Source organism: Hypanus sabinus, unplaced genomic scaffold (assembly GCF_030144855.1).
Source record: "Hypanus sabinus isolate sHypSab1 unplaced genomic scaffold, sHypSab1.hap1 scaffold_1967, whole genome shotgun sequence".
Taxonomy (NCBI): domain Eukaryota; kingdom Metazoa; phylum Chordata; class Chondrichthyes; order Myliobatiformes; family Dasyatidae; genus Hypanus; species Hypanus sabinus.
In genome coordinates this window covers 1-56,368 of record NW_026780065.1, presented here as the reverse complement: position 1 = coordinate 56,368, position 56,368 = coordinate 1, and the positions used below count along the sequence as shown (strand labels likewise).

The 56,368-nt window shown below is 52.3% G+C and overlaps 2 protein-coding genes across 2 annotated transcripts; both read right to left on the bottom strand.

Annotated features, from left to right (window-relative positions):
* Positions 1–8,336: 8,336 nt before the first annotated feature.
* Positions 8,337–11,890, bottom strand: dctpp1 (dCTP pyrophosphatase 1). Its single transcript, XM_059959925.1, has 3 exons — positions 10,408–11,890; positions 10,092–10,202; positions 8,337–9,248 (listed from the first exon to the last, which is right to left on the bottom strand). The coding sequence occupies exons 1-3, from the start codon at positions 10,515–10,517 to the stop codon at positions 9,020–9,022; spliced, it is 450 nt and encodes a 149-aa protein (XP_059815908.1). The 5' UTR covers positions 10,518–11,890; the 3' UTR covers positions 8,337–9,019.
* Positions 11,891–12,911: 1,021 nt separating this feature from the next.
* On the bottom strand, positions 12,912–52,068 carry LOC132387546 (TBC1 domain family member 10A-like). The gene is made up of 9 exons (XM_059959924.1): positions 51,080–52,068; positions 27,766–27,865; positions 26,969–27,076; positions 26,549–26,655; positions 21,574–21,688; positions 16,398–16,463; positions 15,780–15,969; positions 15,454–15,608; positions 12,912–14,495 (listed from the first exon to the last, which is right to left on the bottom strand). Exons 1-9 carry the CDS (start codon positions 51,892–51,894, stop codon positions 13,866–13,868), a joined length of 2,286 nt encoding a protein of 761 aa, XP_059815907.1. The 5' UTR covers positions 51,895–52,068; the 3' UTR covers positions 12,912–13,865.
* Between the last annotated feature and the right edge of the window lie 4,300 nt (positions 52,069–56,368).

Here is a 56,368-nt window from a genome sequence, read left to right as displayed (position 1 = left end):
CCAGCCCCCCCCCTCTCTCTGTACTCACCAGCCCCCCCCCTCTCTGTACTCACCAGCCCCCTCTCTCTCTGTACTCACCAGCCCCCCCTCTCTCTGTACTCACCAGCCCCCCTCTCTCTGTACTCACCAGCCCCCCCTCTCTCTCTGTACTCACCAGCCCCCCCTCTCTCTCTCTGTACTCACCAGCCCCCCCCCTCTCTGTACTCACCAGCCCCCCCTCTCTCTGTACTCACCAGCCCCCCCTCTCTCTCTCTGTACTCACCAGCCCCCCCCTCTCTCTGTACTCACCAGCCCCCCTCTCTCTCTGTACTCACCAGCCCCCCCTCTCTCTCTGTACTCACCAGCCCCCCCTCTCTCTCTCTGTACTCACCAGCCCCCCCTCTCTCTGTACTCACCAGCCCCCCCCTCTCTCTGTACTCACCAGCCCCCCCTCTCTCTGTACTCACCAGCCCCCCTCTCTCTGTACTCACCAGCCCCCCTCTCTCTGTACTCACCAGCCCCCCCTCTCTCTGTACTCACCAGCCCCCCCCTCTCTCTGTACTCACCAGCCCCCCCTCTCTCTCTCTGTACTCACCAGCCCCCCCCGCTCTCTCTGTACTCACCAGCCCCCTCTCTCTCTGTACTCACCAACCCCCCCCTCTCTCTCTGTACTCACCAGCCCCCTCTCTCTCTGTACTCACCAGCCCCCCCTCTCTCTCTCTGTACTCACCAGCCCCCCCGCTCTCTCTGTACTCACCAGCCCCCCCTCTCTCTGTACTCACCAGCCCCCTCTCTCTCTGTACTCACCAGCCCCCCCTCTCTCTGTACTCACCAGCCCCCCTCTCTCTCTGTACTCACCAGCCCCCCTCTCTCTCTCTGTACTCACCAGCCCCCCTCTCTCTCTGTACTCACCAGCCCCCTCTCTCTCTGTACTCACCAGCCCCCCCTCTCTCTCTCTGTACTCACCAGCCCCCCCTCTCTCTGTACTCACCAGCCCCCTCTCTCTCTGTACTCACCAGCCCTCTCTCTCTCTGTACTCACCAGCCCCCCTCTCTCTCTGTACTCACCAGCCCCCCCTCTCTCTCTCTGTACTCACCAGCCCCCCCCTCTCTCTGTACTCACCAGTCCCCCCTCTCTCTCTGTACTCACCAGCCCCCCCTCTCTCTCTCTGTACTCACCAGCCCCCCCTCTCTCTGTACTCACCAGCCCCCCCTCTCTCTGTACTCACCAGCCCCCCCTCTCTCTGTACTCACCAGCCCCCTCTCTCTCTGTACTCACCAGCCCCCCCTCTCTCTGTCTGTACTCACCAGCCCCCTCTCTCTCTGTACTCACCAGCCCCCTCTCTCTCTGTACTCACCAGCCCCCTCTCTCTCTGTACTCACCAGCCCCCCTCTCTCTCTGTACTCACCAGCCCCCCCTCTCTCTGTACTCACCAGCCCCCCCCCCTCTCTCTGTACTCACCAGCCCCCCCTCTCTCTCTCTGTACTCACCAGCCCCCCCTCTCTCTCTGTACTCACCAGCCCCCCCCTCTCTCTCTCTGTATTCACCAGCCCCCCTCTCTCTCTGTACTCACCAGCCCCCTCTCTCTCTGTACTCACCAGCCCCCCCTCTCTCTGTACTCACCAGCCCCCCCTCTCTCTCTCTGTACTCACCAGCCCCCCCTCTCTCTCTCTGTACTCAACAGCCCCCCCCTCTCTCTCTCTGTATTCACCAGCCCCCCCTCTGTACTCACCAGCCCCCCCCTCTCTCTCTGTACTCACCAGCCCCCCCCTCTCTCTCTGTACTCACCAGCCCCCCCCTGTCTCTCTGTACTCACCAGCCCCCCCTCTCTCTCTCTGTACTCACCAGCCCCCCCTCTCTCTCTCTGTACTCACCAGCCCCCCCCCTCTCTCTGTACTCACCAGCCCCCCCTCTCTCTGTACTCACCAGCCCCCTCTCTCTCTGTACTCACCAGCCCCCCTCTCCCTCTGTACTCACCAGCCCCCCCTCTCTCTGTACTCACCAGCCCCCCTCTCTCTGTACTCACCAGCCCCCCCCTCTCTCTGTACTCACCAGCCCCCCCCTCTCTCTGTACTCACCAGCCCCCCCCTCTCTCTGTACTCACCAGCCCCCTCTCCCTCTGTACTCACCAGCCCCCCCTCTCTCTCTGTACTCACCAGCCCCTCTCTCTCTCTGTACTCACCAGCCCCCCCGCTCTCTCTCTGTACTCACCAGCCCCCCCGCTCTCTCTCTGTACTCACCAGCCCCCCCTCTCTCTCTGTACTCACCAGCCCCCCCTCTCTCTGTACTCACCAGCCCCCCTCTCTCTCTCTGTACTCACCAGCCCCCCCCTCTCTCTCTGTACTCACCAGCCCCCCTCTCTCTCTCTGTACTCACCAGCCCCCCTCTCTCTCTCTGTACTCACCAGCCCCCCCGCTCTCTCTCTGTACTCACCAGCCCCCCCCTCTCTCTGTACTCACCAGCCCCCCCTCTCTCTCTGTACTCACCAGCCCCCCCCGCTCTCTCTCTGTACTCACCAGCCCCCCCTCTCTCTCTGTACTCACCAGCCCCCCCTCTCTCTCTGTACTCACCAGCCCCCCCGCTCTCTCTCTGTACTCACCAGCCCCCCCGCTCTCTCTCTGTACTCACCAGCCCCCCCTCTCTCTCTGTACTCACCAGCCCCCCCGCTCTCTCTCTGTACTCACCAGCCCCCCCTCTCTCTCTGTACTCACCAGCCCCCCCCTCTCTCTGTACTCACCAGCCCCCCCCTCTCTCTGTACTCACCAGCCCCCCTCTCTCTGTACTCACCAGCCCCCCCTCTCTCTCTCTGTACTCACCAGCCCCCCCTCTCTCTCTCTGTACTCACCAGCCCCCTCTCTCTCTCTCTGTACTCACCAGCCCCTCTCTCTCTGTACTCACCAGCCCCCCCTCTCTCTGTACTCACCAGCCCCCCCTCTCTCTGTACTCACCAGCCCCCCCTCTCTCTGTACTCACCAGCCCCCCCTCTCTCTGTACTCACCAGCCCCCCCTCTCTCTGTACTCACCAGCCCCCCCTCTCTCTCTCTGTACTCACCAGCCCCCCCCTCTCTCTGTACTCACCAGCCCCCTCTCTCTCTCTCTCTGTACTCACCAGCCCCCCTCTCTCTGTACTCACCAGCCCCCCCTCTCTCTGTCTGTACTCACCAGCCCCCCCTCTCTCTCTCTGTACTCACCAGCCCCTCTCTCTCTCTGTACTCACCAGCCCCCCCTCTCTCTGTACTCACCAGCCCCCCCCTCTCTCTCTGTACTCACCAGCCCCCCCTGTCTCTCTGTACTCACCAGCCCCCCCTCTCTCTCTCTGTACTCACCAGCCCCCCCTCTCTCTCTCTGTACTCACCAGCCCCCTCTCTCTCTGTACTCACCAGCCCCCCCTCTCTCTCTCTGTACTCACCAGCCCCCTCTCTCTCTCTCTGTACTCACCAGCTCCCCCCCCTCTCTCTGTACTCACCAGCCCCCTCTCTCTCTGTACTCACCAGCCCCCCCTCTCTCTCTCTGTACTCACCAGCCCCCTCTCTCTCTGTACTCACCAGCCCCCCCTCTCTCTCTCTGTACTCACCAGCTCCCCCCCTCTCTCTGTACTCACCAGCCCCCTCTCTCTCTGTACTCACCAGCCCCTCTCTCTCTGTACTCACCAGCCCCTCTCTCTCTGTACTCACCAGCCCCCCCTCTGTACTCACCAGCCCCTCTCTCTCTCTGTACTCACCAGCCCCCCCCGCTCTCTCTCTGTACTCACCAGCCCCCCCTCTCTGTACTCACCAGCCCCCCCTCTGTACTCACCAGCCCCTCTCTCTCTCTGTACTCACCAGCCCCCCCTCTCTGTACTCACCAGCCCCCCCTCTCTCTGTACTCACCGGCCCCCCCTCTCTCTCTCTGTACTCACCAGCCCCCCCTCTCTGTACTCACCAGCCCCCCCTCTCTGTACTCACCAGCCCCCCCCCTCTCTGTACTCACCAGCCCTCTCTCTCTGTACTCACCAGCCCCCCCTCTCTGTACTCACCAGCCCCCCCTCTCTCTCTCTGTACTCACCAGCCCCCCCTCTGTACTCACCAGCCCCTCTCTCTGTACTCACCAGCCCCCCCTCTCTGTACTCACCAGCCCCCCCTCTCTGTACTCACCAGCCCCCCCTCTCTCTGTACTCACCAGCCCCCCCTCTCTCTCTCTGTACTCACCAGCCCCCCCTCTCTGTACTCACCAGCCCCCCCTCTCTGTACTCACCAGCCCCCCCACTCTCTGTACTCACCAGCCCTCTCTCTCTGTACTCACCAGCCCCCCCCTCTCTGTACTCACCAGCCCCCCCTCTCTCTCTCTGTACTCACCAGCCCCCCCTCTGTACTCACCAGCCCCTCTCTCTCTCTGTACTCACCAGCCCCCCCGCTCTCTCTCTGTACTCACCAGCCCCCCGTCTCTCTCTGTACTCACCAGCCCCCCCTCTCTCTCTCTGTACTCACCAGCCCCCCCTCTCTCTCTCTGTACTCACCAGCCCCCCCTCTCTCTCTCTCTGTATTCACCAGCCCCCCCTCTGTACTCACCAGCCCTCTCTCTCTCTGTACTCACCAGCCCCCCCTCTCTGTACTCACCAGCCCCTCTCTCTCTCTGTACTCACCAGCCCCTCTCTCTCTCTGTACTCACCAGCCCCCCGTCTCTCTCTGTACTCACCAGCCCCCCCTCTCTGTACTCACCAGCCCCCCCTCTCTCTCTCTGTACTCACCAGCCCCCCCCTCTCTGTACTCACCAGCCCCCCCTCTCTCTCTCTGTACTCACCAGCCCCCCCTCTCTCTCTCTGTACTCACCAGCCCCCCCTCTCTCTCTCTGTACTCACCAGCCCCCCCTCTCTCTCTCTGTACTCACCAGCCCCCCCTCTCTGTACTCACCAGCCCCCCCTCTCTGTACTCACCAGCCCCCCCTCTCTGTACTCACCAGCCCCCCCTCTCTCTCTCTGTACTCACCAGCCCCTCTCTCTCTCTGTACTCACCAGCCCCCCCGTCTCTCTCTGTACTCACCAGCCCCCCCTCTCTGTACTCACCAGCCCCCCCTCTCTCTCTCTGTACTCACCAGCCCCCCCTCTCTCTCTCTGTACTCACCAGCCCCTCTCTCTCTCTGTACTCACCAGCCCCCCCTCTCTCTGTACTCACCAGCCCCCCCGCTCTCTCTGTACTCACCAGCCCCCCCCTCTCTCTCTCTGTACTCACCAGCCCCCCCCTCTCTCTCTCTGTACTCACCAGCCCCTCTCTCTCTGTACTCACCAGCCCCCCTCTCTCTGTACTCACCAGCCCCCCTCTCTCTGTACTCACCAGCCCCTCTCTCTCTCTGTACTCACCAGCCCCCCCTCTCTCTCTCTGTACTCACCAGCCCCCCCCTCTCTCTCTGTACTCACCAGCCCCCCCTCTCTCTCTGTACTCACCAGCCCCCCCTCTCTCTGTCTGTACTCACCAGCCCCCTCTCTCTCTGTACTCACCAGCCCCCCCTCTCTCTGTCTGTACTCACCAGCCCCCTCTCTCTCTGTACTCACCAGCCCCCTCTCTCTCTGTACTCACCAGCCCCCTCTCTCTCTGTACTCACCAGCCCCCCCTCTCTCTCTCTGTACTCACCAGCCCCCCCCTCTCTCTGTTCTCACCAGCCCCCTCTCTCTCTGTACTCACCAGCCCCCCCTCTCTCTGTCTGTACTCACCAGCCCCCTCTCTCTCTGTACTCACCAGCCCCTCTCTCTCTCTGTACTCACCAGCCCCCCCTCTCTCTGTTCTCACCAGCCCCCTCTCTCTCTGTACTCACCAGCCCCCCCTCTCTCTCTCTGTATTCACCAGCCCCCCCTCTGTACTCACCAGCCCCCCCTCTCTCTCTGTACTCACCAGCCCCCCCTCTCTCTCTGTACTCACCAGCCCCCCCTCTCTCTCTCTGTACTCACCAGCCCCCCCTCTCTCTGTACTCACCAGCCCCCCCTCTCTCTCTCTGTACTCACCAGCCCCCCTCTCTCTGTACTCACCAGCCCCCCCCTCTCTCTCTCTGTAATCACCAGCCCCCCCTCTCTCTGTACTCACCAGCCCCCACCCTCTCTCTGTACTCACCAGCCCTCTCTCTCTCTGTACTCACCAGCCCCCCCTCTCTCTCTGTACTCACCAGCCCCCCCTCTCTCTCTCTGTACTCACCAGCCCCTCTCTCTCTGTACTCACCAGCCCCCCGCTCTCTCTATGTATTCACCAGCCCCCCCTCTCTCTCTCTGTATTCACCAGCCCCCCCTCTCTCTCTGTACTCACCAGCCCCCTCTCTCTCTGTACTCACCAGCCCCCCCTCTCTCTCTGTACTCACCAGCCCCCTCTCTCTATGTACTCACCAGCCCCCCCTCTCTCTCTCTGTACTCACCAGCCCCCCGTCTCTCTCTGTACTCACCAGCCCCCCCCCTCTCTCTGTTCTCACCAGCCCCCCCTCTCTCTCTGTACTCACCAGCCCCCCCTCTCTCTCTCTGTACTCACCAGCCCCCCCTCTCTCTCTCTGTACTCACCAGCCTCCCCGCTCTCTCTCTCTCTGTATTCACCAGCCCCCCCTCTGTACTCACCAGCCCTCTCTCTCTCTGTACTCACCAGCCCCCCCTCTCTGTACTCACCAGCCCCTCTCTCTCTCTGTACTCACCAGCCCCCTCTCTCTGTACTCACCAGCCCCTCTCTCTCTCTGTACTCACCAGCCCTCTCTCTCTCTGTACTCACCAGCCCCCCCCTCTCTCTGTACTCACCAGCCCCCTCTCTCTCTGTACTCACCAGCCCCTCTCTCTCTGTACTCACCAGCCCTCTCTCTCTCTGTACTCACCAGCCCCTCTCTCTCTCTGTACTCACCAGCCCCCTCTCTCTCTGTACTCACCAGCCCCTCTCTCTCTCTGTACTCACCAGCCCCCCCCCTCTCTCTCTGTACTCACCAGCCCCCCCTCTCTCTGTACTCACCAGCCCCCCTCTCTCTCTGTACTCACCAGCCCCCCCTCTCTCTCTCTGTACTCATCAGCCCCCCCTCTCTCTCTCTGTACTCACCAGCCCCCCCTCTCTCTCTGTACTCACCAGCCCCCCCTCTCTCTCTCTGTACTCACCAGCCCCCCCTCTCTCTCTGTACTCACCAGCCCCCCCTCTCTCTGTACTCACCAGCCCCCCACTCTCTCTCTCTGTATTCACCAGCCCCCCCTCTCTCTGTACTCACCAGCCCCCCCCTCTCTCTGTACTCACCAGCCCCCCCCCTCTCTGTACTCACCAGCCCCCCCTCTCTCTCTCTGTACTCACCAGCCCCCCCTCTCTCTCTCTGTACTCACCAGCCCCCCCTCTCTCTCTGTACTCACCAGCCCCCCCCTCTCTCTCTCTGTACTCACCAGCCCCCCCTCTCTCTCTCTGTACTCACCAGCCCCCCCCCCCCTCTTTCTCTGTACTCACCAGCCTCTCTCTCTCTCTCTCTGCAGCTCCGTCAGATGCAGGAGATGCTTCAGAAGATTCAGCAGCAGATGCAACAGAATCAGGGGGAGCAGTCAGACGCACTGTGACGCCTCCCCAACCTCACCGACCCTCCTACTGCGAGGGTCCGGCTCCCCCACCAAACTCATCATCCCTCTCACTCATCTCCCCCCCCGACCTGCAGTCAGATACACTGTGAGGGTCCAGACAACCCCCAGTCACGCAGACACATTGAGCATCCAGCTCCCCCCCCCCCACCGTCCCTCTCACTCATCTCCCCCCTCTGACCTGCAGTCAGACACACTGTGAGGGTCCAGACACCCCCCCACCATCACGCAGACACATTGAGCGTCCAGCTCCCCCCCCCACCGTCCCTCTCACTCATCTCCCCCCACCATTCCACAGTCACACTCTGAGGTTTCAACTCCCCTCCAGCCTCATCATCCCTCACCATCCAGTCACACTGAGGGTCTGACTCCCCCCACAATGCCACGGTCAGACACAGTGAGGGTCCAGCTCCTCCACCCTCCCAACCTCACAGTCCCTTTCACCTGTGTCACTGACTTTATCCCCACTGATGTTAATCCAGATTCCTAAACTTTCATTATTGAAAATTACTCAGGACAATGTGTATTTTGTATTGAATTTTGTTTAATAAAAAATAGCATTTCTTACAGCAAAATGTTCTGTTCAAAGCCCTGAATTTGTACAGCACTACATTCTGAAAGTACAATCAATCGGTCTCTCTTCCATCAGCTCTCTCAGGAGGAGCTGTCTGAAAACATGGAGAGATCAGTGTACAGATCTCCCCCTGAGAGAGTGGGACTGAGAGACACCGGTCAGTGTACAGATCTCCCTCTGAGAGACACCGGTCAGTGTACAGATTTCCCCCTTCCCCCCCCCCCCGGGCCCCCGAGAGAGGGACAGAGAGACACTGGTCAATGTACAGATCTCCCCCTGGGAGAGAGGGACTGAGAGACAGCGGTCAGTGTACAGATCTCCCCCTGAGAGGGAGGGACAGAGAGACACTGGTCAGTGTACAGATCTCCCACTGAGAGAGAGGTACTGAGAGACACCGGTCAGCGTACAGATCTCCCCCTGAGAGAGAGGGACTGAGAGACACCGGTCAGTGTACACATCTCTCCCAGACAGACACCGTTCAGTTTACAGATCTCTCCCTGAGAGAGAGGGACAGAGAGACACTGGTCAGTGTACAGATCTCCCCCTGAGAGAGAGGGACTGAGAGACACTGGTCATGTACAGATCTCTCCCTGAGAGAGAGGGACAGAGAGACACCGGTCAGTGTACAGATCTTCCCCTGGGAGAGAGGGACTGAGAGACACCGGTCAGTGTACAGATCTCCCCCTGAGAGAGAGGGACAGAGAGACACCGGTCAGTGTACAGATCTCCCCCTGAGAGAGAGGGACTGAGAGACACCGGTCAGTGTACAGATCTCCCCCTGAGAGAGAGGGACAGAGAGACACCGGTCAGTGTACAGATCTCCCCCTGAGAGAGAGGGACTGAGAGACACTGGTCATGTACAGATCTCTCCCTGAGAGAGAGGGGTTGAGGGAGTCACCTCCCTTCTGCTGTCATCTCCCCTAGCTACTGTACTCCGTGTACTTGCGGGCAGAACCCCGGACGAGGGCAGCAGGATATTTTTGTCGGTTCAGCTCCAGTTTCTCAAGCACGGCCTTCGGAAGGTCCACACCACACTTGTCCGACAGCTCGACCAGGTACAGCAGCACATCGCTGAGCTCATGTTGGACAGCTGTCCGTTCTGCGTCGGTCCAGCCTGGGAGTCCCTCAGCCACCTCGCCTCGCCACTGGCTGTGTGAGAACATGAAAAATCAACAGCTCATTGGGTAAGGTTCACGCTCAGTCAGCACCTGTTGGGGCAGAACAGTCGATGTTTGGGTCAAGACCCTGACTCTGCAGTGTCCACTTCCGGCTCTCGAGGTCCCTGTGTCTGCCCATCCCACCAGAATCATGGTCGGCTTTGACCCCACTGTTGTCACACTATGGGACCATTCAATAGTTTTATAAGTGGGGTGGTGGCCCTTCTATCTTGTCTGCGTGCGCTTACTCTAACGGCAACACTTCGCTTTCCCCGTCCTACCTCGATGTACTGAAGGGCTGAAATATTCTGTACGATTCTCACTCTGCCCTGCAGGACTTGAAAGTGGCATTACAGAGATGAAGGCGTTTGGCACGCTGACCTTCAACCATCAGGGCGTTACTTTGCAAGTTGTACAAGACATCGGGGGCTTCATTTGGAGTATTGTGTTCAGTTTCTACTACACTATAAAGAGAGCCGAGATTTACGAGGATGTTGCCGGGACTCAAGGGACTGAGTTATGGAAATAGGTTGTGCAAGCTGAGACTTTATTCTTTGCAGATGGCGGGGTGACCTTATTGTGGTGAATAAAATCATGAGTGGTGTAGATAGACCCGGTGAATGCACACAGCCTTTTCCCCAGGGTTGTGGAGTCAAGAACCAGAGGGCACAGGTTTAAGTGGAGAAGGGAGAAATTTAATAGGAACCCTCGGGGCGATTTTTTTCACCTAGAGGGTGGTCCACATATGGAATGAGCTGCCAGAGGAAGTAGCTGAGTCAGGTACATTAACATTTAAAATGGGGGGAAGGAAGGGTTAGCAGACAGACTCACTTACAAAAGCTCGGCCAGTTCGCCCACTTCGCCCACCAGTGCGAGCAGCAGGTTCCGCGGCTGGTGGAACTGATCCCAATCCCTCTCATCGGTAAACTGTGCCTGCAGCTTTCGGCTGGGGGCGAGAAAAGATGGGGTGGGGGTGAAAAGGTGGTTGAGGGAGGGGGAGAGACGGGGTGAAAAGGTGGGGAGAGTGGGTGAAAGGGTGAGGTGGGGGCAATGGTGACACGGTGAGTCTGCAGCACATCAGCCCCTGAACTCTCTCCCAACCTCCCCCTTCACCCCCCAGCCTCACCCTTACCCAACCCCGTTCCTCTCACATTTCCTCCAGGCTGGGCGCATCACTGAACCGGCTCGTCCCCTGCCGTGGAACCGGGCCGCCGCCGCTCCGCTCCACGCCGGCCTCCTCTGCGTTCTTCGTATCCGCCATCTCCCGCTCCGCTGGTCGCAGTCCCACCCCGCCGACTCCGTCTCCTCCAATCAGAATGTGCTCCTCCCTAGCGTTTGCGCAACGTGCGGCTTCTGATTGGCTAAAGCGTGAGTCAGCTGAATCGCCGCCAGCGCACCCAATCGGTACTGCCCTCCGCGGTCACCAGTCAGCCAATCACAACCTTAGGCTTATATCTGCCCAATCAAGTACGCTGGCCATTCATCTTTTTTGGACAGTACCGCCCACATTCACAAGCCAATCGGAGCAGCTGTCTCGCGTTCGTCTTCAGACTCTCAGCGACACGCGGGATGGGGTGTGTAAAGGGAGGTTGAGGGAAAGAGGAGGGCAGGAAGGGAAATGGAGGAGGGGTGAGAGAGGAATGAGCGGAAATCAGAGTTGGGTCCAGTGTTCTGCAGGTTGTTTCTTGGCGCCTCACTACCAAACTCTCCCTCCCAAAAGGCCTTAGACATCTACACTCCCGTGCACCGTAACTCACTTTCTCCCTCCACCGCAACTCTCCCTCCCAAAAGGCCTGAGACATCTACACTCCCGTGCACCGTAACTCACTTTCTCCCTCCACCGCAACTCTCCCTCCCAAAAGGCCTGAGACATCTACACTCCCGTGCACCGTAACTCACTTTCTCCCTCCACCGTAACTCTCCCTCCCTTTACTCCCGTCCACCGTAAATCTCCTTCCTTTTACTCCCGTGCACCGTAACTCTGCCTCCCAACACTGTAACTCCTCCTTCCCTTTACTCCCGTGCACCAAAACTCACTTTTTCACTCCCATCCACCGTAACTCTCCCTCCCTTCACTCACGTCCATCGTAACTCACTTTCTCCCTCCACCGTAACTCTCCCTCCCTTTACTCCCGTCCACCGTAAGTCTCCTTCCTTTTACTCCCGTGCACCGTAACTCTGCCTCCCAACACTAACTCCTCCTTCCCTCCACTCTCGTGCACCGTAACTCTCCCTCCCGTCCACCGGAATTACAAACCGGACACCCTCTTTCAAATGGGACCCGCTCAGGAGGGAACCTTTGGTCCACCTGCAGGGAAGATGTGATGAAAAGTATTCCACTGTGGCTGGATGTCGAAGGCATTCGAATAGCCTCAGTGGAGCCATATTCCAACAGGCAATGACCCTCAATAACTGTGTGCAGCTGTGTACCCCCTCCCAAGTGGGGCAGAACGAGCCCGCCACGGTCAGCAGCCGTATAAAACTTTGATCGGCTCCCATGTGTTCACCAGCACTCACTCAGACACACACCACTCATTGCCCATCACAATCCTACCCTCGCTCGTCCACCTTTCCCTCCACTCCCTCTCTTGCCCTCTACCTCCCTATGTCTCGTTCTTCCCTACTCTCCCTCCCTCATCTCCCCTCATTCCCTCTTACTAAAGTCATTGTCTCTACCCCCGACTCACTCACTCTCTCTGCCTCTACCTCCCTCATCATCACCCCCTCCACCCACACTATACTGTACAAAATGAGCAGCTCAGTGGGTTCACCCTACCCCCACGTTCTCAGGAACACCCTCAGCCATCCACCACTTGTGGACCAGACACTGTCTACAGGGCCGTCCCTAGCCTGGGCTACTCCAACAGCTCCCACTCCACCAAACGCTTTCACCTGGGGGATGAAGGAAGCAGCACCGCCCACGTATTCCCCACATCCCAACTTGAGCCCCACACTGTTCTGACAGACACGTCACCCCCCCCCCTCCCCGCCTGCGTCTGAATCCCATTGCTCCCTCACCCAACGGAGCTCCGGGAACCCCAACGCAATAAAGGACAGCAGATATTCGGGGAGGGGGGCAATGGGAGGTTTATCCCCCCCACACACACACACACACACCCCTTTCCAAGGAGTTCTCACACTTGCTGAGGGTATTAAATAAATACTGGTAATTCTGACAGGCACAGTTCAAGTTCTTGGATGGACAAGTTTGGGCCTACCAGGGTTGATGAGGTGACCACTTTCCCACTGTCTCCAGGGGCAACGAGGGATGCCTGCAAGCTCACAACCCTCAAGGAGACCAGAAAAGAAATGCGATAAATGCTGGCAAAGGGATTAGGGATAAGCAGATTCTCCAGGGGCATTGCAGCGTGGGTGATCAATGCCAGGCAGCCTTCAACCCTCCAAAGGGGTGATTAGAGGAGTAAAATATCTCCATCTTCACAAATAGTAATCAGGCATTGGGGATAAATGCTGACAAGTACCCCAAATTCTCAGAGATGGGCAATAAATGCGGGTGAGGACGACTACATCTGCGATGAGGATCACATCAACGGGTGTGTGCTCCACACCCACCCGACCCGAAGCTCTCCCACCCCCATCCTTTCCCTTCCCAGCTCCTCTGCCTCAGGAACAGACACAGCAATGAGCCGGAGACTGGGATTAGGTAATTATATTAATTATTCAGACAATACTTCCTCTGCACCTCAGAGTCTCAAACAGGTGGCCACTGAACACAAGACAGACAAAATGTAAACATTAGCCAGGCGATGAGCGGAGTTTCTCTCTCGAGCTTTTGGCAACGGGGTTTTCTTCCAGTGTGAGTCCAGCTTAAATAAGGTTATCCCGAGGTATGGCATTAAATACAGCGTTATTTATATACATTTATAGGGCTCTCAGCTGTGTTGGTCCACGACGGGGGCCATGGGTGGGGGAGTCAGGGGGACAGGGGTGCTGCATTCTCAGCTTGCAACACTCCCCCTTCAGCCTCACGGGAGAAGCACGGAGGACACTGAAGGGGAGGGGCGGCAGGGCAGGGAGGAGGGAGGAGGAAAGGGTGTAGGGGTGAGGAGAAGGAGGTTGGAAATCCCACCCCCCACCACCAGAAACGGCCCAAATTTCTCTTCGGGGAGGGGGATGTAGAGGGAAGGGTAAGGGGGCATTAGAAATCGGATGGGGGGGGAGATTCTATGTGGGTGGTGGGAAAAGAGAGGGAGGGGCAAGAGGGTCTCTCAGTGTTCCCCACTGCCTTTAGGCACCAGATGGGTGGAAGGTGGGGGGGGGGGGGGGTTTAAGGCATAGCAGGAAGGGACGGAGAAGTGGAAACAGTCTTAGAGTCTTCTGCCCCACCTACTCTGAAGTGATTGGGGGGGAGAGAGAAAGGGAGGGGAAGGAATGTGAGAGCAGGGGAGAGAATTGGAGGTGAAGGGGCGGAGCAGGGGAGGAGAGAGGGGGAAGGGGAGAGAAGGGAACAGAGAAATTGAGAGGGAGGGAGATAGAGGGAAGAAGACAGATGGAAGAGGAGAGGGGATGGGAAGAAGTGATGAGAGCAGAGGGATTCTGTCCCCATCCTACCCCGTCTCCCTCACCCCTCCTCCCTCTTCCAACCCCCTCAAAAGTACCGGTCCCTCAGGCTGCCCTCAGCCGCCCCCCCACCTCCCTGGCTGGCCCCGTTCTCCCCCATGGCCGTGCGGAGGGGACCCTTGGAGGGAGTGGTGGGCAAGGGAGATGAGGGGGCAGGTTGCTTTTTCTTCTTGTTCTTCTGCTGCTGCCTCTCCCTCCGCTCTCGCTCCTTCTCCTCCTTCTCCCTCTCCTTACGCTCTCTCCGCTCTTCCCGTTCCCGTTCCTTCCTCTCCTTCTTCGACTCCCCCTCCTTCCCCCCTCCCTCCGCCTTTCCCTGCCCAAAAGGGGCAGGAGGGCTGGAGGCCGGCGAGGGTAGGCTTGGGCGCAGACCCTCAGAGACCACCAGGGACTGGGAGAGCTGTGTGGGGGTAGGGGAGGAAGGACGAGGGGGCTCCCTGTGGCGGCGGAGACTGACCAGGCTGGCGGTCAGGCTGAGCAGACTGGGGCTGGCGGACGAGAGGGGGGGGTTCAGACGGGTCTCCTCCTCCCTCAGAGCCCGCGCCCCGTACAGACGGCGGCTGTGGGGGTGACGCAGTTCTCCCCGCTCAGCTGACCAGCGCTGCCGCTGCGATCGGTGCTCACGCTCTATCAGGGACTCGGGAACTTTCAGCGAGACGACCTGTGGGAGGGAGGAGATGGGGAGAGGATGGGTGGAGGAGATGGGTAAAACAGGGTGTTAAAAGAGTAAAGAATTCCATTACTGCCAGACTCTGCTCCCGACCTCCCCAGCCACTGTCTCCTTGTCTAGCAACACCTACTCTCTCCCTCCCCAATGCAGTCTCTCCATCTTCCTTCACACTCCCCTTGTTTCTCATCTCTTTCTCCCAGCACGTCCCTGTCGACTTGCTTCTCCATCCCACTCTCCCAACTCTCCCTCCCCAACTCTCTCCCCATCTCCCACTCCACGCTCTCTCCCTGCCCCTCTCTCCCCCATTCCTCCCCAACTCTCTCCCCATGTCTCCTACTCTACGATCTCTCTCCCTGCCCCTCTCTCCCCCATTCCTCCCCAACTCTCTCCCCCATGTCTCCCACTCTACGCTCTCTCCCTGCCCCTCTCTCCCCCATGTCTCCCACTCTATGCTCTCTCTCCCTGCCCCGTCTCCCCCGTCTCCCACTCTACGATCTCTCTCTCTCCCCCCCATCTCCCACTCTACGCTCTCTCCCTGCCCCTCTCTCCCCCATGTCTCCCACTCTATGCTCTCTCTCCCTGCCCCGTCTCCCCCGTCTCCCACTCTACGATCTCTCTCCCTGCCCCTCTCCCCCCCATCTCCCACTCTATGCTCTCTCTCTCCCTGCCCCTTTCTCCCCCATGTCTCCCACTCTACGCTCCCTCTCTCCCCCATGTCTCCCTCTCTATGCTCCCTCTCCCTGCCCCTCTCCCCCATGTCTCCCACTCTACGCTCTCTCTCCCTGCCCCTCTCTCCCCCATGTCTCCCACTCTACGCTCTCTCTCCCTGCCCCTCTCTCCCCCATGTCTCCCACTCTACGCTCTCTCTCCCTGCCCCTCTCTCCCCCAAGTCTCCCACACTACACTCGCTCTCCCCCCCCCCCCCCCACTCACTGCCCTGCAAGCTCACCTCGTGGACCAGGATGTCCTCATGCATTGAGTGGCCCGGTGCATTCCTCAGCTTCTCCATGGTCTCATACATGCCCTGGCAATCGCGTAACTTGTCTGCTGAGCCCAACAGATGCTTCAGCAGTACCAGGCCCACCTTGAAGATTATCTTCACTCCTGGGGGAAAGCAGAGGGTCCTGTCAGGGTCCGTGGAGAGTGAGAGGGACAAGGGGTCGAAGAGAATCAGAGAAAGAGGACAAGGGGGGGTGATAGATACATGGGGGGCAGCAAGCGCACGCACGCAGGCATAAACAAATACTCCTGGGGTGCGGTGGGGTGGGCACTCACCGTCACAGAAGAACATGTCCCACACACGGAGCACAGACGACCAGGGCAAAGTGCGGGCGAAAATGCACATGAACCACTCTGTCATGTAGAGGATGGGGTCAATCTTGTGCTTCTTGAGGTGGCGGTAAGCGAGGGGTGAAACCCGGCGTAGGAGGGCAGACAGAACCTCTCCATCCAACTGGATCGCCTCCTGAAGGAGTGGGAGAGAGGATGGGGTAGAGTGTGGGGGAAGAGAATGGGAGGATTGGGGATGGGGGAGGGGAGGGGGACAGGGAGACGGAGAGAAAAGATGAGAGAGACTCTTTAGAATCCCTCCACTTATTCTGGAGTGAACCGTCTCCATGGTACCCCACTCCCCCACCCACAGTCTCCCTTGCACACACAGACCCACAAGATTGTTCAGACACACATAATCCTCATATGCAGTCTCCATCACGCACATGCACTCTCACACACACTCATACACGGATTTCCAACCTCTCTCTCTCACACATACACACACACACACACCACCCCCCCCCCCACCATTTCCAACCTCTCTCTCCCACACACACCCTCACCGTTTCTTTCACTCACAGCGCCCCCCCCCCCCCAACACACACACACACACACACTCACCAGCCCCGCGCTGTAGTATCCCGGTAGATACTTCTCACAGATCTGTACCAGGCACCAGAAGGCTTGCTGTGGGCACAGTGAAGAGGCGAATTAGACCTTAGCCCATGGATCCCACTCCCCTTCCCCAGCACCCCATACAAGTTCCCAGGAGTGAGCATTGCCAACAGCCTGTCCTGGTCCAACCACACAGATGCTGCTGGCCAAGAAAGCTGGGCATGCCTCTACGTCATCAGCAGCAAACTAACGAGTGACTCCAGGGAGAGGAAGGAGGTGAATGTGTGCCCGTCTACACTGGGGGGTCAGCGGTGCACAGAGTCAGCTGCTTTAAATCCCAGCTGAGCTGCCCTGGACCCAGCTCACTGATACAATCACACAGGAGATTTGCCAGTGTCTTTACTTCCTCAGGAGGTTCTGCCGGTCACCGAACACTCTGACAAACTGCTGCAGATGTACTGCTGGAAGTGTCCTGACTGGATGCACCACGGTCTGGTACGGCAATTCGAACGCACGGGAACACAAGAAGCTGCAGAGAGCAGTGGATACATCACAGACACATCTCCCCACCATTTGGTGTATCTACGGGGGGGGGGGGGCTGCCTCAAGAAGGCAATGTCCATCATCAAAGATCCCCACCATCCAGGCCGTGCCATCTTCTCACAACTCCCACTGGGCAGGAGGTACAGTAGACCGAAATCCCACACCGCCAGGTCCATGAACAGTGAATTCCCTTCAACCATTCGGTTCCTGAACTGACTGGCACAATCCTAATCACTGCCCCACTGTGACAGCTTTGCACTACAACCGACCTATTGTTTTCTTGTAGTAACTGTGATAAGTCTGGCTATCGAACGGTTTATAATGGTCCCATGTCCTGAGGAACAGTAAAAAAACTTTGCTCTGTTCACCATATCAGTACACCGATTTAGCATAAAGGAAAGGCAATAACAGAATATAGAAAAATAGTGTTGTAGTTACAGAGAAAGTGTAGTACAGGCAGACAGTAAGCGAGATAGACTGAGAGATCAATTCAAGAGTCTGTCTTGTCGCACTAGGAGGCCATTCAATAGCCTGATACAGTAGGTGTGGGGCAGAAGCTGTCCTTTGATCCTGGAGATATGCATTTTCAGGCTTTTGTATCTTCTACCTCATGGTCTGATTGTGCTGGCTGCTTTACTGAGGCAGTGGGAAGTGCAGACAGGGTCCGTGGAGAGGGGCTCATGCCAAGCCGTGATCTATCCCGACGGGATGCTTTCTGTGGTGTGTTGATGAAGATGGATTGGGACACACCAAGTTTTCGCCTCCTGAATGGCTGGAGACACCGGTGAACTCTCTTGGTTTGAGCAGTCGCTGATGTTTACACTCAGGGACTTGCAGCTCTCAACCCTCTCAACTGCAGCACCACCACTGATGTAGACAGGAATGTGTACACTGCCCCCCTCCTTCCCGAAATCAATGGCCAGCTCTGGTACTGAGGGAACTGATGCAATTCTGACACCAGGGAATGTTGCCTTTCCTTCATGTGGCCTCCACATACAGGACCGTGCAAAGCAGAGACATCAAGGAAAGTTGCCTTTCCTTCAATAAGACCTCCACATACGCAGAGACAAGTTGGTCCGTCTGAGTAACACATAAAGCAAACCTCACGTTGCTGTGCAGGGCAGTTAACATCTGATTAACCTGATTGAGTCTCCGTGCACACTCACAACAGCGTGGCCAGATTCTGCTCTAACTCCACTTACAAGACTGCAGATGATATCATAATGGGCCGTATCGCAAATAATAATGAGTCAGAGCACAGGAAGGAGATAGGGAGCCTACTCACTTATTGTCATGTCAGCAGCCTATCCTTCAAAGTTAGCAAAACAAAAGAGCTGGTCACTAACTTCAGGAAGAGGGGCGGTGCACGTGTTCCTGTCTACATCAACAGTGCTGAAGTCAAGAACTTCAGGCTCTCAGAGTGAATATCACCATCCTGTCCTGGTCCAACCATCCAGATAACAAGGCCAAGAAAGCTGATTGATGTTTCAGGAGGCTAGAAATTCCACACTGACCCTCACCAATCTTTACAAATACATCATATAAAGTATCCTACCCGGATCCAGCACAGCCTGGTACAGGAACGACTGCCCGTGACCATAAGAAACTCAAGAGTTGCGAACAGAGCTGAGCACGTCACAGAAAACAGCCTGCCCTCTACGGACTGTCTGCACTTCCTGTGGCTAACAATGAAAGACCCCAGGATACAAAAGCCTGAAAGCACATACCAACTGACGCAATGTCAGTCTCTACCCCTCTGTTATCGGCCTCCTAAACTGACCTCTTGTCCTCACAATCTGCCTCACTGTGATCCCACACCTTCCTGTTTACCTGCACTGCACTGTCTCTGTAACTGTAATACTTTATTCTGCATTGTTATTGTCTTACCATGTTCTACCTCAGTGCACTGTGTAATGAATCGATCAGTATGAACATTGTATAAGGCAGATCTCAGTACATCTGAGGACAACCAATATCACTAGATAGTAGTGATAGGATTGGGCCGAGCCAGCATGGATTTACCAAGGGTAAATCATGCTTGACTAATCTGTTGGAGTTTTTCGAGGATGTAGCCAGGAAGTTAGACGGGGGAGATCCAGTGGATGTAGTGTACCTCGATTTTCAGAAGGCATTTGATAAGGTCCCACATAGGAGATTGGTGGGTAAAATCAAAGCTCAGGGCATTGGGGGGGAAGATATTGACATGGATAGAAAACTGGTTGGCAGATAGAAAGCAAAAGGTAGCAGTGAATGGGTGTTTCTCGGAATGGCAGGTGGTGACCAGTGGGGTGCCACAGGGCTCGGTATTGGGACCACGGCTGTTTTCGATTTACATCAACGATTTAGATGAAGGCATTGAGAATAACATCAGCGAGTTTGCTGATGATACTAAGCTGGGTGTCAGTGTGACATGTGATGAGGATGTTAGGAGAATTCAGGGTGACTTGGATAGGCTGGGTGAGTGGGCAGATACTTGGCAGATGACGTTTAATGTGAATAAGTGTGAGGTTATCCACTTTGGGAGTAAGAACAAGAAGGCAGATTATTATCTGAATGGTGTAGCGTTAGGTAAGGGAGAAATACAAAGATATCTAGGAGTCCTTGTTCATCAGTCAGTGAAGGTGAATGAGCAAGTGCAGTATACAGTGAAGAAGGCTAATGGAATGTTGGCCTTTATTACAAAGGGAATTGAGTACAAGAGCTAGGAAATCCTTTTGCATTTGTACCGGGCCCTGGTGAGACCACACCTGGAGTATTGTGTACAGTTTTGGTCTCCAGGGTTAAGGAAGGACATCCTGGCTGTAGAGGAAGTGCAGCGTAGATTCAAGAGGTTAATTCCCGGGATGTCCGGACTGTCTTACGCAGAGAGGTTAGAGAGACTGGGCTTGTACACACTGGTATTAAGGAGATTGAGAGGGGATCTGATTGAAACATATAAGATTATTAAGGGATTGGACAAGATAGAAGCAGGAAATATGTTCCAGATGCTGGGAGAGTCCAGTACCAGAGAGCATGGTTTGAGAATAAGGGTAGGTCATTTAGGACAGAATTAAGGAAAAACTTCTCCCAGAGAGTTGTGGGGGTCTGGAATGCACTGCCTCGGAAGATAGTGGAGGCCAATTCTCTGGATGCTTTCAAGAAGGAGCGAGATAGGTATCTTATGGATAGGGGAATCAAGGGATATGGGGACAAGGCAGGAACCGGGTATTGATAGTAGATGATCAGCCATGATCTCAAAATGGTGGTGCAGGCTCGAAGGGCCGAATGGTCAACTTCTGCACCTATTGCCTATTGTCTATTATCAACAAGGACGCTGACAAACATGACCAATGATCTTTTCCAAGATGGTACCGAGCTGCAATCTCCACATAGTTCCTAGCTCAGAATTATTTTTTTAGCTTTGCAGGGATGATTTTTGGGGATCGCATCGGAAATGAGGTTGGGTTACGGTTCAGGTACAGGAAAGTGGTCAGGAGCAGTCACTGAAGGAGCCAGAGGTGGGAGCTCAGGTCGGAGCACTCTGAGATCTCACGTCTTGAAGGGTCCCAGGAACGAGGGCTGGCGATCCTGAGTCTGGCAAGTCTTGGGGTTGGAGGTCCGAGGTCAGGGGAACACGAGGCCCAAGTTCAGTAGGTTAGAGGTCTGTAATCAGCGAGTCCCAGGCTGGAAACCCAGATGTCAGTGAGTTCGGAGGATGGAGCCTGAAGGTCAAAGGATAGGATTGGTGAGTCCGGTCAGAGGACCGATGTTTGTGAGTCCAGGACCTGGTCAAAGGCCTGGAGGAAGCCTGTCCTGGGATTGGAGGCCCTAATGTGTGGGTGGATGGGAGGGTGGGACTGGGGCTTGTTCTGCTGTTGTTGCTTGTTGTCCTGCTGAACATTGTGGACATAAGGCAAGGGTTAACACAATATCCAGGCAAGGGTTAACACAATATCCAGGCAAGGGTTAACACAATATCCAGGCAAGGGTTAACACAATATCCAGGCAAGGGTTAACACAATATCCAGGCAAGGGTTAACACAATATCCAGGCAAGGACAGGGTGCAGACAGTAGAGGCAAGAAAGGACTTTCAGGGGCACGGCTTCCTTTTAAACACCCGGGGACTGGAGACCAGATAAACGACCCAAGGCACACACATCAACTAACAGACCACTGCTTGTTACCTTCAAAGTATGATCAATTGTTAGCTTGTAGTTTCGACTGACTTTTAATACTTCTACTGTAAATAGCGATAGATCTTGCAAGCAAAGAATTCAAACATACACAGTTTACCAAGCAGTCAATATCTGTAACCGTGAGTGAATTCACTTCTCTGTTCAGACTTCAGAACAATGTGGTGACAGGGACCATGCTTCTCTCCTTGTACACGAGTGAAATAAAGTATGTTGGAGTCCTAAGAGTGCGTGTTCTACTCCAGTATTTATTGCAGCTATTTATCTTACCATCAACAAAGACACAACAGCCTTCTGTGCTGCCCCCAGTGCACCCTTGGGTGTGTTGGTTGTTAACGCAAATGACACATTTCTCTGTATGTTTTGATGTACATATGATAAATAAATCTAATGTGAAGTTTCTCCTGATATAAGGTGACCACATTAAACCCATTTGCCACCCCCTTGCCCTCGCCTTGTGTCTCACCTCGGCAGGCATATGCATGAGTAGGACTGCAGCAACAGGCGCCTGTGCCTGGCAGTAACCCTCGTCCGGTTGGTACACAGTGTAAGCTTTGAGGATGCGGTACAGGTCCTGCTGCCTGTGGCACATGGGGGGAGGGGAGTTAATTTACCAGTCTGCACCTCAGAACTGTAAATGGTTAGAAGAGACAGGGAACCATCTCTGTCCCTTCCCTCCTCCTCTATGACCCTGCCAACCAAAACCTTACCCCTCTCCAAACCCTGACTCTCCTGTGCAAGGGCAAAACTTCCTACACACACACACACAAACCCATGATCACACAGGCAACAATTTCCTCCCTCTCTCTCATACTCATCTCCATCACATAAGCGTCTCACTCCCTCCCTCTCTCTCACACACATCTCCATCACATAGCTGTCTCACTCCCTCCCTCTCTCACACACGTCTCCGTCACATAGGCATCTCACTCCCTCCCTCTCTCACACATCTCCGTCACATAGGCGTCTCACTCCCTCCCTCTCTCAAACACACGTCTCTCTCTGTCCCTCACAACCCTTCCTCTCACACACTCATCTCCATCACATAGGCATCTCTCTCCCTCCCTCTCACACACATCTCCGTCACATAGGGATCTCACTCCCTCCCTCCCTCTGAGCCCTTCTCTCCCTCTCACCCTCTCTCTCACACACACATCTGCCTCTCTGTCACTCTCACAGCCCTTCCTCTCTCACACTCATCTCCATCACATAGGCATCTCTCTCTCCCTCTCTCACACACTCATCTCCATCACATAGGCATCTCTCTCTCCCTCTCTCTCACACACCTCTGTCACATAGGGATCTCACTCCATCCCTCTCTCACACACATCTCCGTCACATAGGGATCTCACTCCCTCCCTCTCTCTCACACACATCTGTCACATAGGCGTCTCACTCCCTCCCTCCCTCTCTGAGCCCTTCCCTCCCTCTCACACACATCTCCGTCACATAGGGATCTCACTCCCTCCCTCTCTCTCTCTCTCTCTCACACACATCTCCGTCACATAGGGATCTCACTCCCTCCCTCTCTCACACACATCTCCGTCACATAGGGATCTCACTCCCTCCCTCTCTCTCACACACATCTGTCTGTAAAGAGGGTTTCTTCTTTTTTGTTAACTAGCAGGAATGCTAATTTACTGATAACGAGAATGGTATTCCTTTGTAAACCAAATGGGGATTAATGTTCTTTCTTCTGAGTCTGTAAGCTTTTGTTGACGGGCTTTTGGGCAGATCGGCGCGAGGGGGTCGAGAGAGAGGACGCAATGCTCTAAGCTGGGCGAGGATCGGACCCCGGGGGTCCGAGGCCGGGAGATTCTCCGAGGGGGGGGGGGATGAAGCTAGATGTGCTTGGTTGACCACTCGGAGGGTCCTGAGCTGTTTGGAGAGTCGAGGAGTTCGGAGGGTCCTGAGCTGCGAGTCGAGGAGTTCGGAGGGGATCGAATGGTGGCCAGAAGACTTCAGTAATTGAGCTCCAACGGTTGTGCACGAAGTGGTTTGGACTTTGATAAGTTTGGCGCCTTTTCTTTAATTTTCTCTTCATATATACTGTATCGTTATTAATCACTTAGTTATAGTAACCTTTATAAATTGTACTCATTTAATCGCTTATGGTGTACTGTCTGGTTTTGGGCGAGGCGGGCAACACACAGCATCCACACCAGCTGATTACCCAGTTTGGCGGGGCCGAAGGCTGCTCCCCCTAGACGAGAACGAGCTGAGCGAGCCTGAGGTGACCCAGGGGGTTACATGTCACATAGGCGTCTCACTCCCTCCCTCCTTCTCTGAGCCCTTCCCTCCCTCTCACCCTCTCTCTCACACACATCTCCATCACGTAGGGATCTCACTCCCTCCCTCTCTCACACACATCTCCGTCACATAGGGATCTCACTCCCTCCCTCTCTCTCACACACATCTCCGTCACATAGGGATCACACTCCATCCCTCACTCTCTGAACCCTTCCCTCCCTGTCACCCTCTCTCTCACACACATCTCCGTCACATAGGGATCTCACTCCCTCCCTCTCTCTCACTCACATCTCCGTCACATAGAGATCTCACTCCCTCCCTCCCTCTCTGAGCCCTTCTCTCCCTCTCACCCTCTCTCTCACACACACATCTGTCTCTCTGTCACTCTCACAGCCCTTCCTCTCACACTCATCTCCATCACATAGGCATCTCTCTCTCCCTCTCTCACACACTCATCTCCATCACATAGGCATCTCTCTCTCCCTCTCTCACACACTCATCTCCGTCACATAGGGATCTCCCTCCCTCCCTCTCTCACACACATCTCCATCACATAGGCATCTCTCTCTCCCTCTCTCACACACTCATCTCCATCACATAGGCATCTCTCTCTCCCTCTCTCACACACTCATCTCCGTCACATAGGGATCTCCCTCCCTCCCTCTCTCACACACATCTCCATCACATAGGCATCTCTCTCTCCCTCTCTCACACACTCATCTCCATCACATAGGGATCTCACTCCCTCCCTCTCTCACACACATCTCCATCACATAGGTGTCTCACTCCCTCCCTCTCTCTCACACATATCTCCGTCACATAGGGATCTCACTCCTTCCCTCTCTCACACATATCTCCGTCACATAGGCGTCTCACTCCCTCCCTCTCACCCTCTCTAAAGCACACACATCTATCTCTCTCTGTCCCTCTCGGAGCCCTTCCTCTCACACACTCATCTCTCTCCCGCTCTCTCTCACACTCATGTCCATCACATAGGTGTCTCTCTCCCTCCCTCTCACAGAATCCCTTCCCCCTCCCCACACACACGCACACATCTCTCCCACACAGGAACGTCACACATGCACGTACATTTCATCTCAAATGCATACCCACATCTCACACACAGGACCAGAATGAGGCCATTCAGCCCACTTAATCTGTTCAGCCATTCAATCATGACTGATTTATTTTCCCTCTCAACCCCATTCTCCTGCCTTCTAACTGAACTTTCCGACACGCTTACTAATCAAGAACCTCTCAACCTCCACTTTAAATATACTCAATGACACAGCTGCCTGTGGCAATGAATCCCACCTCATCTCTGCTCCAAAAGAACATCCTTCTATTGAGGCAATGCCCTTTGGTCCTAGTCTCTCCCCTCCTATAGGAAACATCCTCTCCATCCACTTTAAGCCTTTCAATATTCGATAGGTTTCAATCTCTTACATCTGCTTATCTATTTCTCTCTCTCTCACACAGCTCCACTCTTGCACGCACACAAGTGTCTCTCTCTCACACGTAAACCTCCCTCTTTCATACACATTCATACTTCAAAAACATAATCTCACGCTCATATCTGATAGTGCTCATAGCGTCTCTCTTATTTCAGACACACAAGCCACTCTTGCACACACTCACACATGGGCGACGTTTCTCTCTCTCGACCCAACACATACACTCCTTTCTCTCCGACCCTCCCGTTATCCATGTCTCACTTACACACACTCCCCTCTCTGTATACCCTGCGCACACACATCTCCCTCTCTGGGTCAACCTCCACCCCCCTGCACACACTCCCCTCTCTGTATACCCTGCACACACACATCCCCCGCTCTGGGTCAACCTCCACCCCCCTGCACACACTCCCCTCTCTGTATACCCTGCACACACACATCCCCCGCTCTGGGTCAACCTCCACCCCCCTGCACACACTCCCCTCTCTGTATACCCTGCACACACACATCCCCCGCTCTGGGTCAACGTCCACCCCCCTGCACACACTCCCCTCTCTGCATACCCTGCGCACACACATCCCCCGCTCTGGGTCAACCTCCACCCCCCTGCACACACTCCCCTCTCTGTATACCCTGCGCACACACATCTCCCTCTCTGGGTCAACCTCCACCCCCCTGCACACACTCCCCTCTCTGTATACCCTGCACACACACATCCCCCGCTCTGGGTCAACCTCCACCCCCCTGCACACACTCCCCTCTCTGTATACCCTGCACACACACATCCCCCGCTCTGGGTCAACCTCCACCCCCCTGCACACACTCCCCTCTCTGTATACCCTGCACACACACATCCCCCGCTCTGGGTCAACCTCCACCCCCCTGCACACACTCCCCTCTCTGTATACCCTGCACACACACATCCCCCGCTCTGGGTCAACCTCCACCCCCCTGCACACACTCCCCTCTCTGTATACCCTGCACACACACATCTCCCTCTCTGGGTCAACGTCCACCCCCCTGCACACACTCCCCTCTCTGTATACCCTGCGCACACACATCCCCCGCTCTGGGTCAACCTCCACCCCCCTGCACACACTCCCCTCTCTGTATACCCTGCGCACACACATCTCCCTCTCTGGGTCAACCTCCACCCCCCTGCACACACTCCCCTCTCTGTATACCCTGCGCACACACATCTCCCTCTCTGGGTCAACCTCCACCCCCCTGCACACACTCCCCTCTCTGTATACCCTGCACACATATCCCCCTCTCTGGGTCAACCTCCACCCCCCTGCACACACTCCCCTCTCTGCATACCCTGCACACATATCCCCCTCTCTGGGTCAACCTCCACCCCCCTGCACACGCCCCTCTCTGTATACCCTGCGCACACACATCCCCCTCTCTGGGTCAACCTCCACCCCCCTGCACACACTCCCCTCTCTGTATATCCTGCGCACACACATCCCCCTCTCTAGGTCAACCTGCACACACTCCCCTCTCTTTATACCCTGCGCACACACATCCCCCTCTCTAGGTCAACCTGCACACACTCTCCTCTCTGTATACCCTGCGCACATATCCCCCTCTCTGGGTCAACCTCCACCCCCCTGCACACGCCCCTCTCTGTATACCCTGCGCACAATACATCCCCCACTCTGGGTCAACCTCTACCCCCCTGCACACACTCCCCTTTCTCCCACCCACAGACCATCTCTCAGACAGCAGACCTACCCGTGTCCCCCGCGGAGTGCAAACATCTCATGGAATGGAAACTGTCTGTGCAAATCCTTCTCAATGATGTCCAGCCACTTGGGGTCTCCCAGCTGCCGGTCCAGTTCCTGGGGGGGGGGGGGGGGGCAAAGAGAGCAGTGGAGGCATGAACTGGTCTCCCCCACAAACACGACGGTAATGGGGGGGGCGGTGGGAGAACAGTAGATGACGGAGTGGAACCGGCTGGATCCCATTCACACAAACACCATAGGTAGAAAGGGAGGGGTGGGGAAGGGAAGAGGGGAGAGGTGACTGGGTGAGGGTCAGGAGAAGGAGGGGAGGGGCAGAGAGCAGAAGAGTGGGAGAATGGGAGGGAGAGGAGGGGATGAGAGAGGACACAACAGTAACCTCCCTGCCCCACTCCCTCAGCAGGAACCTTACCTCGAACTTGCCAGGATTCTGGTCCATCAGCTGCTTGCTGCGGGACAGTTCCTGCCAGGCCCGAGCCCGAAGCGAGGAGGGAATGCCCTTCCGGCACCTCAATTTCACCTGGGGCAAAGCAGGGGACAGAGGCCGAGGTCAGAGACAACACCACGAGGCCTTCAACACAGCTGAGGGTGATTGCCACACGAGGGGGAAAGGGTACAGATTGGGGGTAAAAGCCGGGAGAGGGAAACATGACCCACCAAGGCCCTTCACCAAGGCCAGGTCTGAATTCCAGAACTTCCTCACCCGACAGAGCCATGAGTGCTGTAGCACATCATCACCTTCACCCCTGGGGGGCAAGGATGAGCGATAAATGCTGGCATGGATGCCACCTCCTCCTAGGGTTTGGGGGATGACTGACAATTTACAATTACTTGATGGGCAAACAGGGATGTATGTTAAACGCTGGCAAACCCTCCCCCATACCTTCTCACGGCTCAGAATTTAGCAGGCCCTTTGACCCATCGAGATGATGCTAACCATCAATCCACACATCTGCCCCAATCTGATTCAACTCCCCCAGATTCTATTCCGCATCCATGTAAGAGGGGGAGGGGCATCGACCACTCACTCCACACTTTCTTTGGAAATTGGAGGAAACCAGTGAAGAGTATGGGGTCACAGGGAGAATGTGCAGACTGCATACAGACGCGTGCGCACACGCCTTCTTAGGCACAGTAACGGTACAGGCAGCGGGGTGGGGGGGATCTGGGCTGAGAGGCCCGCAGTGCAACCGCAGATGTGGCCCTCACCTTGTCAAACCTTTGGGCCACCCACTTGTCCCAGCGATTCAACATTTCCAGCCACTTCATCTCCCGCATCCGGGCCACATCCACAGCGATCGCGCTTTCCCTGCAACAGACAGGCAACTGACATCAGGAACCTGACAGGATGGTGTGGAGGGAGATTCACTCTGAACCTGGGAATATGTGATGGGACGGTGTGGAGGGAGCTTCACTCTGTCAGACCCTGGGAGTATGTGATGGGACGGTGTGGAGGGAGTTTCACTCTGTCAGACCCCAGGAGTATGTGATGGGACGGTGTGGAGGGAGCTTCACTCTGTGTCTGACCCCGGGAGTGTGATGGGACGGTGTGGAGGGAGATTCACTCTGAGTCTGACCCTGGGAGTGTGATGGGACAGTGTGGAGGGAGATTCACTCTGAGTCTGAACCTGGGAGTGTGATGGGACAGTGTGGAGGGAGATTCACTCTGAGTCTGACCCCGGGAGTGTGTGATCGGATGGTGTGGAGGGAGATTCACTCCTGTGTCTGACCTCAGGAGTGTGTGATCGGACAGTGTGGAGGGAGTTTCACTCTGTCAGTCCCCGGGAGTATGTGATGGGACGGTGTGGAGGGAGCTTCACTCTGTGTCTGACCCCAGGAATGTTTGATGGGACAGTGTGGAGGGAGATTAACTCTGCAGTTGACCCCGGGAGTGTGTGATGGGATGGTGTGGAGGGAGATTCACTCTGTGTTTGACCCTGGGAGTGTGTGATGGGACGGTGTGGAGCGAGATTCACTCTGCGGTTGACCCTGAGAGTGTTTGATGGGATGGTGTGGAGCGAGATTCATTCTGCGGTTGACCCTGAGAGTGTGTGATGGGACGGTGTGGAGGGAGATTCACTCGGTGTTTGACCCTGGGAGTGTGTGATGGGACGGTGTGGAGGGAGATTCACCCTGTGTCTGACCCTGAGAGTGTGTGATGAGACGGTGTGGAGGGAGATTCACTCTGTGTCTGACCCTGAGAGTGTGTGATGAGACGGTGTGGAGGGAGATTCACTCTGTGTTTGACCCTGGGAGTGTGTGATGGGACGGTGTGGAGGGAGATTCACTCTGTGTCTGACCCCGGGAGTGTGTGATGGGACGGTGTGGAGGGAGATTCACTCTGTGTCTGACCCTGAGAGCGTGTGATGAGACGGTGTGGAGGGAGATTCACTCTGTGTTTGACCCTGGGAGTGTGTGATGGGACGGTGTGGAGGGAGATTCACTCTGTGTTTGACCCTGGGAGTGTGTGATGGGACGGTGTGGAGGGAGATTCACTCTGTGTCTGACCCTGAGAGCGTGTGATGAGACGGTGTGGAGGGAGATTCACCCTGTGTTTGACCCTGGGAGTGTGTGATGGGACGGTGTGGAGGGAGATTCACTCTGTGTCTGACCCCGGGAGTGTGTGATGGGACGGTATGGAGGGAGCTTCACTCTGTGTCTGACCCTGGGAGTGTGTGATGGGACGGTGTGGAGGTAGATTCACTCTGTGTCTGACCCCGGGAGTGTGTGATGGGACGGTGTGGAGGGAGATTCACTCTGTCAGACCCCGGGAGTATGTGATGGGACGGTGTGGAGGGAGATTCACCCTGTCTCTGACCTCGGGAGTGTGTGATGAGACGGTGTGGAGGGAGATTCACTCTGTGTTTGACCCCGGGAGTGTGTGATGGGACAGTGTGGAGGGAGATTCACTCTGTGTCTGACCCCGGGAGTGTGTGATGGGACGGTGTGGAGGGAGATTCACTCTGTGTCTGGCCCCGGGAGTGTGTGATGGGACGGTGTGGAGGGAGATTCACTCTGTGTCTGACCCCGGGAGTGTGTGATGGGACGGTGTGGAGGGAGATTCACCTTGTCTCTGACCTCGGGAGTGTGTGATGGGATGGTGTGGAGCGAGCTCTATTTTTCTGACATGGGATGCCAGTAAAGCAAGTGTTAACCAAGGCTGTGAGATCTCACCCGCCCTTCCTGTTTCTCAAGTGGGTGTGAGATTTTTTTTTATGGACACATTCTGATACTGTCTACTTTCCACTACCATCACCACTGCCTCCCACCTCCTGCTGCACTCTCCTCCAGCCCATCAATTTCCTGCTGCTCTGCTGGGGCTGTACGCTGCCCGCCGTGCCTCGAGGTCCTGGCACACAGGGAGGGGCCCAGGCTGATCCTGGGTCACACCTCGTGCCCTCTCTGGGCAGTGGGATGTGGGGGGGTGGGGGGGTCACAGAGTACCACAACACTGAAGCAGGCTCTTTGGCCCATACTGCCACACTGGTTTTCTGTCTAGTACGGCACCCAAATCATATCTCTCCACAGCCCTCCCGCTCTTCCCATACTCAGTGAAGAATTTTCCACTCAGCTTCCTAATATTTCCCCTTTCATCGTGAACCTACGATCTCTCATTCCAACCTCACGCAATCTCACCCAGCCTCAGTGGAAAAAGCTGTGCCCCTCATAATTTCATTTACACTCTAAGATTTCACCTCATTATCCTACAGTTCTGGGAATAAAGTCCTAACCTACTCAACATTTCCCAAAAGCTGGTCAAGTCCTAGCAACATCTCTACACTCTTTCAAACTCCTGTAGGCAGGTGACCAGATCACACGCAATACTTCAAATTCAATATAACATCCCAAGTGATGTGGTGATGAGTACCAAAGAGAGTACAGGTACACAGCTCCCCGAGTGTGTAGGCAAGGACAGCCCGAGGTGAAGGAGGTGTTTGACACGCTGGTCTTCATCAGTCACAACACCGAGTACAGGAGTTAGGAGGTTATGTTGCAGTTGTACAAGAAGTTGCTGAGACCACAGTTGGAGTATATTTAAAAACGCAAACACAAGGAAATCTGCAGATGCTGGAAATTCAAGCAACGCACACAAAATGCTGGTGGAACACAGCAGGCCAGGCAGCATCTATAGGGAGAAGCACCGTCGATGTTTCGGGCAGAGACCCTTCGCCAAGACTAACTGATAGTAAGAGATTTGAAAGTGGGAGGGGGAGGGGAGATCCGAAATGATAGAAGACAGGAGGGGGAAAGATGAATCTAAGAGCTCGAAAGGCTCCCCTCCCCCTTTCGTTCTCCCTCGGCCTCCCATCCCGTGATCCTCTCCCTTCTTCAGCCTAGTATCCCTTTTGCCAAACACCTTTCCAGCTCTTAGCTTCATCCCTCCCCCTCCTGTCTTCCCCTATCACTTCGGATCTCCTCCTCCCCCTCTCAAATCTCTTACTATCTCTTCTTTCAGTTAGTCCTGACAAAGGGTCTCGGCCCGAAACATCGACTGTACTTCTTCCTATAGATGTTGCCTGGCCTGCTGCGTTCCACCAGCATTTTGTGTGTGTTGTAAGAGTATTGTGTTCAGTTTTGGTCACCCTGTGATAGGAAAGATGCCATTAAACTGGAAAAGGTGCAAAGATTTAGTAGGATGTTCCTGGACTTGAGGGACTGAATTATGAAGAGAGTTTGGGGAGGTTGGGACTTTATTCCTTTGCACAGAGACTGAGGAGTGACCTTATAGGGGTGTATAAAATCATACAACGTTTCAGGTTGGAGAACCAAGAATTAGATGGAGCAGGTTTAAGGAGGGTGGTAAGTTTATGGGACGAGCTGCCAGAGGAAGTGGTTGAGGCAGGTACATTAACAATATTTACAATACACTCAGACAGATACACAGACAGAAAAGATTTGGCAGTATAAGGGTCAAACGTGGAAATGTACTGCTGCCCCAAATCAACAAACTTGACAACATTTGCCAGAGATATTAACCCTGATGCTGATTCTGGAAAATGGAACTAGCTTCGATAGGGATCTCAGTCAGGGCTGAAGGGCCTCACTGTGTCTGTATGACCCAGAGACTCGCAGGGTCCCACAGTTCTGAAACAGACCCTTTGGCCTGTGTATCTAAGCTAATCCAATTTGCCCACATCTGGACCATATCCCTCGAAGCCTTTCCTATCCATGTACCTGTACGAGGGTCTTTCGATTGTAGCTGCTTCTCCCACTTCCTCATATCCTCACCGTCTTCTGTGTGGTGAACTGCACCTTTAAACCTTTCCCCTCTCACCTTAAACAAGTGCCCTCTCATTTTAGATGACCCTCCCCTGGGAGAGAGAGATTGTGACCACACTCCTTATCCATACCCCTTGAGGTTTTATATACTAGTCTTCTTCACTCCAGGGAAAGCAGTCCCAGTCCTGTCCAGTCTCCCCTTATAAATCAAGTCGTCCAGTTCCAGAAACGTCCTGGTGAGTGTTTCCTGACTCTACACTCACTCTGACTCACCACCATTCAAGATGTGCGCCCTACCCTCATACACCGAGGTCACTCTGTTCCTCAATACTCCTCACCATTCACAACGTGTGCCCTACCCTTGTACACTGAGGACCCCATTCCTCAATATTCCCAACGATTCACAATGTGTGCTCTACCCTTGTACACCGAGGTCCCACTGTTCCTCGATACTCCCCACCATTCACGATATGTGTCCCACCCTCATACACTCAGGTCCCTTTGTCCCTCGATACTCCCTAGGACCCCACAAAGGTCCAGCCGAGGTCTGTCCACAGCTGGAGCAAACCTCCCGGCCCTTGTATTCAATATTCCCAACAAGTGCAGAGCCAGTCTGTCCCCTGCTTCTCTATCCCCACTGGCACCCAGCCAGTGTGCAGCTCCAGAAGGTCTCTCACTGGATTCCTTTGTTCCGACAACAAAGGAGCCCATTCACGGAGCTGCTGGTAACTGGCGGTCTGGGATCTGAGCTCTTAGCGAGGTGGGCAAGGCCGGGCAAGTGAGGGGAGGCCTTCCATTTCCAGGTGCAGAATTGCTGTCAACAGGAACCTCTCGTCTCCCCATGCCTATAAGCCCCACTCCTTCCCCACGAGCCTTCCTGGGAAAAAATACCGATTCTCCACTCTCTCTCTGCCTCTCATAATCTTATAATCTATCAGCTGTCCCCTCAGCCTCTGCCACGCCAGAGCTTGTCCCACGTCTCCTGATCAGAGAGTTCCTGCTCTCTAATGCGGGCAGCATGCTGGTGAACCTCTCCTGCATCCTCTCCAAATCACTGGACACACCTCCCATAGCCAGGTGACCGGAACTGAACGCAATACTCCAGATCAGGGCTGGCCAGAGTTTTATAAAGCTGCAACACAACTCCCGAACTCTTGGATTCAGAGCTCTTTTGGATGAAGGGAAATGTGTACACATTCTTTACCATCCTATCAATCTGTACAGCCCCTTTCAGAGAGCTGTAGGCTTGGTACCCATCTTGTATGGAGATATCTTATCTCCATACATTAATACTGTTAAGGTTCCTGTTGTGTTTTTTCCCTTTGCCTCTGATCTCCAGAACATCCTTGGCTGGAAGGGGAATCATAGAGCCAGGGAGGGCCATAGGTTTACGGACATAGGGGGAGCTGTAAGGACCAGAAGGGATTAGAGACAGGTAGAGATGTTGGGCCAGTGGTTAACAGATATAGGGAGGGTTGTAGGTGAGGGAGGGCCACTTCCTAGAGCTAATGCACCAAGGGGTGGGGGGAGGGTAAGTTTGAAGGAGATGAGTGGGGCAGGTTCTTTCTATAACACAGAGAGTGGCGGGTGGCTGGAATGTGCTACCAGGAGCAGTGGAGGCAGGTACAATAGAGGTGTTTAACAGGCTGTCGGACAGGCCCATGGATGTGCAGGGAATGAAGGGATGGGAACGCTGTCGGCAGAAAAACTTAGTTTAATTAGTTTAGTGACACATCATGGTCCGAAAGGCCTTTTCCTGTGCTGTGCTGTTCTACACAAGTGTACCTCGTGTGCAGAAGAGGTGGACGGGGCAGAGGGGAGAGAGATGACAGGAAGTCAGCAGAGCAGGGAGGGTCCTCCATTCCCACAGTACGACTCAGGAACAGGCCCTTCAGCCCACAAGAGTTGTGGCTAACTAAATTATCTATCTGAGAGCCTCTATTGTTTCTGCCTCTACCACACCCTCAGGCAGCACATTCCAGATGCCCCACCAACCTCCTTTGAATTTGCCCTCTCTCAACTTATACCCTACCCTCTGGCATCTTGACAGTCAACCCTGTGGGAGAAAGATACCGACCGTCTGTCTGTGCCCCTCGTAATCTTATAAACCTCGGTCAGGTCTCCCCTCAGCCTCCACCAACAGCCCAACTCGGTCTGATCGCTCCTCGTACCACGGCAGCATCCTGTCAAACCTCTCGGCACCCCCTCCAAAGCCCCCACACCTTTCCTGTAACGAGGGAACCAGCTGAATGAAATACTCCAGATGCAGTTTTAGAAAACTGCAATGTAACTTCCCAATCCTTGAAGTCAGTTCCTCAATTAATGAAGGCAAACGCGATGCTACACACACAAAATGCTGGAGGAACTCTGCAGGCCAGGCAGCGTCTATGGGGAAAAAATATAGTCTACCTTTCAGGCTGAAACCCTTTGGCAGGACTGGAGAAAAAATGCTAAGCAGTAGATTTGAAAGGTGAAGGGAGGGGAGAGAGATCCACCAGGCGATAGCTGGAACTTTGGGGGGGGGGGGGGGGGTGAAGCAAAGAACTAGGAAGTTGATTGGTGAAACAGATAGAAGGCCATGAAAGAAACAAAAAGTAGTGGTGGGGGGGTAATTACTGGAAGTTTGAGAAATCAATGTTCATGCCATCAGGTTGGAGCCACCCAAACGGAATATAACGTGTTGTTCCTCCAACCTAAAGTGTGGCCTTATCCTGGCAGTGGGGGAGGCCATGGACGGACATATCAAAATGGGAATGGGAAGTGGAATTAAAATGAGTGGCCACTGGGAGATCCTGCTTATTCTGGCGGACAGAGCATAGATGCTCAGCAAAGTGGTCTCCCAATCTACGTCAGGTCTCACCGACAAACAAAAGGCCACACCGGGATCACCGAACACAGTATATGATCCCAACAGACTCACAGGAGAAATGTCGCCTCACCTGGAAGGTAGTGAGGCACTTGTTTTGCTTACAAGGATAAGCGTCAGGAAGAAGATCAGTGGGGAAGAACTAATGGACAATGAAGTCAAGTACAGAGCAATCCCTGCAGAAAGCAGGAAGTGGGGGGCGGGGGGGGAAGGGAAAGATGTGGGATCCAATTGATGCTATACGTCTTTCTATCCACCCTACAGACCTTTTTCAGGGCCTTTTTCAGGGAGCTATGGACTTGGACCCCTAGATCCCTCTGCACATCAGCATCTGCCAATTCTTGCCTCCATTTCCTGCCCGTTCATGTCTAAATACCTCTTAACTGCCTCTATCAGATCTATCTCCACCACAACCCCAGGCATCCACCACTCTCTGTGTAAAAGAAACTTGTCCCATACATCTCCTTTGGATTTCGAAAGCAAACACGAAGAAATCTGCAGATGCTGGAAATTCAAGCAGCACACACAAAATGCTGGAGGAACACAGCAGGCCAGGCAGCATCTATAGGGAGAAGCGGTGTCGACGTTTCAGTCCTGACGAAGGGTCTCAGCCTGAAACGTCGACAGTGCTTCTCCTTACAGATGCTGCCTGGCCTGCTGTGTTCCACCAGCATTTTGTGCGTGGTCCTTTGGATTTGATCTTTTATGGTTGGGGAGGGGGGGAGGGAAGTTTAGAGGTGACATGAGGGACAAGTTTTTTTGATTTTATACAGCACAGTGGGGCCTTAAATAGGCTGCAAGAGATGGTAGTTAAGACAGGCAGCTCAAAGTTCAAAGTAAATTTATTATCGAAGTACATGTATGCCAACATATACAACCCTGAGAATCATTTTTCTTAATAAATAGATAAACAAGCAAGCAATATCAAGAATGTGAGACGAAGAGTCCTTGAAAGTGAGTCCACAGGTATGGGAACAGTTCAGTGACAGGGCAAGTGAAGTTATTCCCCCCCCCAGTTGAAAAGCCGGAGGTTAAGGGGTAATAACTTTTCCTGAACCTGCTTGTGTGGCATCTGATGGAAGTGGCTTTCAGGAATATCAAGGAAATGGAGGGTCAAGGCCTTTAATACCACATCAGAACCTGGAACAGGCACATGATGTTGTAATGGACTAATTAACCACCCGTGATGCTGTACTGACTTAATCAAACGCCTAACTGAACTAATTCCTTCTGCCTCTACAATGTCCATGCCCCTCCATTCTCTGCATATCAAGAGCCTCTTAAGACATGCCACCACATCCCTGACACATTCCGGGCACCCACCACTCTCTGAAAAGTATGTCTCCTTTAAACCTCCCCCTTCTCTCCTTAAACATGCTCTCTGGTACTTTCCCTTTCCATCCTCGGAAAATTGCTCAGCCTATTAACCTCTCTATGCCTCCATTAATTTTATAAACTCCCTTCAGCTTCTGATGCTCCAGGGAAAACATCTGAGAGCAGGGGTTCCCAAGCTGGGGTCTATGGACCCCTCAGTTAACAGTAGGGGTCCATGGCATTAAAAAAGTTGGGAACCCCTGGTTTAAAGAGACATGTTTTAACATACAGAGGGCGGTGGAGAGGAATTGGGAGAGGGTGGCTAAATTTAAAAAGCACTTGGACAGGTACACAGGTAGTTCAAAGTACACTTATACATTATACAACCTTGAGATTTGTCTCTTAACTGGCAGCCACAAAACAAGAAACCCAAACAAAAAAACTCAAAAAAAGACTATCATACACCTAATGTGTAGAAGGAAAAAAAAGCAAATCATGCAATCAATAAAGGCAAGCCAGTAGCATCCTGAACTGGTCCACTAAGAGGGAACTGTCCATAGGTTCTTAGTTCAGTGCAGAGCTGAGTAAATGACACGGAGCAATGAGCTGAACTGGCCTCAGGCCCTGAAACCCTTACTTTTCCCAATTTGGCCCAGCACCTAAATCAGGTTCAGTTACTTCAACACACTCAGAGGCCTGGACCTCACTGCCCCAATTCAGCCTGTACCTGACCTTTCCGATTTGGCACTGCGCTTAAATCGATCGAACCTCGGGTCTTCCTCATTCTCAGTGACGAGCCCGCTGCTTTGCCTCACCTTGGTTCTGCCATATCGAATTGCCTCCATGTCCAAAGGGAAGCTACGGCCTATTGCTTGTGATGATCATTTGCCAGAAAAGAGGGACCAACAAAGTGTTTAACTGTTTTCCTTGTTTCATCGGCCACCAGCCAGAAGTCACTGAGATTCACCAGCGCCATCTTAAACCAGTCTGTTTGGATGGACAAAGACAGGTGGAGGTGATATGGAAGAGTCGGGCTAGGGAGACTATTTTCATGATGTATGACTCAGACCACCTTGTCCCTGCACTTATTTCACCAAGCTCCCATTTGCACCTCTTCACCTTCTGGCAAGACATTTGAAGTTCAAAATTCAAAGTATATTTATTATCAAAGTACATACAGTTGCAAGAAAGGGTGGTAAACCCTTTTCAATTACCTGCCTTTTTGCATTAATTACTCATAAAACGAGCTCTGGTCTTCATCTTAGTCACAATAATAGACAAAAACGATCTGCCTAAACTAATAACATGCAAACAACTGTACTTCTTCTCATCAATACCATTTAAACAATCACAGACTAGGTTCAAAAAAGTATGTGAACCTCACGGATAAGGTCTTCTAAAATAGCTATTTGGAGCTAGGTGTTCCAATCATTGAGATGAGATTGAAGGTGTGGATTGTAGAGGTGCCCTGCCCTACAAAAACAAAGACACATAAAGTCAAGTTACTGGCAGAGCCTGCTCTTCTCAAGAAAGATCTGTTTATGTGCACCATGCCTCGATTTAAGCAACTTTCAGAGGAACTTTGAAGAATTGTAGAGATGCATGAAGCTGGAAAAGGCCACAAAAGCATTTCCAAAGACCTGAATGTTCACCAGTCCAGAGTAAGAGAAATTGTCTCCAAATGGAGGAAACTCAGTACTGCTGCTCTCCCCAGGAGTGGGCATCCTGCCGAGATCACACCAAGAGCACAACATGTAATGCTGAAGGAGGTGAAAAAGAACCCAAGGGTAACAGCAAAAGACCCACAGAAATCTCTAGAACTTGCTAAAGTCTCTGTTCATGTGTCCACTATAAGAAAAACACTGAACAAGAATGGTGTTCATGAAAGGACACCATGGAGAAAAACAATGCTCTCCAAACAAAAATATTGCTACACATCTCAAGTTTGCAAAAGACCAACGGGACATCCACAACACTTCTGGGACAATGTTCTGTGGACAGATAAGACAAACGTTGAGCTTTTTGACAGAAATGCACACTGCTATTTTTGAAGGGAAAAGGACAATGCACAGCAACACCAAAACCTCATCCCAACTGTGAAACATGGTGGAAGGAACATCATGGTTTGGGACTGCATTGCTGCCTCAGGGTCTGGACAGCTTGCATTCATTGAGGGAACAAAGAATTCAAAATTGTATCACAACATTTTACAGGAGAATGTCAGGGCAGTAGTCTGTCACCTGAAGCTTAATAGAAGTTAGATGATGCAAAAAGACAATGATCCGAAACACAAGCATAGATCAACAACACAGAATGGTTTAAAAAGAAGAAAATTTGCATTTTGGAATGGCCAAGTCAGAGTCCAGATGTTAACCCACTTGAGCTGCTGTGGCATGACTTGGAGGGCTGGTCACGAAGGTATCCCAGAGATATTGATGAACTGAAACGGTTTTGTATGGAGGAATGGTCTTAAATTCCTCCTCACTGTTGTGCAAGTCTAACCAGCAGCTGCAGGAAACATTTGGTGGAGGTTATTGCTGCTAAAGGAGGTTCTACCAGTTATTAAATACAAGGGTTCACATAATTTTACCAGCCTGAACTGCGTTTGATTGAACAATGTTTCCAGTAAAGCAATGAAAAGTACAATTGTTTGTGTGTTATTAGTTTAAGTAAATTGTGTTTGTCTGTCACTGTGACTTAGATGAAGATCAGACCATATTTTATGTAATTAAAACTAATTGCAAAGGGTTCACAAACTTTTTCTTATAACTGTATACGCCACCATATACAACCCTGAGATTCACTCTCTTGTGGATGTCTTGGATGGTGGGGTCCCTGATGATGGATGCTTCTTTCTGTAGGCTTTTCCACTCGGCACCGGTGAAGCCCAGCAACTACTTGTCGGTGGCAAACCAAACAAAGAACTCAACTAAATAATTCATTAATAATAACTTTTCTGGTAATATTTATGGTAAATGAATACCCCAAGTAAGGGAGAGGGGAGTGAAGGAGAGGCTGAGTCGAGGGTCGAACCGACCAGGTGCAAGGCAAAGTCAAGGCCCATCCACCTAAATCAAGGTTTGATTGATCCAAGTGCTGTGCTGATTTGGAAAGGTCAGGTATGGGCCAGATCGTGGCAGCTGGGTCCAGGCCCAGAGCCTATGAAAGTGATAGAGCCCAGGTCCTAGACAAGAAACCACTTGATGTTTGGACAATTGAGACACCAGGCCAGATGGATTGAGTCAGGACCAGATGCGAGTTCAGGCAGGTTCTGCTCGTGGCTCTGCGCTGTTTACTCAGCTCTGCACCGATCTGAGGCCGAGGCTGTGGCCTGCTTTCGGCTTCATGTCTGTGGATCCACTTTTGTTCGTAATGCCATTTGCTTAATTTGTTGCTTGTAAGATGTGTTTTTCCCTCTCTGCACAGTGGGTGTTTGACGATCTTTTTTTTATGGGTTTTTTAGTGGCTGCCGGTAAAGAGATGAATCAAGGTTGCATAATGTATATAGTTTGTTAATAAATGTACTTTAAACTTTGATACAACCAGTCAGTATAGTCTCTATCATACATCTACAGAAGTTTATCAAAGTTCACAAAACTCAAAGGAAGTAGAGGCACTATCATGTTTTCTTCGTAACTGCACTTACATGCTGGGCCCAGGTCAAAGGTCTCTTAACCTGTATTGTGTCTTGATCCATCATCCTCTTTTTAATCTGTTGCCTTTCCGGTAATAACCTGCCTTCCTCACCCCAAATGCATTCTCCAGCCTGTTTACTTCCTGGAGGGGGTTGAGCAGATGCTTCCATTGCTGTACTGTTGGAAGTGTCTTGACTGGATGTATCATGGTCTGGTACGGCAGTTCAAATGTGCAGGTGTAGCCGCCGCACAGAACAGTGGACTCTGCCCAAATCTGGGCAGAGGTCCCTCCGTACCTTCATAGTACCTACTTCCTGGAAGGCAACACCCATCAAAGATCCCCACCATCCAGGCCACGTCATATCTCACAGCTCCCACTGGGCAGGGGGCAGAGCACCTGAAATCCCACACTACCGGGTTCAGGAACAGTGACTTCACTTCAACCAACCAGCAAAATCTTAATCACTACCTCACTACAACAACACTGTGATAACTATGCACCACAATGGACGTAGTGTACTTTCTCGTAAAATCTGTGTTTCATTTACATTTTGTAGGTGTTTTTTCTTGTGAACATTGAGTATCTGACACTTGGTGATACATTTTGGTAGTCAAACCAGGGTAGAGCAATACAGTGAATGGCAGGGCACTGACAGAGGAATGTGGGAATAACAGTGCACAGTTTGCTGAAAGAGTAGACAAGGTGTGGAAGAAAGTGCTAGCATGCTGGCCTTCATCCGTCAGGCACTGAGCCAAGGAGTAAGGACATTACACTGCAGTTACATTACTTGTTGCTAAGGCAGGACGTGGAGTACCATGTGCAGTTTTGGTCACTCTGTTTACAAAAGGCACTACAGAGGGTGCAGAAGAGATTCATGAGGATGCTGCCTGGAATCCAGGGCCTGAATTACAGGGAGAGGTTGCGATCTTTATTCCCTGGAGCGTAGAAGATTGAGGGGTGACCTTATAGAAGTTCATAAAATCAGGAGGACAAGATGGAGAGTCAGTCTTTTCCCCAGGGTTCGAGGGGTCCAAAAGATAAAAGGGGAAAGATTTTGGAGAGGCATGATAGTGCAGTGGTTAGCACAACTTTACACCACCAGCGACCCAGGTTCAACTCCTGCTTCTGTGACCCCCGTGACCACATGTTTCTTTTGGGTTCAAAGTAAATTTATTATCTAAGTACAGGTATGTCACCACATTGAAATTAATTTTCTTGGAGTCACAGTCAATAAATCCATAGAAGAATAATAACCATGATAGAATCAGTGAAAGGCCACACCAACTTGGGCATTCAACCAGTGTGCAAAAGATCACAAACTGTTCAAATACAAAACAGGAAAAATAATAAATAAATAGATAAGCAATGAATATCAAGAACATGAGATGAAGAGTCCTTGAAAGTGAGTCCACAGGTTGTGGAAACGTTTCAGTGATATAGGGCGAGTGAGGCTGAGTGAAGTTATCCCCTCCAGTTTCCTCCCACTGTGCAATAACCGGTCAGTAGGTTAATTGGTCATTGTAAATTACCTCATGATTAGGCCAGGGTTGCTGGGTGGCTTGGCTTGAAGGGCCAGAAGGGCCTATTCTACGCTGTATCTCAATAATAAGGCAACTGCTTCACACAAAGGACAGAGAGCAGCTGCAATGAGTTGCCAGAGGAAGTGGTCACGGCGGGTATTTAATAGGCATTTGGATCGGTACATGGGGAGGGGTTTGGATAGTTATGGGTTGAACGTGGGTTACTGAGATCAGCAGAGAGGATGCTGTGGATCAGTTGGGTTGAAGGCATTGGTATCGGCTTATTAAGGTCACACGTACCAAGACAGAGTGGAAAGTTTGTTCATTACAGTGTACATTATACTTGTTCATATACTGTTCATTCAAATCAGATGCATTGAGCTAGAACAGTAACAGTACAAAATAACGCGTTAAAGCTTCTGAAAAAAGTGCAGTGCAGGAAAACAAAGTGCGAGTTCACAACAAGGTAGATTATGAAGCTAAGATTTTAACTAATCACACAAAAGGTCTACTCAAGAGTCCGGATGAAAGTGGGAAGTAGAGGCGCTGGTGGATGTTCTTTGCTGTGGTTGGACCAGAACGTCAGCTATTGGTGATGTTCACACCCGGGAATGTGATGCTCAACTTTGTTTCTGTGCTGCATTACTCTGTGAGTCCACGTCACCTCCTTCTCGCAGTCCTCATCGGGCTGGAGGGAAGGAAGCCTGAAGCCCACACCACCATGTTCAAGAACGGCAACTTCCCTTCAGCCATTCAGTTCTTGAACCAACAGGCACATTCTTAATCACTGCCTCAGTACAGCAACACTGGGACCACTTTGCACCACAATGGCGTCTGTTTGGATCTAATTCTGCACTTTTTTTTGTCTTGTAAAAATTGTGTATAATCTGTTTAGAACACAGAACAGTACAGGCCCGCTTTGTAATGCCAAAATATATAACTCTACTCAATGATCAATCTAACATTTCAGTCCTACATAGTCCATAACCCTCCATTTTTCTGACATCCATTTGCCTGTCTCTTATATTTCAAATGTGTCTGCCTTTACAATTACCCCTGGCAGGGTGTTCCATGCACCCACCACTCTCTGGGTGTAAATCCTACCTCTGATGTCCCCCATAGTTTCCTCCAATCAGCTTAAAATTATGCCCCTCTAACTAGCCATTTCCGCCCTAGGAAAATGTCTCTGGCTGTTCACTCTTTCTATATGAAGAAAGACTGGATCGACTAGGCTTATACTCACTGGAATTTAGAAGATTGAGGGGGGGGATCTTATTGAAATGTATAAAATTCTAAAGGGATTGGACAGGCTAGATGCAGGAAGACTGTTTCCGATGTTGGGGAAGTCCAGAACGAGGGGTCACAGTTTAAGGATAAAGGGGAAGCCTTTTAGGACCGAGATGAGGAAAAACTTCTTCACACAGAGAGTGGTGAATCTATGGAATTCTCTGCCACAGGAAACAGTTGAGGCCGGTTCATTGGCTATATTTAAGAAGTTAGATATGGCCCTTGTGGCTAAAGGGATCAGGGGGTATGGAGAGAAAGCAGGTACAGGGTTCTGAGTTGGATGATCAACCATGATCATTCTGAATGGTGGTGCAGGCTCAAAGGGCCGAATGGCCTACTCCTGCACCTATTTTCTATGTTTCTATGCCTCCTGCACACCCCTAATCTAACCTCTTCACTCCAGAGAGAAGAGCCCAAGCTCGCTCAGCTTCTCCTCTTAAGGTACACAGTGATGGGATGTCGGTGTGTAATCAGCAAAGGGTCTGTTCCAATGAGCACTGTACCGTTCTGTGCTGAGACAACACTGGCTGGTTTGGAGATTAAAGATCGTGAATGGTGACTACCTGATGTGAAGCTGCTACAAGTGCAACAATGCATCTCTGATATAGTTCAACTTGTCTGAACCGTGGAGCGTGCAGAGGGAGGAGCAGGGAGCGAAAAGGAATTGGGGAGCAGGTGAGGGGGAGGGGAGGGATGAGGCACGGGAAAGGAGGTGGTGGATGGGAGAGAAGGGGGGTGGATGGGGGAGGGGAAGTGGAGGGAGGGGAGGGGTTGGAGGGAGGGGAAGGAGAGGGGTGAGGAGCAGAGCGGCTAGGGAGGGTGAGGGGAGAGGGGAATTGGTGAGGTATGGGGAAGGAGGGGAGGGATGAGAAGCTGTGTGACATGCTTGCTTTTATTAATCGAAATACTGAGTTGAAGAGTCAGGAAGTTGCATTGCAACTTTACAAAACACTCCCTACCCAATCTCCCTGTCGCAATAGCAACCTCGAGCTCAACGTCAGCAAGACCAAGCAACGGATTGTGGAGTTCAGAAGGGGAAGTCGCAAGAACACAAACATGCCAGTCCTCACTGAGGGGTCAGCACTGAGCAGCTTCAAGCTGCTGGGCATCAGCATCTGGGGTTTATCCTGGGCCCAGCCTATTGTGAAATCACAAAGGAGGCAAACCCTAGGCTGGACTTCTTTAGGAGTTTGTACATCACCTAAGACTTTTGTAAATCTCGACAGATGTACAGGAAAAGACATTCTGACTGGCTGCATCACTGTGTGGTGTGGAGGCTCCAGTGCACAGGATCTCAAGGGGCTGTAGAGGGGCAGAGACTCTGCCAGCTCCATCGTGGACACAACCCTCCCAACCATCAAGGACATGTTCAATAGGCTGTGCCTCAAAAAGGTGCATCAATCACTAAGGACCCTCACATCCCCCCTTCTCATTACTACCATCAGGGCTTTCCTCTTTTGTACTATTTAATATAACTTACATTCATTTTTTAAAAATTTACTGTAGGTCAGTGACAATACACCTGATTCTGATTTGCCTCCGTCTTCCTTACCCTCTCCCCTTCCTTCCTCCTTTTGCACCCCCCCCCCTTCCCCACCATCCATAAATAAAGAGAAGATCAGTTGAATTCTAACCACTACACCCCCACCCCCATTTCACACACTTCGGGCGGTCTCCTTCTAGGGACGAAATGCTGGCGAGACCCCTCGCCCTCCCCCCCGCCCCGAGGGAGGTCACGCCACGTCCGTTTGTCAGCCGTGTGAGGACCTGCAGCTGCAGATCGGTTTCCTGCAGTTGCACAGTGTGGTTTGGCCTGTGCCGCTGGTCGGCAGGAGGCGAGACAGGGAAGGAGGAGGAGGGGTTGGGGGAGCGAACAGAGTGCTTTCGAGTCGGAAACGCGGGCCAGCAACCCGCAGGGAGCCCAAAAATGCCTGCCTCTCCGAGCTCCCCAACGCATCGGAAGCCGCAGAGAGTAGTGAACTAAAATACACCACAGGCCAACGTCCACCTTCAGAGGTTCCCACTACCCAGGCCATAGCATCTTCTCACTGTACTGAGAGCCTGAAGTCCAACACCACCAGGTTCAGGAATAGCAGCTTCCCTGGTCATGAGCCAACTCACACAATCCTAATCACTCGGGACAGTGACACTGACCACTTGGCTCCACTGCACTTTACCTCTCTTTGTTCCAACTCCTTGTAAAGAACGCATACACTTTATGCTAAATTTATGTTTTCTGCTGAATTAAAGGTCAGGTATGGGCTAAATCCAGGCAGTGGGGCCCAGGCCAGAGTCCATATCGATATAGTAGGGCCTGGGTGCAAAAGCAAAGAGGAACCCAAGGATTGGAAATATTAAGCATTGTAAAGGTTCGAGTGTTGGGACTGGAGGCAAGGGACGGGCTGCTCTGCGAGGTTTACTTGTCTTTGCGCTGAACTGAGGCTGTGGCCTGTAACTAACGAGCTCCTGGATCGGATGCTGTGATAACTGGCTTCGTGGCTGAGGACTTTTGTGACTCACTTTTGTGAACTTCAGTTCTGAATGTTATTTGCTAACTTCTATTGTTTGCACGATTTTGTTCTTCTTCTGCACAATGGGTGGTTTGTCAGTCTTCTTTTTAACGGGTTCTGTGGGTTTCTGGGTTTTGTGGCTGCCAGTGTAGAGATGAGTTTCTAATATACATCCTATAAATATTACCTGAGGCTGTGTGCCTGAGATTTTGCAGCAAATGTATTTAACATTGCACAGGTCAGTACAGTGCAGGCTCACAATGTAGTACCGGGCCAATTAAATACCCAACTAATATAATCCCTCCAACCTACACAGTGTCCATATCATGCCATTCCATGAGCCTCTTAGGCATCTCTATTGTGTCTGTTCCACCACATTTCCAAGCATCCACCCTCTCATCTTAAATGCATGACGTTTCTTAAGTGCTAGACGTTTCAACCCTGGTGTAAAAAGATACCGGCTGTCTACTCTATCTGTGCCTCTCATGATATTATAAGCCTCTGTCAGGTCTCCCCGCAACCTTGGCCACTAACAAATACACTCTCTAATCCAGCAGCTGATTGCTCCTGCTGAATGTCTCCTGCAACCGCGCCAAAGTCCCTCGCAGCTTTTGTGGAAGCAGAACTGAATGCAACACTCCAGATGCACTCCAGACCAGGGTTTATAAAGACGCAACATGACTTCTGGACTCCTGCACTCAGTGCCTCGACTGATAAAGACAAGCCTCCTTTACTGCCCTGTCAATTCATGTGGCCACCTTCAGGGAGCTGTGGAAGGTTTTCGGAACAGGGATGTTGGGGTCAGGCTGCAAGCCTCCATTCCATATTCGAGGGCCAGCGACATAGACGTGGTCAGATTTTGGCCCTACAATCGTCACTGTATTCTAGCAGAGTTCCGTGAGGGCTAGTGGAACAAGAGTCAATAATCTCATAGGAATGGAAACTGTGGGATCGGGTTCGAAGCCCAGTGTTCGATGTCCTGTCATCAGAGCTCGAACCCTCATTTGTCATCATTGGCGAGTCACAGGATGATGCTGAAGATCAACTGAGAGTCAAAGCCTGAATGTGTATGTACAGTGGGGAAATCAAATCCACCAGTCCACTGGTGGTGGTGGTGGGGGAGTGTGTGAGAGACTGGGGGAGAGGGGGGGGAGAGGGGGGGAGAGGGGGGGAGAGGGGGGGGAGAGGGGGGGAGAGGGGGGGAGAGGGGGGGAGAGGGGGGGAGAGGGGGGGAGAGGGGGGGAGAGGGGGGGAGAGGGGGGGGAGAGGGGGGGAGAGGGGGGGGAGAGGGGGGGAGAGGGGGGGGAGAGGGGGGGAGAGGGGGGGAGAGGGGGGGAGAGGGGGGGAGAGGGGGGGAGAGGGGGGGGAGAGGGGGGGGAGAGGGGGGGGAGAGGGGGGGGAGAGGGGGGAGAGGGGGGGGAGAGGGGGGGGAGAGGGGGGGGAGAGGGGGGGAGAGGGGGGGAGAGGGGGGGAGAGGGGGGGAGAGGGGGGGGAGAGGGGGGGGAGAGGGGGGGGAGAGGGGGGGGAGAGGGGGGGGAGAGGGGGGGGAGAGGGGGGGGAGAGGGGGGGAGAGGGGGGGAGAGGGGGGGAGAGGGGGGGAGAGGGGATTGTTTTGCGATTGTTAGTTTGTTGTTCCATTGAGTTCTGTGTTGTTCTACTGAACATTGTGGGCATGATATACTGGCACTGGAATGTGTGGTCACATTTGTGTGGCCACAGCATTTCATTGGGTGTGTTGGTTGTTAATGCAAACGAAGCATTTCACTGCACGTTTCAATGTACATGGGATTAATAAATCTGAATCACAGGCACATATAGAAGCAGAATTAAGGCCATACAGCCCATCAAATCTACTCCGCCATTCCATCGTGGCTGTCTCATTTTCATTCTCAACCTCATTCTCGTGCCTTCTCCCTTTGAAGCTCTTTGAAGCCCTTCTCCCTTTGAAGCCAAGAACCTATTAACCTCTGCTTTAAATATACTCAGTAACCTGGCCTCCACAGCTGTGCAAGGCAATGAATTCCACAGATTCACCGCACTCTGGCTAAAGAAATTCGTCTTCGTCTCTGACATTCATTGGCTCAGTTACACAATATTCACAAGAAAAGCACCAACTGAACATAAATTAAAACAGTTTTTACAAGAGGGAACACAATTCGGACTGAGACAGATAGTCTATTGTGATGCAAAGTGTCAGGGTGTTGCTGTACCAGTGATTAGGATTGTGCTTTGTGGTTCAAGAACCGAAAGGCTGAAGGGAAGTTGCTGTTCCTGAACCTGGTAGCACGGGACTTCAGGCTTCTGCACCTCCTGCCCAGTGCTCACCCCACAGGAGAGAGGGGAGGATTTGGAGAGGGTGCAGATGAGGTTCATCTGGATCAGAGGCATGAGCTACAAGGAGAGTCAAAGTTGGGCTGGAATGACAGAGACTGAGGGGAGGCCTGTTCGAGGTTTGTAAGATTATGACAGGCACAGATAGGGTAGACAGCTGGTACCCGACCCCCAGGGTCGAAATGTCTAATAGCAGAGGTCAGAAGTTTCAGGTGAGAGGGAATGTATGAGACGTGTTTTTTTAAAAGAGAGCAGTGTGCCTGGAATGTGGTGCCAGGTTGCTGACGGATGTGGATAGAGGCGTTTAGACAGGTACACGAACGAACTGAAAGGACATAGATCACATACAGGGAGATGGGATTAGACCTTAAGATAGAGGAGATCTGGGCCATTTCGCCCATCAACCTGTTCCCTCATTTGATCACAACCCATTCTCCTTCCTTAACCACTCCCCACCTCCTCCAGTGGCAATGAGTTCCACACGTTCACCACCCTCTGGCTGAAGAAATGATTCATGTCTAATCTAAAGAGACATCCCTTTCTTCTGAGTCTGTGACCTTGGAATCCAGACATCCTCTCCATGTCCATTAAACACAAAGTACACTGCAGATGCTGTGGTCAAATCAACACGTACAAGAGCTGGATGAACTCAGCAGGTCGGGCAGCATCCATTGAAATATGCAGTCAACGTTTCGGGCCGAGACCCTTCGTTGGGACTGAAGAAGGAAGGGGGCAGGGGCCCCATAAAGAAGGTGGGGGGAGGGTGGAAAACCAATCAGAGGAAAGATCAAGGGGTGGGGGAGGGGATAGGCAGGAGAGGTGAAGGAGGAATGTAAGGGGAAAACACCATGGGTGGTAGTAGAAGGCAGAATCATGAGAGAGGTGATAGGCAGCTAGAAGAGGAGACAGAGTGAAAGAGGGATGGTGGAAGGGAGAGGGAGGGAATTACGGGAAGTTGGAGAATTCGGTGTTCATACCAAGGGGCTGGAGACTCTCTGAGTCTCGACTCTGCAGGTCCATTCTAGCTAGGCCTTTCAGTATCCGGGAGATGTCAGTGAGCTTCCCGCCCCCCCACGTCACCCTTTTGAATTCTACCGTACAAATGCTCAAATGCTCCTTGCAGGTTAGGCCTGGGATTATCCTTGGAATTTTTCTTGTAAGCTTCAGCTTGTCAATGAAAACTCTAACAATACGTTAAGCCCTTTCAGTCAAGCCCTTGCGAACTCTCTCCAAAGGCACCGTATCCTTCCTCAGATACGGGACCTACAGCTGCTCACAATATTCCAGGGGTGGTCTAACCAACACCTCATAACATCCCAGCAGTACATGGCCCACAGATGGGATTAGCTGTACTGGGACCCATTTCCTGTGCTCGACCGGAGAACACAGAAAGGTAGAGCATTGGAATGGGCTCATTGGCCTTTGACGTGCCAGACTAGCACAGTCGGTCCTCCACATGCGCGGATTCAACCAACTGCGGATCCGGAAAACCCGGAAGTTGAGCGTTGTTCACCTCACGTCTCTTTTGTTCGTTACTTGTGTTGTGAGCGAGAGGAAGGAGTTTAAGGCTAGCAAGGGACGACTGGCTACAGCCTCAAGAACTTAAAGATCACGGGAGAATCGGCATCGGCTGATGTCGAGGCGGCATCGGAATTCCCAGAAGAGCTACGATGGTTGCATTTTTTTCTTGTCATTATTCCCTAAACAATACAGAATAACAACTATTTACACAGCATTTACATAGTATTAGGTATTATGTGCCGAGATTATATGCAAATACTACGCCATTTTATTTAAGGGACTTGAGCATGCGCGTTTTTTGGTATCCGTGGGTGGGTCCAGGAACCAAAACCCTGCAGATAAGGAGGGCCGACTGTAATTAAATGCCTAACTAAATCTATCACTTCTGCTGACACAATGTCCATATCCCTGTGTTTCCGAAACCCCACTATTGTAATTAAATGCCTAACTAAATCTACCCCTTCTGCCTACACAATTTCCATATCCCTGTGCCCTGAACCCCACTGGCAGAGTGTTCCAGACGTGCACCACTCTGTGTAAAACAACTTGTCCCATACAACTCCTCTGAACTTACCCCCTCTCACCTTACATACTTGTCCTCCGGTATTAGACATATCAGCTCCCCTCAGCCTCTGCTGCTCTTGTTCGCGCTCTCCTTGTAGCTCGTGCCCTCTATCCAGGCAGCATTGTAACGGCTCCCTTCTGCCCCTTCTCCAAAGCAATCCCCCCCACCCACACCCCCATTGTAACGGCTCCACCTTCTCCAAAGCAACCCGCCCACCCACACCCCCATAGTAACGGCTCCCTTCTGCCCCTTCTCCAAAGCAACCCCCCTACCCGCACCCCCATAGTAACGGCTCCCTTCTGCCCCTTCTCCAAAGCAAACCCCCCCACCCGCACCCCCATAGTAACGGCTCCCTTCTGCCCCTTCTCCAAAGCAACCCTCCCCTACCCGCACCCCCATTGTAACGGCTCCACATTCTCCAAAGCAACCCCCCCCCCACCCGCACCCCCATTGTAACGGCTCCCTTCTGCCCCTTCTCCAAAGCAACCCCCCCCAACCATAACTGAATCCGACACTCCAGATGCAGCCTTATGAAGCTGCAGAGCAACTTTCCAACCCATGAATTCTGAGTAGTGACCAATAAAGGCAATCATATCGTTAGCCTGCTTCACCACCCTAATGACATGTGCGACCATTTTCAGGGGGCCGTGGACTCCCTCCTGCCTACCCTTTCCCGCTCACTTCCTACAGCCCTACATACCTCCTTCACCCCCCACCTACCTCCTATGGATCTACTTACCTCCTCCTGCCTACATCCTGCTCAGCAACATACCTTCATCTTCCCTACCTGCCTCCCAAATCCTCTCCCCTGTATTCGCCTCCCTTCGCTTGTCCTAACTCGCCCATTAGCCCCAACTCACAAAAATAGTTCCCCCTCCATGGGCTCTGTCCACACTTCCCACTCTCAGTGAAGCAGCCAGAATAATCAGACTCTCCTGCTTCCTCCCACTGGGCAGAAGATGGAAAACCCTAAGAGCATGTACCACAAGGCTCAAGGGCTTTTCTATCCCACTATAATTAGACTCCTGAATGGATCACTCAGCCTCCTGACCTCACAATTTACCTCTGTTATGATCTGGCACCTCATCATTTACATGCACCTGTTGCTTTTACACCTGATTCTGCATTACTATTGTTTTACCTTGTTCCACCCCATTGCACTGTGAAGTGATTTGATCTGTATAAACAATATGCAAGATTTGCTTATCACTGGATCTTTGAGGTGACAGGGTGAAGACACGTTTCTGCCAACAGAGGTGTAAGGTGCTCATTTTCTCTGCCAGCCTGCAGGGCACCCTTGGGCAAGGTGTAGCACCTGCTTAGCCCCCTTACCCCCGACCCGATCAGGGTCACGCGAAAGCATGGGAGCAGGTGGTGGATGGTCACGTGAGCAGCTGGTTGTGTGACCACTGACACCAGGCAGCCGATCTCTGAAGAGTGTTAATGATGGTTGGAGGTCATCCGTCTCATAAAGACACTTCCAGAGAAAAATTTGCCAAGAACAATCATGATCATGGAAAGACCATTATGGGCCATATCACATGACACGGCTCTTAATGAACAGAAAACACAGAATTATAATGTCTATACTGGTACCTCCTACGTCCTACCTCCTACCTTCCATAACACAACTCTCAGTTACAAACCACACACCTTGTTCCAACTTAACCGAACGTCCTGACCCGCTGCTGTCCCATGCCCGCTCCTCCCCATCCCTCCTGACACACCCAACCCCCCTCCTGCCCCTACTCACAGTCCACAGCTGAACTGGGCACCGCCCAGAAAGCCGTATTTGTCGGTCCGGCGGCCAGAGGCGGTGCTGCCGTTGACTTCGGAGTCTGAACCCAGCGAGCTGGCATCCTCGGGCAACAGGGATTCCACCGTGCCATAGAGCGAGACCGAATCCAGTCCCCCACACACAGAGTCCGCCACGGACAGGGCATCCGGCTGGAACCGGGCTTGAAACTGGTGCCGAGGAGAGGGCGGAAGGGGGGCTAGTGGGGCAGGGTTGATGTCCACAGGGGGGTCAGAGACTTTTGGAGGGGAGGGGTCAGTGTCCGCAGCCTGAGGGGAGGGGTCAGCAGAAAGGGAGGGAGGCAGTTGTATATCAGGCACAGACCCCGGTACCACTTGGCACTGCTCAGCGGGCTCGTGCACACTCCCGGGACGCTCGTCACCATGCCCGCTCGCGGGGGTGCGCTGATCCTCGTGCACGCTCCTGGGTCGCTTCTCATCGCGCCCGCTCCCCGGATGCTCGTCGACTCGCTCACTCCCGGGTCGACGATCATCGTGCACGAACCCGGGGCGTTGTTCGTGCACGCGCTCCAGAGGCCGATCGCCGTGTACGCTCCTGGGGCGCCGGTCGTGCTCGTTCTCCGCGGGCTGGTCATCGCGCGCGTTCCCTGGATCCCGGTCCCCGTGCTCTCGCGTGCCCCCAGGGCCTGTCTGACCGCGCGCGCTCCCCGGGTAGCGGTCGGCAGACTGAGGCGCGCACCTGGAGCCGGGCGAATCGGAGGCGCTGCCGGAACGGGCCAGCGGCAGGGGAAGCGGCCCGGGGCTGCCGGCCATGAGACAGGTCCTAACGCGGCGGCCGGGCGACGGCGGCGGCTCCTCCTCCTGCGGCCGCCCTGACAGCCGACGGGCGGCGGCGATGCTGCTGCGGCGGCGGCGGGCGGCCCGGCCCCTCTGCCACCGGCGTGCGCGCTCCCGTCGCCAGCGTCGCAACGCCCAGCCAATGGTAGGGCCGAGATGGGACTGTCACGTGAGCGAGTCCGGGGCGCGCCTCCAATCGGCGCCCGCTTTCGCTCACCAAACCTCCCAGGCTAGCGGCTCTGACCTGCCAATGGCAGGGATAGAATGGGCGGATCACGTGTGGACGCTCTCCCAATCAAAGAGCGCACAACCCGCCTTCTCCTCGGCGGCCCAGGCTGGCCAATGGCAGGGCAAAATGGGTGGATCACGTGGGGATTAATCGCCTCTCAGGGACCGTTTACCCCGCCAAACACCCGCCTTCTTTCTCACAGGCGACTGATCTGCAATGGGAGACCGGCTTCACGACGACCACCTCCCACCTGTTTCATCGCCTCATCACGTCGCGCTTGCCCACATTCTTGAGGGTGAGGGGGGCGGACGCCAGTGGGCGTGGTTACGTACTTGCGTCACAGGTGTTTTGTCCCGGTTCATGGGGCGGCCAAGGAGCATGCGCCGACCTTAAGGGGCGGGGCCAGATTCAGATTTAACGAAGCGCAAGGATTCTGGTTGCCTCAATACGTTCAGGAAATTTGTTGTGATATGATAACCATTCTTATTGATGGATCAAAAGACAATTTAACTTTAATTTAACTGGTTCTGCTCTTTTTGTGCTTGAATTACAGGTAACAATAAAGAAACGTCTTATTAAACATTTACACAGCCGAATTGGTTGCCATCATTTTGGGCTTACAGTAGGTGGAGGAAATTTGTCCTTGCAAACTACTTTATTTAATATTCAGAGTATTGGTTTACGTGCATCTTCTTATGGGTCCCTGCACTTAGCGGTGTTGAGGGGAATGAGCAGGTTGATTGTTTGGCCAGAAAAGCTGTTAAAAGTTCAACTGTGGATATAGACCTTCCACTTAGAAAATCAGAAGCTAAGGAGTTGGTGAAGTTAAGAACTGGGGGATAATGGCAAGACTTTTGGGATGATAGGCATTAAAGGGAGACACCTTTACAGAATACATAAAACTGTTGGATTGCCGGGGGCAAGACAAGAAGGGAAGGGATTATAATGACTTGACAGTAGTCTGCTTAATTATCTTGTTGGAAAACTATCTTGTGTGTGGGTTTTGTCATCATTATGAAATAGTTGAACACATTCTTTTACAAAGTGAAGCTTGTTAAGGTGAAAGAAAAAACACTATTTTGGGGGGTTAATAATTTTTATTTTAAAACTTTACAAAGTTATGGAGGTGACTTTAATTCACGATATTTTATTTCATTATTTACAATCTGTAGGGCCCTTTTGGGGTAATTTAGTTTTCATTTGATAAAGAACTAGTAGGGGCTTTATTTCCCAACTTTCTACACCATACTCCAATCCAGTTGGTGGCAGTAATGCACCATTAAGTTGGACTGCCAACCACCATTAAAGGTCAAAACTCTGTGCAGTGTCCTCACCTCAATACCTGAGCATGAATTCCCAGATAATAAAAGGAAGGCTGTTCCCTGGTGGGTGGGTGGATGGATGAATGGAAAAGAACTGTGAAAGAGTCAGGCTAAAGTTTCTAAGAAAGTTAGGCAGTTTTACTCTTTCAAAGAGCTCAAACCATAGTTAGAAAAGTAGTGAGAAAGGCAAAGGAAATGTGCTGGAGAATGTAACATTGGGAAAGAGAACCATGTGGTGGAAGTTTGGGGTCTGATACAGAAAAGGGATGAAACAGAAAGCTTGATGCACTACCGGTTTTGGATGGTGGGGTGAAGGTTGCAGTTATTGAACTGAATTGACTTTATTTCTTACATCCTTCACATACATGAGGAGTAAAAATCATGTAAGGATGTAAGAAATAGAGCGTTACTCACTCTGAAAATGTAAAATTATTAGCAGGAACATTTGTCAGTGTACACAGCTCAGCCAGAAGAAAGGTTTTATAGAGAAACTGTATTGGCAAGCAATCCTCAGATGGCTGAGGGGTTGGGTGGGTGGGTGGAATGTTCCACTTCCTAAGCAACACACACACAAAATGCTGGAAAAACTCAGCAAGTCAGGCAGCATCTTTGGAAATGAATAAACAGTTGATTTCTTTTACACACAGTCTTTTATTACAGGCCTCATGCAGGGTTGGGAAACATGCAAGGAGTCGGCTGGCTTCGAACCTGGGACCATTTTCCTGACGCCACTATACCGTCAGCCAATATAAATTATATAGTTAGGAGTGTTACAATACAGCAACAATGAATATAGAATTGAGACAGGTTTTTTAATTTAAAAAATAAACATTTATTTAAAGTTTGCTCAATAAAAATGAAAAGTAAACAAACGACTAACTTAACCAGAAGTTAACTGCTATACGGCAACTCGAACAGTTCTTAAAGTGATAAATGCGAAAGTCCAAATGATTTATACAGTCAATTAGGAGAGACTTTCCTGAAGTGACAAATTCCTCAATGACATGTTACTGCTGATCCCAGTCGAAATATGCCTCGTCCGAAAGATTCACGATGAAGGAAATAAAAACAGCTTGAAGGAACTGACCTTTTCCTTGGTGAATAACACTGCACCCAACCCTTTCTGCTCTTACAATGCAGGGGCTATCTTGGATGCAGATACCTATTCCCAGAACGAAGATCCAATAAGGTCGATCCTGTACTAAACCGCCGACGACACCAACTTTACTCGGTCCTTCGGGTTTCTGTACTTCGGTAAATTCTTCACTCTCCAACTGGACTTTAAGGTTAAATCGAAGATACATCAAACATAATTGGCAGTGATTTTCAAAACTGCTGGCACAATGACAATGTACCTTACAGTAAGAATTAAAATTCCACTTTAAAACAAAACTGTGTCATGAAACCAAATACGCAGAGTAACGGATGATTTAAACGACGTCCCAACAAAAATTCCTGTGTCACAGCAGGCTTTCCCCATTTTATACCTGTTGTGAACAGGTCATCACATGACTCATACTGGCGGGAAAATTACATCACGTGACCTCACACTGGTGGGAAAATACATCACCCCACCATCACAAGACCATTACATCACACTGGCCAGATATTCAATTACATCACGGTCATGAGACAGTCACAAGATACCCACAGGGTATGTAACACAGGCAACTATTAATGAAGCAGAAGACTGAGTTTTTTATTACAAAGACTGAAGTTATTTGTGTTTTCTAAAAGGAACATTAATCCCACAATTGGTATCAGGTTAGCTGGTAAAGATTTTAGATATGTGGATAGACACAAGGCTAACATGGAAGATGGATGTGAATAAAGTGTGAAAAAGCCCTTAACGTGCTTTGTTACGTATGATTGGGGTGTGATTAGGAGGTCACTTAAATAAATGTATAATGCTTTAATCTGATCTGTCTTTGATTATGGATGTTGCTTATGGGTCAGCCTCACCAGTGGTCTTAAAGCCCTGAGATAAAGTTCAAGCTCAAGCATTGGAAATAAGTTTCGGTGCTAATAAATCATCACAATTTCAGTGTTACTGGTCAAAATGGGTGAGGTACCTGTACAGCTATGCAGGTTACAGTTAGCAGTGGCTTATTGGATTATTGTAAAAGGACATAAGGTTGGTCATTCAATATTGGCAACAGTAGTAGAGTGTTGTGAGCACCTCATTCATAAGGTCTTCAGCTTTGGGTAGATGGGAAATGAATGGGCACAAAATGTTTGTTTAATATGGATTAGGGTCTAAGTGAACCCCTTTCTGTCACTCCTCCACGTTTTTTCCCTTTGCCTGTGGTTGACTTGGGACTTCGGGAAAAGATCAAGATGAGGTGTGATCGTTTATCAGTGGCACAGGAAGTTCACCAATATACGCACGGCCGATATTACGATTTCTTAATATCAGATGGTTCAAAAGATCCAGTGACATGCCATTCAGGTGTTTTTCTTTATGTTTCAAATTTCACATGATTATTAAGAAAAGATTATGAGAAAAAGTATCAGTATTCATGCCTGAGATGGTTGCTATTGTTTTAGCCTTGTAATGGGTTAAAGAAGTACATCCTGATTATGTACTTCTGTGCTCTGGTTGAATCTCAGTCTTCATAACGATTAAAACAAGTATTTCAAATTGTGGACCAGACATTCTTGAGATTGGACAACATCTTTTGAGGCTGTAGGGTCGAAGCCTGTGTGTTCAGTTCTAATGGGTCCTGCCCATGTTGAGTTGAAAGAAACATGGTGGCAGACATTCTAGCCAAGCAATCATTTACAATTAAGGATATAAATGTAGTGGTGTCTTTGCATAAGGGGGAGGTGAAAGCCATTATTAAAAAGTCAATTTGATCACTGTGACAACAAAGTTGGGATAAGGAAAAGAAAGGACAAC

Bases quoted from the DNA above. Each gene is read 5' to 3' on its own strand.
- LOC132387546 (XM_059959924.1), bottom strand. From the start codon at position 51,894: ATGGCCGGCAGCCCCGGGCCGCTTCCCCTGCCGCTGGCCCGTTCCGGC. The intron at 21,689-26,548 runs GTAGGTCTGCTG...CATGTGCCACAG, and splicing joins GCACTCCGCGGGGGACACGG to GCAGCAGGACCTGTACCGCA. The intron at 15,970-16,397 runs GTGAGTGTGTGT...CCACTCCTTCAG, and splicing joins GATACTACAGCGCGGGGCTG to GAGGCGATCCAGTTGGATGG.
- dctpp1 (XM_059959925.1), bottom strand. From the start codon at position 10,517: ATGGCGGATACGAAGAACGCAGAGGAGGCCGGCGTGGAGCGGAGCGGC. The intron at 10,203-10,407 runs GTGAGAGGAACG...TCTCGCCCCCAG, and splicing joins GCGCCCAGCCTGGAGGAAAT to CCGAAAGCTGCAGGCACAGT. The intron at 9,249-10,091 runs GTAAGTGAGTCT...GTTCTCACACAG, and splicing joins GGCGAACTGGCCGAGCTTTT to CCAGTGGCGAGGCGAGGTGG.